Source organism: Panicum hallii, chromosome 6 (genome assembly GCF_002211085.1).
Source record: "Panicum hallii strain FIL2 chromosome 6, PHallii_v3.1, whole genome shotgun sequence".
Classification (NCBI taxonomy): Eukaryota; Viridiplantae; Streptophyta; class Magnoliopsida; order Poales; family Poaceae; genus Panicum; species Panicum hallii.
The window spans coordinates 8437747-8509408 of NC_038047.1; the positions used below are offsets into that span (position 1 = coordinate 8437747).

Below are 71662 nucleotides of genomic sequence, written 5' to 3' on the forward strand. Positions count from 1 at the left end.
CGCGCTCCGCTGGTGGCCGCGGAGCGCCGCGGGCGGGGCCGCCGCCGGCGCCGCCTACGTGCTGCTGCTGGGCGCCGTGGAGGTGTTCTCCACCGCCGCCGTCACGGCCTACTACTTCGAGTGCAGAGAGAGCACGGAGGAAGAGGAGGAGATCAGGGCTGGCATCCGGTACACCAAGCTGCCCAATGGAGACGAAGCAAACATCTGACCAAAAATCCATTATTTTCCCCTTCTTTTCACAAATTCTTTGGACGGCGTGTATTGTTGATGCTAATGCTATTGATTGTTTGGGTAATTGTGGTTGCGAGGTAGTAGAACACATCATAGCGTGTAAATTGAGAAATTATAAGCTACATTTGCCTCTGACATGCATAATCTAAATTCATACAATCTTGGAAATAAACTAGAATAACCCCTGAAGATTGGAAACCAATGCGAGCAAAATTGTCCATTTCTTTGCGGATAGAAGCTAAAATCAGCACTTCAGCAGAAGAAGCGAAAACTCAAAAAAAAAAGCATGGGCTAGCTAGTACAATTGCTAATGCCATTCATTGATAGAGCTGTGGTTCTAGGTTGCACAAGCACAACAAAGCAAGGGTAGCACAAGCACAACAAAGCAAGCTGTTGACACTTCCTTGTCACACTAAATCCACCTTTCAATGATAATAGATATGAACTGAACATCACTTTTAAGTTTCCAAAGGCATGGCAAAATCGGCGAAAAATATCCGTGACGAGTGTCTACCCAACAAGACGATCACGTTTTGATTCTTCACACGGGAACACGCTGCGAATATGCCTGATTACTGACTACTGGCAGGAGGAAAGAATTCATGCAATCCGGTCGACCGCTGAAAAGCATCGTCTCAGTGTCGTTTTCAGAGACTGTTAAAATAAGGCGGCCGGCTTTAATAATTCTCCGTGGAACGTTTCTCCGTGTGAGCAAAGGATGATTCCACTACCTATGCGTCGCTATCAGCTGAGAACAGGTTCAGTTCCAACCTCTATTTCGCCAATCGGATCGCTTTGATGACTTGTTTCTCCACCCTTTTACGTGTGTTGAACATCTTTTTACGTGTGTTCAACAACTTGTTTCGCTCGTCTACTCAGGATTAAAAGTACATGAGAAAAATAGCCCGACTGAATTTCCACTAGGTTATTTCCAACTTGTTTCGCTCGTCTTTTTATTTCCACTAGGTTCCCTCAAGGTTCGAATTTTATATTTCCCCTCGAATTAGACTGGAGCATTAAAAAAACACGCCAATTTAGGTTTTCGAGCTGCAATGGTTGCCTCAGCCACAAGAACATAAACCAGGAACACCAGACTTGTGAAAACAGCTGATAAGATAGAGCTGGATATTAGCCGCAAAAAAAAAAAAGATAGAGCTGGATATAGATTAGTCTGGACTGCTAACCGGAATTTGAGGTAATTACAACAATTACAGACAAGACATGCATTGGAAGTTGCAGGCAAAATTTAACCGCACTGTACTGCACTCATGGGTTTTCTTTATCAGGAACAAAATGAAATCTGGGTTCCGGCAAAATTTGCGGGCACGAACTAGATAGTCCGGGCTTCGCTGACCTGGAAATAAATGAAGGTTCTTGCTCGCCAATAGATCAGTAGCACTCACGTGCACCTTCATCAATTTCATGGGACAATGCAATCATACAGGGCAGTAGAATGTCCACATGGAAGTCAGATGGTTCTTCCCACATGAGAACCATTGACCTCCTGCAATCATGCAGGGCAGTAGAATGTCCGTATGGAAGTCAGATGGTTCTTCCCACATGAAAAACCATTGACCTCTCTGCAATCATTCCTTGCAAGCTCGCACCCACATGTTTCTTGCACATGTAGGAAATCACACAAAAAAAAAAGATATCACATACATGATTCATTGCGTGTAATGCCGAATTGCCAACTGGCAACAATCACATGCCCATACTGGTAAGCCACTTAGTGAATTCTTTATTTTTTTCAGTAGCAAATCTTTATTTTGCCAACTGACAATTTGTTATATCATATATGGACATCTTGCATCAAGCTATGTACTGCAGCATATACTGCAATGAATAATTGTCGCACTAAAAATCACGGCTAAAGAAGATACAAAAAAGGATTTGCATTCAATGCAGCCTATGGATAACCACATCATTTAAATATACTCCCTTCGTTCCAAATTATACATCGTTTTGATTTTTCTATATACATAATATTTTCTATGCACCTAGACATAGCGTATATCTAGGTGCATATCAAATGTTGCGTATCTATAGAAGCTAACATAACCTATAATTGAGGGAGTAGATGACAATACCAAGTAAAATTGCATCTACCAATTGAGCAGTAATCAGACACTTTAGCTGCTATGCGGTGAACTCTCCGAGTTGCAAGCTAAAACCGAGCTTCACATTACAAGATCACAGTCAAATAGTAATAATCTTGCCAGAAAACATGGTTATCATGTGGCATAATTTAGCCCTCATCCCATGGTCCAGATTTATTCTTGCTAACCTTACCATCAAAATTCATTGCTCTTATCAGACAAATTGCTAGCATATAGTTCATGATGTCAATTGCATCAAATATACATGTGATAAAAAGAATGAACAAGATACACACAAGACACATGGTACATGCTAAGAGGAACCAAACCTCGTACTATACTCATTTGAATGACAAAATAATCACCATGGAAATATAACTCACAGTGCCTATCTGACCTTCTTCAAGAACTGTACCTTCTCAAACTCAGGACTGGCATAGCTCTTCTCTACCTCCCACGCATGATGAGACATCATGTTGAATGATGATTTCACACCCTTCTCGTCAGAGACGTCTCTTGAAAAAGGGATCCGAACAGCAAAGACACCTTCCCCAGAATTAACATGCAAGTCAAAACCTAACCTATCAACCCAAATCATCTTCACATCTGCCACCTGTCACCACAGGACAATATGAATTCCTGAGCGCCAATTTTGAACTATAGACCCCTACCCTGTTTGAAAAACCCTGGCTGATCTACACATTTTTCGAATTCTGTTCAAATTTGAACCAAATGCTAAGGATTTGGATTCACACCCTCTCTATCCAAACACGCTCTAGAAATAAAACTATGATAAGTGATAAGAGTGGTCCACTGATTATTTTGAGCTGACAGAACCAGTACATTTCACATTGCCTAAAAGTTGGATCCTACAAAACATGAAACAAGCTCTCCCATTCTTTTACATCTAATTCGAACGAAGCGGGAAATCCATTACAACATTTTTACTCAAAATGAGGTGTAAAAAGTTCATTTTACTCCCCTCACCAATTCACTTTGTATGCTCAACCCCCTGAGCAAAATTTAGGCTCGATTTACTCCCCCGAACAATTCCAATTGGTCCAATCTACCCTCTAATGATATTTCTCTTTTTTGTTTCTCCACATACAAATTGAATTTTAAGTTCAAATTTGTGAGTGGATAGAGAACATGATGCCTTATGTTGAAAAAATACATTAAGAATTTTTCATGGTTATTTCATAGGTTAGAAAGATTTCATATGAAATTGATCATAGAGATACAATTCTGCATGAAAAGTATTCATGAAAAATTCATAATGCATTTTTTCTAGGATAGGGCATCATATTATAAGTCACGCTGCAAAATTTGAAGCTAAAATTCCACTTGTACGTGGAGAAATAAAAAAGAGAAATCTCAGTAAGGGGTAGATTGGACCGATTGAAATAGTTTGGGGAAGTAAATTGAGCCTAGATTTTGTTCAGGGGGTTAAGTGGACAGAGTGGATTGGTGAGGGGAGTAAAATGGACTTTTTCCGGTGTAATTTGATTCATACAATTTGTAAGCACTACAAAACGTACAAAAAGATCAGAGCAAGAAGGAGAGAGTTTTCATTGGTTTCGCAATAGATAACTTGCAAGAAACAAAGCTGTAGGAATGTCATTAATGAGATCAGTACCTGCAAATCTGATTCGACGTATATGCTGTATATCCTATGGACATCTTCGGCATGTTTGCTGTTAAATTCCTCCACAAGGTTTTCAGCAGAATTACGTAGAGGATCAGGTTCTGCACTGGTGTACTCTGATGGAACTACCCACATACCGTCCTGAATGGGCAGAACCAATAAGCAAGCAGCATAATTGCATAGCATACAAATATGTAGTGCAAATAATGCTAAGTGCTGACAGGATAGAAGGCAAAGCCTGGAAGCATTTTATTGAAGCATATTCAAGGGAAAAATAATCAGTGCCAACCTCTTTGACTTGCATAATCGCCAACGGTCAAGCGAAAATTTGAGTAATCCATACAACTAATATGCTTATAATCCCACATTTAACATTATAGTGCCAAAGTTATATGCAGTTACGCTGGTAATTGACACACAATCACAAGATAGAAAATATTTTTCAGAAATTCTACTAAATAATAAATGGTGTCAAAATTCGGCAAAAAAAAAGGCAATTTCAATGCTAGGTGCCTACAGCCATTGGGTGGCCAGCCAATCAGAAATCAGCAATGATTAAGACCCAGTCCACAGATAAGTCGCTGCCATTTCTACCTTCTCAGTGTGCCCACAAGTGTTTGGAAAAGAGAGTACATATGACTGTTGAGAAATGAAGAAAAACTAGTTCTGTTTCCTTCAGAAAATATCGGAAAGTATGTGATTTCATAGACGAACGATCAAGCCCAGAAATGAAGAACAAACAAACAGTCTAGCCTGCTCCAGTACTAGATTAAGAGCTCTGAGCTTCACTTATTTATAGATACAAAAAAAAACAATTTAACAAGACAAAAGAGAATGAATAAATCTTATATGGTCTACCTCATTGAAATCTTCCATGTGCAAGACCCGATCAACAGATATTAAATACAGAAGATCTTGATCAATCTGTTCCCCAAATTTCTTTTGCCACCTAGTGGAAAGCTTCTGCACAATTTAACAAGGCATAATACAAAGTTGGTCCAACTATGTTCAAGCATGGGAAGCAGAGGCGGCTCAGAGCCTCAGAATGAACCAAAGAAAAAAATTATTACAAAATAGATGGAAAAGAATGGTTCATTTGCTTAAGAACAATTATATTTTCATTCACAATCACAGCATTGTATATTAGGACATACATTTAGGGTGGACACTCAGCCATTGTAACCACTGGCTTATTTACAAAGAAAATGCAACACGCTAATAATTTTACCTTCAACACAGACTCATCACTAGGCTTAGTTAAGGCACCAAGCATAGTGCACTGTGGTGTCCTAGCCCCACTCTGCCGAAACTGCAGCCACCAAAAGTAGAAACGGAACGGTAAGCATATAAACAAAATAATCACACAGATATCAGTGAAGGCATCATTGTTTTCAGTTTGGGTATCACTTATTCTATACAAAAACAGTAGCATGTGAATTCAAATATTTGGCAAGTAGCTTCATCACAACATTAATCACCCTTCTTCATCATGTCTTGCAAAGTCAAACCACAAATAAGTTGCAAAGGGAAGCTTTCCATTCTTTGCATGATTTTCTAAACACCTTTAATAACACAGCAATGCAATTTGTCCCGCACTAAAACCAAATAATGTAATAGTCTGGGAAGCTTCTGTCTGGATTGCACATTGAAATGCAGACCATTTCGTACAACCCTTATGCTTTCCATTCTAACACCCTGGTGCAATGCGAAGGACACCCACAACACGATGCAACCAATATCGCCTTCAATTTTTCATGTACCGAATAATACGTTGGAACCCTATAATCTGTTAGCATTTCGCATCGTCAATTCAATGCGGAACGCCGGATCAGAAGAAGAAAAAATGAGTCTTTCTCGGGCTTGACACTACTCGGCAGAGCCATTGTATCTTAGAACCCCTGAATTCTCAATCTTTAAGGCGAGCTGGACCATACAAGAACCCTACGGCTGCATCCCCTCACCTCAACATGGAAGCTGGACGGCGCATCGGGCACGGCGACCTCCGCGGCGGCCAGGCAGAGCGCGGGCGCACCGGCGGCATCCGCGACGAAGCGCGCGCCGACGCCAAGCGGCCAGCCGTCGGGTCCCACCACGGAGAGCGTCCCGGACGGGGCCAGCTCCACGACCGTCCGCGCTACCTCCGCCGCCGACGGCCGCGCCTGCGACGCCGCGGATACTGGTGCCGCGGCGGCCGCCGCGGCTGCCACCACCCGAACCCAGCGCCTCGCGGTCCCGGAGGGGACGGCGCGCAGGGACGCCGGCTTCTTGGAGAGGACGGTGGCCGGGGATGGGAGCGGCGAGGAGAGGAGGGAAGGCGAAGACGAGGACGACATGGCGGAAGATTGGAGGTTGAGATTTGGTGGGGGATTTTAGACGGCTGAAATTAGTAGATAGGTATCGGATGGTTGAACGTCAAATGTGCTTCCTTTCCAAATAGCCCACCCTGCCGCCCTGCTAGCTAATGCATTTCAAATCAAATTGTAACCTGTCATCCGGTTGATTTTAAATTCATTTTGTAGAAAGCATATACTTTACCTCAAAAAATACAGTCATACTTTTTTTGAGCATCAAATACAGTTTTATATGAACAAACAATTAAAATAAATAATTGGGCCGGGTCGAGCCCACCCAATTTTTTATTCACCGGCAAAATCAGCGCAGGCCTCATTTGCTCACGCTACGGTAAAATCATGAACACTGCTACTATCCCTATTAAAAGTTTCTCCGGGTAAAATGTGACTTCAATTCTCTACACCATCAAAGTTTAAAAATGTAACTTTAATTTTGTTCTAACCAAACCTATTCGATGTAGTCAGTTTTGTGTTGATGAACAGTAAACGCCTTCTGAAAGTAGTTGATTGTGTAAGGAATGAGCACTTAAAAGTTAAAACATGATTGCACGTCTATCCTGTGTTAAAACATTTTTCTCTAGATGAAAATATAACTTCCATTCCTTGCACCAACAAATTTTAAAAATATGTTGGACTTTTCCCACAGGAAATATAACTTCCAACCTCAGCTCCAACTACAGATATACGTAGTACCAAACTAAGAGAAATATGTTTTACGACGTAGATATTTTGATGTAGCCGATCTGTGTGTGATGTAGTGAAGTTCTCGCTTTGTAGACTCGTGAACACCTTGTAGAAGTAGTTGTTCGAGTTCGAGTCAACAGACATTCTCATCAAACCTATTTAATGTTGTCGATTTATGTTGATGTGCAAACTCTTGAACGTCTTTTGGAAGTAGTCATTCAGGTAAGGAATGAGCCGTCATATAATTGCTCCCTAAGCTAACTTGATCGCCCGCCTATTCTGAGTTAAAACTTTTTTCTCTGGATGAAACAGCTCCAACTAGAAATGCACATAGCACCAAACTAAAAAAAAATACTTTTTATATAATTTTTTTTACCGATAATCGATCTGTGTTGATGCAGCGAAGAAGTCATATAGCTGTGCAGACTCACAAACACCTTATAGAAGTAGGCATCCGTATTTGAGTCAAAAGATATTCTGACCAAACCTATTCTTGTAGTCGCGATTTGTGTTGATGTGCAGACTTAGTCGCTCGTTCATGCATGAGCAAAATCTTCTTCATATGCATCAGACCATCAATTATGAATTAACTCTCATTCAGAATTTTCAAAACCTTACTTGCGCTACACCACATGCATTGAAAGTGTATCTAGACTCCAAATGGATTTTGGTGAATTGTATGAAGGTGATTAAAGAACTAATATGTTTGTTAAAGAGTTGTTGAGCAGGAATTTATTTATAAATTAATTTGTATTGATGGCTCATGTTATATGCAATCAAATAAAGGATAATATTGATGAATGCCAAGCAACATGCAAAATAAATATAAACAAGTATTCATGCATAGCAAAGATGGTTTCTATCTATAGCTTGTCATCATGGAAAGTGAGCTATTAAAATTGTGTAATCACAAGCAAGACAAGCATTTAAAGATACAGATTTAAAAATGGATATTCATTGTTGATGGTAAAACAAAGCTAAGCTCAATAAACGCAAGGTAGGGTGAAGGAATCAAGCGACTATGCAACGAGGGATTAAGCGAAGTATTGTCAAGTGACCACTTGGTTCATGGTATTTTTGTTAGGGTGAAGTAGCTAGTACTCGAGGATTTTGAAGCATCAAGTCAAGCCTTGGAGAGAAAAGCAATGTGAAGCATCAAATCATTTTTGAATCATATGGTTAAGTGGCTTAGAGATCAAGATAAGCAATAATGATCATGGAAGTTTCTAAGTCACTAGCTCAAGTTATATGTGCTTAAGATGATAAGCAATGTTGGAAGTCCCAAGGTTGAGGAAGACAAAGTATGGCAAGAAATAAAGACATACAAAGCTCAAGTGAATGATCGGTTAACTCTATTAATCTATATGCCTTATTTTTAAGGGGGCTACAACATTGGTTGATTGACAACATCCAAAAGTGCTCATAGGTCTACCTAAGTGAAAAGCCTTTGAGAGAAAACCTCTGTTTACTAACTGCGAGCGACTTTGGTTGACCAAATTGTTGATTTGGTCCACCAGGTTAAGCTATTTGTCTTGGAGGAGTTTCTGCTCAGGGGTATACCGGTTTGACCGGTAGGAGACCGGTCCGCTCGGTCCGCATAGGGTTAACGGCTAGTTTTTTTTCGAAAACCGGCCTGACCAGTCGGTCACACCATCTGACCGGTCGGCTTTTGATAGTAGTAACGATTAGTTTTGGGAAGTGGGGTATTTATACCCCTTGTCTTTCCTTCGAGGGTTGCTGGTTCTTTCTATTTCTTGAGCTTCCCAAAGCCTTTTTTTATTTGACCAATAAGCTTTCTCCAACCACTATTTGTGAGTTCTGCTAACTTTAGTTGCAAATATTTGAGTTGGGTTGAGAGAGTGATTGTGTGTGAGTACTAGAGAGCACATTCCATAGCTTGAGCACTTGTGATTGACGTCAAGGCAACTCGTGACACATTTGTTACTGAGGTGAAGCCTTCTAGATGGCTAGGCATCGCCGGCTAGCTCCCAAGCTTGTGGTGAGCAGCGGCAAGTTTGTGAGGATTGGAATCTTACCCCCGCAAGGGAAAAGATAATATCCAGTGGAAACAAGGAGCGGTTAAAATAGACTGAGCTCAAGGTACCAAGTTAAAAAAGACTCAAGCCCGACGGATTTCTCAACGGAGACATAGAATTCACAATAGTGAATACGAACTTCGTGAAATAAATTCTTGTGCCTACATTTGGTTTGTCTCAACTCTTTACTCTCTAGCACTTACTTGTTAATTCCGCATCGATCTACTTGGTTATGCTTGTTCTGTGTGCAGTGACTTGTTAGAAACACTTGATACTATCTACAGAAGCACTTCTTCAAGTTTGGTCTGTGTTAGAGCTTGAGGAGGGAAGTTACTCTGATTTTAGTGTGCTTTCTGTTTTGGACCGGTCTAACTGGTCTACACTAAGTGTTGTAATTTGCAGAAAAGCCTATTCAACCCCTAGGTGACATCAAAATCCTTTCGCACATCTGCACATACAAACCTGAGATCAGATCAACATGCGTGCATATGCTACGCCTTTCATCTTTTTTGAACTTTGTCAACATGTGCACGCGTACCCATTTAAGTTGGTTAAGATCCTCCTTAACTACTTGTACGGGAGTACTCCTTAACTACTTGTACGGGAGTACTCCTTAACTACTCGTATGTGAGTAAACATTTTGTAACCCTCTTACGCTTAATATGGGACTTGAAATTTACTGATTTAATTGGAAACATATTATGGGCCTAGTCAATAAAATCCAACAACTTGCACAAACATTTTCTCCATCTCCAAATATCTATTTCCTAAATCTTCCCTTGTTATTTTTCTTTTTTGCAAAGGTTTTTGCAGTAATTATCTGGCATGCTTCATTCTTCTCTCGTTTCTCTTTATGAGATTGATGGGATCTTCACTCCAAACAAACATCAATTCAACATATAGAGCTCAATCGAACGAAAACATATATCAGAAGTGGCACACACTCCTAGCAGAACTATTTGTCTAGCTAACGATCATGATTATATTTGTGGTCTCTATCTGAGTGCATACAGTGGTCTCTATTTGTCCAGTTAGCAAGGATAGAAAATTTTGTAGAAGAGTTCTTTTGTTAGTAAAGAATACAACTATACATTTTTATGGTATAGATTAGTGTTATTCTAAACGTTAAACGTTAAACAATCGGTCACCTATCGTTTAACTCTTTATTCTAACTAAATAGCTATTTAAATAGGTTAAAATTTATTAAACGGATTAACTCGTCTACCTCAACTTAATGATGAAATTACTTGAATCGTCGTAGAATGGCAACTATTCTGTGATATTTTTAACTTCCGTCTTAACGATTTTCATCACTGACGCTCATATTTCTTGTAGTGGATTCAACGGACACGGCTAGTTATTGTGTTATATTTACACAGCGTGTAAGTAGACTAAACGGCTATGTAGGTGAACATTGGTATGGTATAGATACAGAACATCCTCTCATGCTGGCATAGTCGGTTGCATTGTTTTCGGTGTAGATAAAGTATTAATCGAAGTACTGCCGCCTTTGTACTTCACGAACTCCAAGTTAACTTAGGATTCCAAAGTACTAATGTTTTCATCATGGCCTCACGAGTATTAAGTTTTATTATCTATGCTGATCAGAGTGCCAACAACTGACTAAGCAGTTTGTGTCGTCTGCTTTTACTTACTCCATTACACAAGTACGTACACTCCGAAAATTTAATTCGAACTAGACAAGGAAGAACGCCTAGGTTCGGTACAACTTTTCAGCATAGTGGCGTATGCTCATAGCTCGTGATCCTGCGACTATAACTAATAAGCGGTGTCCTGTCTTTGTTAACATAAGGCGGAGGCAGATAGATAAATGCCCTATAACTCTAATAGACATAAATAATAAGTGATGTTTTGAACATAGGCATATACGGCCTCCAAAACACAACTCCAACTACAAATTAAAAATGTTTATAAATATAGTAAGCATGTACTTTTATGAAATTGAGGAAAACTTTTCCTCATATCATTTGTCGAATATACGCACTTAACACATAAAACGTGTCGGAGGAATTCTCCAGCTGGGTGGCGGAAAGCACCCGCCTAATCCTAGTTAAGGATGGGTTTGGAGGAGACTTAGGAGCGCTCGATCGGTGGACAGATGAACGCAGGAAGGACACGAAGATTTAGAGTGGTTCGGGCCGCCGGAGCGTAATACCCTACGTCCACTTTAGTGTTGTATTGACTATGCAAGCCTGAACGGAGAGCAGCGTGAACGCGCGCGCGCGTGTGTGTGTGAGAGCCCTCTTTCTAACGAGTACACTCTCCCTTTTATAGTCCAAGGGGAGTGCTTACACTGTGCGGGGCCCCGACAGGTGGGCCTGGCCAACAGGAGCCTGCTCTATGAGAGATATGGAGATCTTCATCTCCAGCTCCTCTCCGTAGTCTTCTCTATCGGGAAGTTGATGTGCATATCCATAGCCAGGATATGGCCGTGTATAGCCTTATCTTGCACAGTGTCCGGTATCAGTGTTGCCCAACAGCGAAGCCGTGCTGTCACTGTTGGGATGTAGCCTTCTGCCAGGCGGTGAAACAGCGCTGACCCGTTGCGTGCGCACTGTTGCAGCGCACGCCTTGGCTCGCCTATTACAGGCCATCATCACGCACGCAGCGCCGTGACGGGACTGTACACAGTCCGCGCACTGTGCACGGTGATACGACGCGCCGCCTTGGAAACAGGCGAGCTTACCCTGGTGTCAGCCTACCTGCCCCGTGTGTCAGTGGCAGGCCGCTCTTTTTGACTTGGGCGCGCCCGGCCCAGCTACCGCATTAAATGCTGGTAGGTGGGCTGGAGACCCGTGAAGGGCCTCTAGCCGCAGGCACGTGGCAGGGCCAGCCCCGCTCCCTTTGCAGGACGGCACGTGGCGGCACCGGACCCCTTCCCGGGGGAGGGGGGTCCGGGCCCCCGAGGCCGGTCGGAGCGGGCTAGCATGTGATGGTCCGGTCATCACACGTGGCGGCCCCGGACCTCCCTGGGGAGACCGGGTCCGCGGGGGTTCCCCGAGAGCTCTCCAGCCTTCCTGGGGACGTGAAGGCCCCGGACCTGGAATAGCACGGGGAGGGTCCGGAGACCACGGTCCTAACTATTAGGCCCGGGCCGTATACCACGTCCCCCAGAAGGCGAGGGGGAGATTACGGATTGTGAGACGCCAAGGGCCTGGACACCCTAGCAGGAGTTACCCCTGTCTGTATGTACCGACAGAGGCCCCCGGGCCCACCTCGGGGGAGGGATGAACCCGCAGGTAGGGCCAGATCATAGCACCGCGCCGGGTGGACAGCTTGTTCCCGCCGGGAAAGGGCATGGAAGTCTTTTCCCGCCAGAGGGGGAACCCCGAGGGGCCCGTCCCCCGCCCGCGCCGTGCGCGTCAGGCGGTTCAGATTCTTGTCTTGTTCGAGCCCGTCCCACGGCCTGGGCGGTTCGGATTCTACTTTTCCCTCCTTTCCTACAGCGGCTGCACCCATGGCAGGTGGGCCTGGGCCCGCCGGTCATGGGGTGTGAGAGGAGGTACCTGGTGCAGGCAACCGTTCGACTTCTCCTCGATCGCCGCGGGCGCGAGAATGCAACAGCCTTTTGCATAAAAGGTATGCGCCGAAGGGAACGGCTACCTTTTCGCTCTTGCCAACAACAGACGCCGCAGCGCCCCTTCGTCTCCGCATCCCTTCTCGCGATCAGCTTCCTTGCGCTCGGCTTCCTTCTCTTCCCAGCCCCTTGCAATCCATCCCCAGCGAACTCACCGCCATCGCCATGTCTTCGCTTCCTTTCCCGCGCCGCTTCCAGAGCCAGGTCCAGTTGGACTCGGTGCGGCGCCTTCTGGGATGGACCGCGCCGGCGCAAGCCGGTAAGGTCAGGGCCGACAAAATCCCCCTCCGCGACCTTGCCGCGGGGGAGTTCGTCCTTTTTAACTCGTACATTATGTGCGGGTTGGTTCCTCCGATCTCCTCCTTCTTCCTTCTGCTCCTGGAGGAGTTCGGCCTCCAACTTCATCATCTCACCCCCCACTCCGTCCTCCTCGTGGCGGTCTTCGCCCATTTTATGGAGATGTTCGTGGGGGTGCGCCCCTGCACCACCATCTTCAAACACTTCTACACCCTGGTTGGGACCGGGAAGACTAAGCGCAGCGAGATCGGCGCTTATTACTTCCAGCTCCGGCGAAGGCTGGGTCGTCGCGGCAGTCGACCCCCACGACCATCTGGAGCTGCCAACGGAAGGTCCCCAGAGCGACCGGAGCACCTGGAAGGCCAGGCCAACAATACCAGCGGAGCTCGACCCGGTGCTTCCTGAAGCGGCGAATCGCCCCCCTGCAGCAGCGGTCCCGGATGAACTACGTGTACACGGGGCTAAATGACTGCTGCAGGATCGCGCGCGGGCCAGGCGGCGACTTCACCAGGACGGAGCTAGAGGCGGCGGTCCGGGCGATGACCGGCGAGGTGTTCATCCCAGAGTCCTTGGTCCTCCCGAGCGGGGTCAAGGCCCTGTGCGAGGACCAGGCATTGCGGTCATCAGTCCTGGCGTCGTTGCCGACCCTGGACAAAGGCGGCCTGGCGGTCCGGCAACTGGGAGGAGACCCCAACCGCGGGCTCCAGATCCCTGGCACCACACCGGACCGCCAGCAACGTACCAGCGAAGGTGCCGGGGAGCCGGGACCGGGAGGTCCGGCCCCCGGCGGGAAAGGGAAGGAGAAGGTGCCGGTGCCGGAGCACCGGCACAAGGACAGTGCGGGTGCTGCTCCGGCCCAAAGGAGCGACGAAGCTCAAGGGGCAGCACCTGCACGGAGCAGCCAAGCCGAAGGGAGCAAATCCCGAAGGCTCCAGCGCAGCGACGGTTCCCTGGTCGGGGAGCCGGCGCCCAAACTCCAGAAGACGGCGGGGGTAGAGGAGCAGAGCGGAGCTCCACCACCCCCGCCACAACAGCAGCAGCCGGCCTCCACCGAGGCAGCAGACTCCTCCACCACCACCGCCAACACGGCGGCCGGCGACGCCACCGCCGTCGCCGACAGAGCAGAGGTCGCAAGCCCCACCCCTGCCACCGGAAGCATCGGCAGCCGGAGACCAACACCAGAGGTCCGAGGGGTCCTCGACAGGGAAGAAGGTCCCCCCAGCTGCCCGGGGCAGATGGGAATGGTGCAACTTCCCGTAAGTAGTCTTGTCAGGGTTTTTCATTATCCCTCTTGATTTCTGGTTCTTAACCATATTGGTGGTATGGCAGGCCCCAATCTTCAGATGCTCCAACTGGGGGACCGGGCCCCCAGCCAGCGCCAGGACCCTTTGCACCGACCCCAGCAGGACCCCCGCCCGAAACAGCTCCAGAAGCCTCCGGACCCATGGGTCCGGAGCCGGAGGCCTCCACTCCGCCACGACCCGAAGCTGTCCCCCAGAAGGAGGCCGCCAAAGCTGCTGCAGCGATGGAGGCAGCGGCAGCAGCTCCGGACGACGAGGCCGGGCCCTCACTAGCTGAGCCAGTAGCTGAGGGGGCTGCTGCCACAGCGGAGGCTGCAGCGCCAGAGGCAGCAGGGGCGGCGGAGATCACGGCTCCGGAGGCCGCGGAGGCGGCGGCACCGGAGGTAGCGGCACCAGAGGCAGCGGAGGCGGCGGCACCGGGGGTCACTGAAGTTGCCAGCAGCGCCGCCCCACCGGCGGAGGAGGAGGAGGAAACTGAGGTGAGCATCTCAGCGGCGGGATTGCCTCCTCCCAAGCACGGCGGAGGTCCCTCTCCCCCGGCTCATAGCCAAATGCCACCAAGCTCAGCAGGAGCTGGAGGCTGGCATGCGCCGGGAGTGGGAGAAGCTGGAGGCAGAGCGCCACCGACTCTCTGACTGGGAGGTCCGCCTGGGCGACCGCATCAACTCCGTCTCCTCCCGCTACGCCGAGGAGCGTGCCAAGCTCGTGCTGGGGCGCGAGCTCCTGCGGGAGGAGATGGAGCAGGCCCGCGACCGGGAGGCGGCTGCGCTCCAATGGGAAAAGGCGGCCACGCGGCGGGAAGCGGAAGCCCTTAAGCGGCATATCGCCGCGGAGGAGAGGATGCTGGCGGCGGCAGACAGGGAGCGGACCGCCCTAGAGCTGGCGGCCCAGGCCAGGAAGGCGTCGGCAGTGGTCGAGGCGGAAAAGTCCGCCCTCGCAGATTTGGCAGCGGCGGCAGCAAAGAGAGAAGAAGGGCTGGCCGCCCGCGAAGCAGAGGAGGTGTCCCGGCTCCAGGAGCTCCAGAAGCGGGAAGAGGCCGTGGAGGAGGAGCTGGCAGCCGGGACCTAGAGGCTCCAGGAGCGCGAGGCGGCCCTCCGGGAGAGGGAGGCCAAGGTGGAGGGACTCCTGGCGGAGCGGAGCGCCGGCATCGACCGGTTAACAAGATGGGTTGGTGCGGTGAACCCTCTGCTAGAAGCACTCAGAGCCAACCCCATCTGGGTGCCGGAGGCTCCTTCGCCATTTGGCGCCGCACTCCAGCTGCTGGACTCCACCACCAGGCGGCTACAGGACGTGGAGGCCGGCATACAGGACCTCCTGGAGACAGAGGGGCGAGCAGTTGCTCGGGGGATGGCTGAGTACATCCTCACCAGCTTCCGGAGCCATGACCCCACCGTCCAGCTGACTCCCGTCTTGGTCGAACCCCTCCGGACGACAGCAGCCGCTGCGCGAGAAGGGGTCCAGGAGGCGGTGGACATGGTCGCAGCCCGCCTCCGGCGTCGTCCCGAACCTGCAGAGAGTGGGGACACCTCCAGCCAGCCAGGACAATAGGGCCATTTGCCTTGTTATCAATTTTTGTAATATAACTTTTGTTATTGTAAAAATAACTTCGTAATGTTGTGTATATTATCAGTGATGCTTTTAAGTATTTCGTGTGTCTACTTTTTTGCGAAGAAAGACTTAGCTGTTTTCTTAGTTGTCGATCTGTAAAGTGTTCTTGAGCACACCGAGGTCCCGTGGCCCCCTGGGAGGTAGTCGCAATAGGTCGGGGCTAGCTGCCATAGAACCGAGGTCCTGCACATGACTTAGGGTCGACGCTTAGTAGACATCCCCACGGGTTCCCGATCTGGCCAGCGAAAGCCTCCTAAGTTGCATAGCGAGTCGGAGCACAAGGACCTATGTTCGGGGATTAAAAGGGGTCCCGGCCCCCGGATCCATGGTTCGAGGTACAACAGTACTCACCCTAGGAGGGCAGGGCATGTAGGCTTAGGGTACGGAACCAGGCTAAGCGACTACACAACCCTGGACCCCAGCAAAGGGCGAGTACGTCTCCCTGAAGCCAGTTCCCAAGGGTCCGGTTCCTTTGCTCCTGTGGAACAGAGGTCCTGGGCAGAGACGTAGCGTAGCAACTTAAGAAGGGCCTTGGGCACGACACAGACGCGAAAAACACGTGGGGGTTAGCGTAACAAGGAGCAAAGAAAGATAGAATCGCATGGACTTGAAGGACATACTGAGAAGTAAATTTTTCCTTAATGAATTGGTACAGAAGGATTGTGCGATGTCCGCCAGGGGCCGGGTTTACGAGGACGGACCTCCACCGCCCTGGTCCGCACGGTGATGCTACCAATTACAAAGGAAAATTTTCCTCCCAACCAGGTCCTAGGGATAGAACTTACGGAGGTGCTCAATGTTCCATGGATTGGGTAGTTGCATTCCATCCTCCGCAGCCAGACGAACAGACCCGGGTCGGCACACTTTTGTTACTTTGAAGGGCCCCTCCCAACTGGGGGAGAGCTTGTGCATGCCCTCTCGGTTTAGGATTCGTCTTAGGACTAGGTCCCTGACCCGGAGCTCCCTACTACACACGAACCGTTTTGGTAGCGCCGGAGCGCTTGGTTGTACCGTGCGTTTCGGACTGCTGCACGCCATCTGCGCTCGTCGACGAGGTCCACGTCTTGGCGACACTGCTGTTCCTACAAATCCTCATCAAAAGACTGGACTCGTAGAGAGCCCATGGTGATCTCCGGGGGAAGGCACGCTTCGGCCCTGTAGACCAGGAAGAAAGGGGTTTCCCCTGTTGCCCGGCTGGGTGTGGTCCGGTTCCACCATAACACGCTCGGAAGCTCATCGATCCACCTTGCGCCATGCTTCTCAAGATCACAGTAGGTTCGGATCTTGAGCCCTCTGAGGATCTCAGCGTTGGCCCGCTCAACTTGGTCGTTACTCCTGGGATGCGCCACTGAGGCGAAACAGAGCTGGATGCCAATGTCTTCACAGTACTCCTGGAAGTATTGGCTCATGAACTGAGTCCCATTGTCTGTGATGATGCGGTTCGGGACCCTGAATCGGCACACGATTGACCTGAGGAAAGCGGTTGCTGACGCCTTGGTAATGTTGACGACTGGGGTTGCCTCCGTCCACTTGGTGAACTTGTCAATGGCGACATAGAGGTACCGGTACCCGTCGACGGCCCTAGGGAAAGGTCCCAAGATATCCAACCCCCATACGGCAAAGGGCCAAGAGGAAGGAATCATCTGCAGTACCTGAGCTGGAGTGTGTATCTGCTTTGCATGGAACTGGCACACTTTGCAGGACCTTACCAACTCAGCTGCATCCTGGAGCGCTGTCGGCCAGTAAAAGCCATGCCGGAAAGCTTTACCGACCAGCGTGCGGGATGAGGAATGACTTCCGCACTCGCCTCCATGGATCTCCACAAGCAAGTTGCGGCCCTCTTCCTGGGTGATGCACCGCATGAGGACCCCGTTGGCGCCACGGCGGTAGAGATCCCCTTCTACCACTGTGTACCGCCTAGCCATCCGGACAATACGCTCCGCAGATGCTTGGTCTTCAGGAAGGTAATTATCTTTTAGATAGTCCCGGACCTTAGAGATCCATGCATCGGGACCTTCCTGAGAAACTGGGCGTGGCTCTCTGAGGTCTTCGGGACCCTCAAGGGAGCACACAACCCTTGGCGGGCTCCACGGATGGAACACCGCCGGGACTGCTAGCTTCGAGGTGCTAGTCCGACCCCCTTCGCCCAGGTCGGCAGGCTGGGCGGAAGGCTTCAGCAGACGTCTCTGGAAGATGCCCTCAGGCACGGGTGCCTGAGTCGATGCGCTCGCGGAGAGGGCATCAGCTGCTGAATTGCCCTCGCGTGGAACATGTTGCAGTTCCAGCACATCGAAGTCCTTCTCCAGCCTCTTCACATGAATGAGGTAGGCTGCGAGCTGGGGGTTGTTGCAGCAACACTCCCCCCGGACTTGCCTGATGACGAGTTGGGAGTCCCCTTTGACCTGGAGCTCCCGGACCCCCAGGGACAGAGCCGCTGTGAGCCCAAAGATTAAGGCCTCATACTCCGCCATGTTGTTGGTGGCCTCAAAATCGAGGTGCACCATATACTTCAATTGCTCGCCATGTGGGTCGATGAGAACCACGCCAGCCCCTGCCCCCTTGCTGCGGGCGGACCCGTCAAAGAAGAGTGTCCAGTGGGGGCCGGTGAACGCCGGAGCCCAGACTTCCAGTCGTGGGGGGTTCGACCCATGGTCTGAACCCCCTGCGACGCTTGGTGCTGGTGTCCACTCTGCCACGAAGTCAGCAAGGACCTGACTCTTGACGGCGTGGCGCGGCTGGAAGTCGAGTTGGAATCCAGCGAGCTCAGCTGCCCACTTGGCGATATTGCCTGTGGCGTTGGAGTTGTGAAGGATGGCCCTCAAAGGATAGGAGGTCACCACCACAATCTTGTGGGCCTGGAAATAATGACGGAGTTTCCTGGACGCAACGAGTATAGCATAAAGGAGCTTATGCGTTTTAGGATACCTGGCCTTTGCTTCGTGAAGGACCTCACTGACATAGTAGACTGGCTTGTGGACAGTCCTAACTTTGCCAGGTGGACTGGATCCTTCAGCTTGAGCTGGGGTCCCGTTGGACCCCAGGTCGCTTGGCTCTTGTTCGGGTCGGGACCCAGACGGGCTCTCCGAAGTGGGACCGGTTGTTGGAGAGGTGGAGGCCGAACCTCCTTCTCCTACAGGAAGGTCCGCGGGGGCCCCCTGCGGGAGATGCTCGGACCTCTCGGTGACCAGCACCATGCTGATCACTTCGGCTGTCGCTGCAAGATAGTGAAACAGTGTCTCTCCTGGGTCCGGTGCAACCAAGACCCGCAGGGAGGTGAGGTACTGCTTCATCTCCTGGAAGGCACGTTCTGCCTCTTCAGTCCATGCGAATGGTCCGGACCCTCTCATCAACTTGAAAGCGGGGAGTGCTCTCTCCGCCAGCCTTGAAATGAAACGGCTGAGGGCTGCAAGGGACCCCGTTAACCTCTGTACATCCTTGAGGCGCGTAGGGGGTCTCATCGCCTCGATCGCCCGGACCTTATCCGGGTTGGCCTCGATCCCTCGGTGGGTGACCAGGAAACCAAGGAGCTTCCCCGCCGATACGCCGAAGACGCATTTTTCGGGGTTAAGCTTGGTAGAGGTCGCTCGTAACTTGTCGAAGACTTGAGCTAAATTTTCTAATAGGGAATGTGACTCCCTGGTCTTGACAACAATGTCATCTACATACACCTCAACTATATCTCTAACCAAATCACCTAAAGTGATGTTCATTGCACGAGCAAAGGTGGGTAGAGCATTAAGCAATCCATAAGGCATCACTATATAACAATAAAGACCATCCACTGTTACAAAAGCAGTGTGCTTCCTATCATCACTAGCCATTTTGATTTGGTGAAAATCAGAATAGGCATCTATGAAGGACAGCAAATCACACCCGGAGGTGGAGTCTACAATCTGATCTATACGCGGAAGTGGATAGGGGTCTTTTGGACATGCCTTATTAAAATTGGTGTAGTCGATGCACATCCGAAGCTTCCCGTTTGCCTTCGGGACCACGACAGGGTTGGCCAACCACACTGGGTGGTAGACCTCCTCGATGAAGCTAGCCTGTAGCAGTTTGCGGACCTCTTCACGGATGAAGTTTTGCCGCTCGATGGACTGCTTGCGCGGCTTCTGCCGGACCGGCCTGGCGTCGGGGTGGATCTTCAGATGGTGCTCAATCACCTCCCTGGGGATCCCGGGCATCTGTGATAGTTCCCAGGAGAACACGTCAACATTTGCTCGGAGGAAGGCGATGAGCGCGCTTTCCTATTTCTCTCCCAGATTCCCACCGATGCGGGTAGTCTGGGAGGTCTCCGCTCCGACCTGGACGGTCTTCACGGGAACATCGTCCGTGTCGGACGGTCGGACCTTCGGTGCCTTGGGCAGAGCCTTGGCACGCGAGGTCGAGGGGTCAGACCCCTGGGCGCCAGCTGCAGGGGCAAGTCCTGTTGCCAGCGTGTGGAGCTTTTTGACTGCTACGACGGCAGCGGCCCGGTCGCTCTGGATGGTGAGGACGCCCGCCGAAGAAGGCATCTTCAGGACCAGGTACCCGTAATGGGTAATGGCCATGAACCGGTACAGGGCCGGTCTGCCAATGATAGCGTTGAAGGGGAGGTTAACCTCCGCTACCTCGAACTGCACGTTCCCGGTACGGAAGTTGTGCTCCGTCCCAAATGTAACCGGTAGGGTGATGGTCCCTACCGGGTACACGGGATCCGGGCCCACTCCGGAGAATGGGCGCGATGGAGCCAGCTTGGACTCCGGGATCTGCAGGTGTTTGAACACTGCATAGCTGATGACGCTGAGGCCGGCACCTCCGTCAATCAGCACATGGTGAAGGCGGACGTTGGAGATGGTGGGTGCCGTGACAAGCGGCAGCACACCAGCTCCCGCCATATTCTCCGGGCAGTCCGACGGCCCGAAGGAGATGGTGGTGTTCTTCCACCGCTGGTGCGGTGCCGCCTTCGGCGTCGCCGGCTTCACCGAGAGGACCTCTCGGCGGAGGGTCTTGACGTCCCGCCGGGAGACGAGCTCCGAGCTGCCGCCGTACATCACGTACAGCTTCTTGCGACGCTCGTCACCTCCGGACTCGGAGTCGGACTGGTGAAAGAGACCCTTAAGGTCTTTGTTGGGGGTTTGATACCCCAGTTCCCTCTCCATCGCGGCTGCGTCGGCATCGGAGACCTTCTCCTTGCCAGACCGCCACGGAGGGGAGGAGCCTTTCCTGGAGGCTTGGTCACGCCTCTTGCTGAGGCGCTCCGCAAGCTTCTGGATCTCGCGGCACTCACTGGCGCTGTGGCGCGCCCCAGGATGGACAGGGCATGACCCGGGGTCGGTGCGCTGTTGCCGCGGGCGCTTGCCACGGGGGTTCTGGCCCCCGGTCGTTGCCGCAGCAACGGCCGGTCCCCCGATCCGTGACTTGTCAAAGCCACGGGTCTTTTTGTTCTTTTTCTTGCCGCTACCAGGGGCAGCGACACTGGGCCCGCTCGTCTGAGCGGGTCTTGCTTGGGTTGCAGAGTGCCATGCACGGCCCTCCGCAGCCCTGGCACATTTGTCCGCCAGAGCGAACAAGGTGGTGACGGTCTCCACCTGGTGGGTCGCCAGCTTCTCCAGCATCTTCTCATCACGGACCCCCTGTCGGAAAGCCGTGATAATAGACGCGTCAGAGATACACGGAATCGTTCCACGTACCTTGGTGAAACGGGAGATGAAGGCCCGGAGGGTTTCTCCGGGTTGCTGCCTCACAGCATGGAGGTGGGCCTCCACACCGTGCTGCTGATACGCACTGGCAAAGTTTGCCGTGAATTGTGCGCACAGCTCACCCTAGGATCGGATAGATCCCGGGGTAAGGTTCATGAGCCAGGTCCGGGCTGGCCCGGTCAAGGCTACATGGAAGTAACTTGCCATGACGGCGTCGTTACCTCCAGCCGCCGTGATGGCAGTGATGTAGACCTGCAAGAATTCTGACGGGTTGGAGGAACCGTCGTACTTCTCCGGCAGGTGAGGCCGAAACTTGGACGGCCAAGCCACCGCACGAAGGTGGTCTGCGAGCGCGGCGCAGCCCACCCCGGACACCGGTGCCTGGGCAGGTCCCTGCGGGGCCGGAGCCACCGCAGCGAAATCGGCATCGAGGTCGCGACCCTCGATACTCAGCAGGCGACCACGCGCCCGCTCAATGGAGACACGGGCGTCCTCTCCCGCACGTCTGCGGTTGAGCTCTGCCCGAAGGTCCTCGGTCCGCGCACTCCTCACTGATGGTGAGTGCACAGAGCCGGATGCGCCGCCCTGATGACGGCGTTGCCAGGGGGCAGACCCCCCCGCGGAACACGGGGAAGCCTGTGCCAAGTTGAGGAGGCGGTCGACGTTGTCACGCCATTGCCTCAGTGCGTCGGGCGAGGCTGCTTCTCCAGGGGGGTTACGGAGCAACTGCTTGGCTGCCATGAGCGGCCCATTCGGTGCGGGCACCGATTGGGCCACTGAGGCCCGCGCCGCAGCGCGTTGCGGAGCTGCTCTCGCCGCCCTGGATGTTGGTCGACGGGAAACATGTGGCGTCGTGGACACCACTTCCTCGCCCAACAGGAGGACATTGTGACCATCTTCCTGTGCCATGGAGGTCGTGAAGGTCGACCGAGCGCAAACCAAACCTTAACCCCCTATCTGGCGCGCCAAATGTCGGAGGAATTCTCCAGCCGGGTGGCGGAAAGCACCCGCCTAATCCTAGTTAAGGATGGGTTTGGAGGAGACTTAGGAGCGCTCGTGTGGCAGAACCAACCTGAATTATACCGGCTCAAGTACGCGAGTTCACTCCAGAGGGCTCCAACGTGCTTCAAACGGTATAATCCCTTGGCCTGTCGGGTAACGTCCCGATAAACCACCGATACACAGGATCAAATAAGGTTACCTCACACGAAGGTGAGTCCAGAGATACATTCACCATCACATTTTACAGCACAGGGAATTACATTACAAGGGTTTCCAAAAGAGGTACGAAAATTAAAATTCAGAGAAAAGATTACAAATTGTTAAAAACTATGGTTGTTAGCAGCGGAAAACATACGCGATGATTACCATACGTCGTTAAGACGAATGTCATGCTAAGCCCGAGCACGACATCGCTCGATATCACCAGTGCTGGCCGGGGACGGATCCCATTCCACGGACCAACCTTCTGAAAGAGCACAGGGCCAAGGCAAGGGAAGAGTAGGGTCTTCACAGATATCACCTGAAAAACATACAACTAGCAAGGCTGAGTATACTAATACTCAGCAAGGCTTACCCGGAATTGGGTATACTTAGCCCATAACTAGACTATGAAAGCTTATAATGGTTCTGGGTTTAGTTTCAGCTGAAAAGCAACAAAGAGTAGATCCTTAATTTCAACTTTTACCTTTCAGGTTCTAGTTGATTATCCTTTCTAGGTGAGCACCTATAACTACTCAAGCATGGTAGGATCTTTATCTCAACCATCAGTATTACTCATCATATAGTTGCTCTTGTTACTCTGTGTGATAAAGGGATTAAGCAGTCTCAATCTTCGTGAGAGGCGGACGATTCTGAATCGAATTTTCAACCTTGCAAGGTATACCTAACACACATGCTTGGAACACCACAGGGCCGTTCCGAAGCAACCGTTTACCTTTCATTCCGACTCGTGGATCAGAGCCACCACAAGCGACTGCAGGAACATACGCACATCACCCGTGCAGGACATACGTCTGTAGCGCGACTACAAAACCCGTATTCCTGGTTGCCCTTGCAACACGTATTTCCTCAGTCGAACATGAGTAACCAGAAGAAGCAAATCGAGTGGTGGGAGGTATGTCCACTCCTCGGGCCGATTGGCTACTAGGCTTACCGCTTACCATATTTCGCGGCATGTGGTTAGTACTTTCAAATGCTTAACCACCGCTAACACACCCCGCGGCCTTATCCAATTCAACAACACAGACGGGTATCACCTCAACAATGATACCGCACAAAACTCCCGTCCGGCATCCTTATAGTGAGAACAGGAATGTAAACATTACAACCCCTATATCGCGCGAGTGACAGGAAATCACCCGACTTCTACCGGTCCTATTTAGCGGAGCATCTATCCGATAAGGACTCGGGAGCATTACATTGGATTCCTAGGATTCATGCATCTAAGGTTTTATTCCAACTCCTAGACTTAATGCAAGATACAATATAGATAGATATAGATTGCAGTGTAAATAAAATAGTGGGATATGTCCGGGGCTTGCCTTTACTGGTGGGGCTGGGGTTAGTCAAGTTAATAACGTCCGAAACTTTGGTTCGGGCCTTCAGAGAACTCCCTGACGAAGTTCTCGGGATCTTCAGAACAACCTTCTTCTGGTTCCGGGATTAGCTGATAATTTCCGTCGGCGGAAGAAATCGAGTCTACATGATATGCAACATGAAGTTTAATGGATGCACACACTTTTATGTCAATTCACGGTAAGGTTGGAATCCAAAGTTAACATTCAAGAACTCATGGTATATAAAGGAATCTAAGCCTTGAATTATAAGTATTAATTCATGACTAAAGCATTTATTTAATTGAAAACAGAAATTAAATACTCAAATTTGGATTAAATTCAAATTGAAAATGAGATCTAAGTAATTAGGGTTATAAAGTTTTGAAAACTTAAACACAGATCAATTGCATATTTAAAGATTTTGATCAAAAGATTTAATTAAATAAGCTTTACTGAAAAGGCTTTAGCTAATTTTTATATAAAACAAATGGAATTGATTAATCTTATAAGAATTGAATTATAAACAAGATTAGGTTTAAAAAGTCCACATTATTACATACTTAATCTATGGAGATTGTATATTACAAATCATAATCACCAGATTAACCTATAGGGTAAAAGTTGGAATTACGAATTGGACATTACATTTTTATATCTTAGATTCAACATTGATTCAAAACTATTTGGTTTCAAATCAAACTCACTTAGTAGAAGTTATAGAGTTCAAAACCTAGTTTCAAACAAAATTGGTTTTGTAATTTTTGGAATTTCCTACAATTCTCTATTGAATTTACAAGCCAAAAATACCACTCACATGAAATAACAAGCGCCCATTCACTTTTATTCTAAATACGGCACAAACTATTTATTTTCACAGCATGGTCATAAAACAAAGGTGATAGAATTTGAAATGAAGATTCACACGCAACTGGTTTCATATTTTTTTGAATTTTCTACGATTTTCTAGGGATTTTACAAGTCAGCAGCATCACTTCACACGAAATATCAAGCACCCTTACATACAGGTCCTCGAACTGTACTGTTCCTATGGGTCTACACTTCGCAGAAAACACCCTGGGTTTGCCTTAATTGCTGCACGAGGTCCCTTATCTGCAACAAAATAGAGGAGACGCAGGGATTGATTCCATGGGGAAAAGAAGATCCTGTACAGGGGAATAACGCAGGGAGGGGCACCTCACCAGATGGTCGCCGGGGGAGGTCGAGCAGCACATTAGGAGCCCATTTTGGGGGTCACAAGGTGAGCAGAAGGGCCAACAGAAGGGTCTCGGCGGTGGGAAAATGGAGCATCAATGGAGCAGACTGCTCCGGCCGGGAAGGGCGAGGCGACGGTGCAAAACCGGTCTGGGGGAGAGCAGGGACAGCGCAGCTTCGGCTTGGGGGAGCAGGGTGGTGCAGCTTCGGCTTGGGGTGGAGGCAACTGGAGGTCGCTGTACGTGGGGGAAACAGGAGGACCAGGAGGAAATGGCGTGACGCCTGAGTCCACTGGAGCTGGGGAAGGAGGGATGGGGGAGCTTCCAGTGGAGGTGGTCCTCCGCGGCGAAGCAGCTCGGGGAATTAAAGGCCGCGGCAGCGCTGGACAGGGGGACGTACTGGAGGGAGGTGGCGTGGGGCAAATGGCGGCGGAGGCACTGCAACGGCAGAAATCCTGGTGCCGTGCGCAGTGGTGAGGATAAGGTTGCAGTGCAGGTTTGGACGAGGGGGAACGCATCTTAGCTGCCTGCGACGAGAAATTATGGCGCACAGAAACTCGCAGCACAGCATGAGACGGCAAGGTGGTCAGCGATAAAATGCAGAGCAGAGAGCAGAGCGCAGAGCGGCGCTGGAGGAGGAAGAAAAGGGAGATTTTCCCAGGGACCTGTTTGTAAAACTGAAGAAACACAGGGGCTCTACGGTAAACTAATTTTTCCCGACGATACAAAGATCTAATGAGAGGATGCCCAAAACGAAAGTTGTAGAACTTTTCAAGCCCTACAACATTGTTTTAGGGCTCAAGTTTAAAAACCCAAAACTTGTAGCATTTCATGTTAAATTTGAACAAAGGTAAAATTTAAATTACCTTGTCCTTACCCAAATGGATTTGGTCAAAATTTTGGACCTATTTAAAAATTTTCATAACTGTCATGATGACTGGTATTTTTGCAGTTTAGTCCTAAGTAAACTTTAAAAGTCACTTTTATACTTTGCTTAATTTACATAAAAGGACCCATATTTTTATAAAATTACACATAGGGTCTTGTTGCTACAATTACAACCAACCTTATACAAATCAACACATGCATTACATTTCATACATATTATGGTACAATTTGACACCTAGGGTGTCACAGCCCTCCCCCCTAAAAAGAATCTCGTCCCGAGATTCGAAGGCGGAAAGAATCAAACGATTAAGTTTGGGGATTGGCTTGAAGGAAGTTTGGGAAATTTTGTTGAAGATAGGATTCTGTTTCCCAGGTTGCTTCTTCTTCGGTGTGGTGATCCCTTAAAATCTTGTACATCTTAACTGTCTTTCTTCTGGTAGCTCTTTCTTTGGTATCCAAGATTTGAATAGGTTGCTCAGCGTAAGATAGATCGGGTTCAATCTCAATGGCGGTGGTTTCAATGATCTCCGTAGGTACTTTAATGCACTTCTTGAGTTGAGAGACATGGAAAACATCATGAATGGCAGCCAATTGAGATGGAAGGCGGATTTTATAAGCCACTGGGCCACAGACTTTAAGGATCTCAAAGGGTCCAACATACCGTGGTGCTAGTTTTCCTTTTATGCCGAAACGCTGGACACCTTTGGTAGGAGATACTCGAAGATAGACAAAATCGCCTACTTGGAACTGTAAAGGTTTCCTTCTTTTATCTGCATAGCTTTTCTGTCTAGACTGAGCAGTTTTGAGATTGGCTTGAATAACCTTGACCTTATCTTCGGCTTCTACAACCAAATCAGGTCCGTAGATGTGGCGTTCACCGGTCTGAGACCAATTTAAAGGAGTTCGGCACCTGCGACCGTATAACGCCTCAAATGGAGCCATCTGAAGACTAGATTGATAGCTATTGTTATAAGAAAACTCGGCCAAGGCAAGACATTTGTCCCAGCTTGTACCATAATGTATAACACAAGCTCGGAGCATGTCTTCAAGAATTTGGTTGACTCGCTCAGTCTGTCCATCGGTTTGGGGATGATATGCAGAGCTTCGAATTAGTTTAGTTCCAAGCGCTGACTGCAGCTGTTCCCAGAAGCGTGCAATGAATTGGGGCCCTCGATCAGAAATAATGGTCTTAGGGATACCATGTAACCTGACAATTTGATCTAGATAGACTTCGGCATACTTCTTGGTGGTGTAGATAGTACGCACGGGAATAAAATGAGCAGTTTTAGTAAGTCTATCTATAATTACCCATATGGAGTCATGCTTCTGAGGGGTATTGGGAAGACCCACAACGAAATCCATACTGATGTCTTCCCATTTCCATGACGGAATGGGTAATGGCTGAAGTGTACCAGATGCTTTGAGATGACTGGCTTTAACTCTCTGGCACGTATCGCATTCGGATACATATTTAGCAATTTCTCTTTTCATTCTGGTCCACCAAAAATTTTGTCGAAGATCTTGATACATTTTGGTACTACCAGGATGAATAGAGAATTTGGATAGATGTGCCTCATCAAGGATTTGCTTACGAAGCTGACGATCTTTAGGTACAACAATTCGATTGTTGAACCATAAAGTTCCTTGATGATCAGTGTGAAAGCACTTATATTTAACTTCTCCCTGAGATAACTTTGATTTGATAATTTTGATACCCTCATTATGTAGTTGAGATTTGATAATTTTATCTCGAAGGGTATTCTCAATGGATAAGTGATTCAGACTACCTTGAGGAATGATTTCTAAATTGAGCTTCCTCATCTGATTGCAGAGAGTGTCACTGATAGCCTCAACGGATAAGCAATGACATCGTGCCTTGCGGCTAAGTGCATCTGCAACCACATTGGCCTTGCCAGGATGATAGTGTACCTCAAGATCATAATCTTTAATCAATTCTAACCAACGCCTTTGCCTCATATTCAGATCAGCTTGAGTAAAAATATACTTGAGGCTCTTATGGTCAGTGTAGATGTTACACTTAGCACCCATAAGATGATGTCTCCAGATCTTGAGAGCATGAATAACCGCTGCCAATTCAAGATCATGAGTTGGATAATTTTGCTCATGATTTCGAAGTGCTCTGGATGCATAAGCGATGACTCGGTTGTTTTGCATAAGAACTCAACCAAGGCCAATTCCAGAGGCATCGCAATAGACATCAAAAGGCTGAGTATTATCCGGCTGAGCTAGTACTGGGGCGGTTGTCAAAAGTCTTCTCAAAGTGTGGAATGCTTCATCACACTTAGTATCCCAGCAGAACTTAACTTCTTTCTTCAGTAGCTCAGTCATTGGTTTAGCTATCTTGGAGAAGTCTGGAATGAATCGGCGATAATATCCTGCCAATCCAAGGAAACTCCGAATTTGATGGACTGAAGTTGGAGGTTTCCAGTCCATAACTTCCTGGACTTTAGTGGGATCAACCGATATGCCGTCACTAGAGATAGTGTGTCCCAAAAATTTCACACTATCTAGCCAGAATTCACATTTTGAGAATTTGGCATAAAGGCGATGATCTCGTAGTCGTTGAAGCACGACACGTAGATGATTAACATGGTCTTCTTTAGTCTTGGAATATATCAGGATATCGTCGATGAAGACCACGACGAATTTATCAAGTTCCGGCATAAAGACTGAATTCATAAGATACATGAAATATGCCGGTGCATTGGTAAGCCCAAATGACATAACCAGATATTCATAAAGTCCATATCTGGTTGAGAAGGCCGTTTTTGGAATGTCGCAAGGCCTAATCTTGATCTGATGATAACCAGAGCGTAAGTCAATTTTTGAGAAGACCTTAGCTCCAGCTAACTGATCAAATAATATGTCAATGCGGGGAAGAGGGTACTTATTTTTGATGGTGACCGCATTGAGTGGACGATAATCGACACATAGCCTTAGGCTATTGTCTTTCTTCTTTACAAAGAGAGCAGGACAACCCCAAGGTGACGCACTTGGGCGTATAAAACCTTTATCAAGAAGATCTTGGAGTTGGATTTTCAATTCAACCAACTCATTTGGAGGCATACGATACGGCCTCTTCGAGATAGGAGCTGTGCCTGGTTGGAGTTCAATAATAAACTCAATATCTCTGTCAGGTGGCATTCCAGGCAAGTCGTCCGGAAAGACATCGGGATATTCACAGACTACTGGGATATCTTTTACTTTGACGTCTGTGATGGCATAAGTGCAAGAGTGCAAATACTCTTGCTGAGGCAGATAGAGGATAATAGCTTCTTGATGTGGGGAGTTAATCTCAATAACTCGGGATGAGATGTCTAACAGTACTCCATGTTCTGTCATCCAATTTGTCCCGAGTATAACATCAATACCCTCTAGATCTAGCAGTACTAAATCAGTCTTGATTAGTTTACTGCCGAACTGAATTGGTACGCTTCTAATCATTTGATTAGAAGTAATCTTCCCTCCAGGAGTAGAAATCATATACGATCCTTGGGTAAGACAAGGATCAAGTCTTATTCGGGTACTGCAGTTGTTACTAATGAAACTATGAGTTGCTCCTGAATCGAATAATGTAACAACTGGTTTGTGGTGTATTGAAAATGTACCCGACATGATAGGAGCTCCATCTGGAAGTTCTGCAAGGGTAGTAAAATTGATTTGTCCTTGCCGGACTTGCATCATCGGCCTTTTACCCTTATTTTGGATGTTCTGACTGGAACTCTGCCCTCGATTAGATCTCTTGAGTTGCGGACAATTTCTAAGGAGATGATCCGCACTCCCGCACTTTAAACAGCAATTAGTGTTGTTTTTCTGTCGAGCTTGATGAACATTCGGCCGTGGGCCAAATTGTTGTGGTTGTTGTAGAAGTACAGAAGGTTGATACTCTTCTTGCTGTTGAGGCGGCCTAAGAACCAGTCTGCCAATCGGAACATCTCGCTGTGGTGCTTCAAGCAATATATTCTGATCAATTTGATACCACGAGGGTTGAATACTCGTGGATCCGGTGGAAATCCTTCGCTTCTTTTCGGCACGGTGTGCCGTAATGCAATCCTCCTGAGTTAGTGCCATGTTGACCAACTCGCTGAAAGTATTTGCCTTGATAAGATTCAGATGTTCCTTGAGCTTAGTATTCAAACCTCGACGAAAACAATCTTGCTTCTTGGCATCATTATCGGCATGATAGCCCGCATACTGACACAGGTAATTAAAAGTCTGTGCATACTGCAGTACAGTGCGGTTGCCTTGAGTAAGTGCCAAGAACTCATTCAGTTTCCGTTCCACCAGCCCTTCAGGTATATGATGTGCCCTGAAGGCATTACGGAATTCTTCCCAGGAGATAACATGGCCATCAGTTTGCATAGCACAATAATTATCCCACCAAATACGGGCAGCTCCGTGCAATTGTTGGGCAACAAAATGAGCCTTGTTGGAGTCCGCACATGGAATCGTGAGAAGAGCAAATTTAGATTCAATGGTGCGGAGCCAAGCATCAGCATCCAAGGGCTCCTCCGCTTTGCTGAACAGCGGGGGCTGAGTACTGAGGAAATCTTGATAAGTTGCCACCTGAAGTTCATCACAACCTTGTGACTGCTGGTGTTGTTGATTCTGTTGTGCTTGTACCAATAGGTTGAGAAGTTCGGTTTGCCGAGCCATAACCTCGGCTAGATGTGAAAGTGATGGAGATGGTGGTTGGGAATTGCTGGATTGATCTGCCCGGAAACCTTCCGGGGTTCCACGTGTGGCACCAACCATCTGAAACAAAGATTCGGATGATAGAATTTATTTACCCTGCTGAAGACTTACAAGGTAAATAGGACAAGATAACTGATTTTGATATAGCAAGGACTGGAAAGCAGAAAGATACTTAAGAGACTTAACTAACACTACCACAAGAATCCCGCTAACCACACCAAGGATCAACATTCTATCACACATCCTTAAAAGAATCAAAACACGCATTGTATGATGATGAATTATGCATGCACGTTCTACTCGTCCTCACAAACCAAAAACAACTGCCGAATATCTTCGGACTTACGTGGTTAGTTTCGGTGGCATAATACATACGTCTCTCATAATTAACTAGTCGATAAACCCTATCCGTCCTAGTTTCAAATTCGTGGTTAGTATACCTGCAGAAAACCACAATATATATAACCAATGAACCTTTCATGCCAGCATGTCATGAAAGCGTCCCCAATCATTACTGTTCACTATAGAAACAGCATCTGTACAATTACGCCGTACAGACAACGTTAGCATACGTTATCAAGATAACGTATTCACGGGGGTACCGCAAAATGCGGGGATATGAACAGCGATCGCCATATCCTGCGCCGAACCATATACTCCCAATGTAGTCAACCGAGGTTGGTACATTGGCAGCATCTCAAGTAGGCCACTGCTTGAGAAACAGCGTTCGGTTCGCATCACCGACAGGAAGGCCAAGCTCCCTCAGTTGGCTGAGGATCCTTACCTTCTTACCTCACGATCAAAGATGTCGTTACAGAAAGTAAGGTTAGGTTGTACATGAATTTAAGTTTTGACAGAAAAGTAATGCTGGTAGTTAGAATTATACATATATACATATATAGCCACCTCTAAATCCCTCATAAGCATTACCCTAGGGCTTTACGTACTAAGCACGATCCTTAACGAATCCAACGTGACTTTTTCAAACATTTTGTTGGTCAAACTTTATACTGAAAGCATTTTTAAGGTAAAGTGTATCCCCAGGGTAACCTTATAGCTCTGATACCAGCTGTGGCAGAACCAACCTGAATTATACCGGCTCAAGTACGCGAGTTCACTCCAGAGGGCTCCAACGTGCTTCAAACGGTATAATCCCTTGGCCTGTCGGGTAACGTCCCGATAAACCACCGATACACAGGATCAAATAAGGTTACCTCACACGAAGGTGAGTCCAGAGATACATTCACCATCACATTTTACAGCACAGGGAATTACATTACAAGGGTTTCCAAAAGAGGTACGAAAATTAAAATTCAGAGAAAAGATTACAAATTGTTAAAAACTATGGTTGTTAGCAGCGGAAAACATACGCGATGATTACCATACGTCGTTAAGACGAATGTCATGCTAAGCCCGAGCACGACATCGCTCGATATCACCAGTGCTGGCCGGGGACGGATCCCATTCCACGGACCAACCTTCTGAAAGAGCACAGGGCCAAGGCAAGGGAAGAGTAGGGTCTTCACAGATATCACCTGAAAAACATACAACTAGCAAGGCTGAGTATACTAATACTCAGCAAGGCTTACCCGGAATTGGGTATACTTAGCCCATAACTAGACTATGAAAGCTTATAATGGTTCTGGGTTTAGTTTCAGCTGAAAAGCAACAAAGAGTAGATCCTTAATTCAACTTTTACCTTTCAGGTTCTAGTTGATTATCCTTTCTAGGTGAGCACCTATAACTACTCAAGCATGGTAGGATCTTTATCTCAACCATCAGTATTACTCATCATATAGTTGCTCTTGTTACTCTGTGTGATAAAGGGATTAAGCAGTCTCAATCTTCGTGAGAGGCGGACGATTCTGAATCGAATTTTCAACCTGCAAGGTATACCTAACACACATGCTTGGAACACCACAGGGCCGTTCCGAAGCAACCGTTTACCTTTCATTCCGACTCGTGGATCAGAGCCACCACAAGCGACTGCAGGAACATACGCACATCACCCGTGCAGGACATACGTCTGTAGCGCGACTACAAACCCGTATTCCTGGTTGCCCTTGCAACACGTATTTCCTCAGTCGAACATGAGTAACCAGAAGAAGCAAATCGAGTGGTGGGAGGTATGTCCACTCCTCGGGCCGATTGGCTACTAGGCTTACCGCTTACCATATTTCGCGGCATGTGGTTAGTACTTTCAAATGCTTAACCACCGCTAACACACCCCGCGGCCTTATCCAATTCAACAACACAGACGGGTATCACCTCAACAATGATACCGCACAAAACTCCCGTCCGGCATCCTTATAGTGAGAACAGGAATGTAAACATTACAACCCCTATATGCGCGAGTGACAGGAATCACCCGACTTCTACCGGTCCTATTTAGCGGAGCATCTATCCGATAAGGACTCGGGAGCATTACATTGGATTCCTAGGATTCATGCATCTAAGGTTTTATTCCAACTCCTAGACTAATGCAAGATACAATATAGATAGATATAGGTTGCAGTGTAAATAAAATAGTGGGATATGTCCGGGGCTGCCTTTACTGGTGGGGCTGGGGTTAGTCAAGTTAATAACGTCCGAAACTTTGGTTCGGGCCTTCAGAGAACTCCCTGACGAAGTTCTCGGGATCTTCAGAACAACCTTCTTCTGGTTCCGGGATTAGCTGATAATTTCCGTCGGCGGAAGAAATCGAGTCTACATGATATGCAACATGAAGTTAATGGATGCACACACTTTTATGTCAATTCACGGTAAGGTGGAATCCAAAGTTAACATTCAAGAACTCATGGTATATAAAGGAATCTAAGCCTTGAATTATAAGTATTAATTCATGACTAAAGCATTTATTTAATTGAAAACAGAAATTAAATACTCAAATTTGGATTAAAATTCAAATTGAAAATGAGATCTAAGTAATTAGGGTTATAAAGTTTGAAAACTTAAACACAGATCAATTGCATATTTAAAGATTTTGATCAAAAGATTTAATTAAATAAGCTTTACTGAAAAGGCTTTAGCTAATTTTATATAAAACAAATGGAATTGATTAATCTTATAAGAATTGAATTATAAACAAGATTAGGTTTAAAAAGTCCACATTATTACATACTTAATCTATGGAGATTGTATATTACAAATCATAATCACCAGATTAACCTATAGGGTAAAAGTTGGAATTACGAATTGGACATTACATTTTTATATCTTAGATTCAACATTGATTCAAAACTATTTGGTTTCAAATCAAACTCACTTAATAGAAGTTATAGAGTTCAAAACCTAGTTTCAAACAAAATTGGTTTTGTAATTTTTGGAATTTCCTACAATTCTCTATTGAATTTACAAGCCAAAAATACCACTCACATGAAATAACAAGCGCCCATTCACTTTTATTCTAAATACGGCACAAACTATTTATTTTCACAGCATGGTCATAAAACAAAGGTGATAGAATTTGAAATGAAGATTCACACGCAACTGGTTTCATATTTTTTTGAATTTTCTACGATTTTCTAGGGATTTTACAAGTCAGCAGCATCACTTCACACGAAATATCAAGCACCCTTACATACAGGTCCTCGAACTGTACTGTTCCTATGGGTCTACACTTCGCAGAAAACACCCTGGGTTTGCCTTAATTGCTGCACGAGGTCCCTTATCTGCAACAAAACAGAGGAGACGCAGGGATTGATTCCATGGGGAAAAGAAGATCCTGTACAGGGGAATAACGCAGGGAGGGGCACCTCACCAGATGGTCGCCGGGGAGGTCGAGCAGCACATTAGGAGCCCATTTTGGGGGTCACAAGGTGAGCAGAAGGGCCAACAGAAGGGTCTCGGCGGTGGGAAAATGGAGCATCAATGGAGCAGACTGCTCCGGCCGGGAAGGGCGAGGCGACGGTGCAAAACCGGTCTGGGGGAGAGCAGGGACAGCGCAGCTTCGGCTTGGGGGAGCAGGGTGGTGCAGCTTCGGCTTGGGGTGGAGGCAACTGGAGGTCGCTGTACGTGGGGGAAACAGGAGGACCAGGAGGAAATGGCGTGACGCCTGAGTCCACTGGAGCTGGGGAAGGAGGGATGGGGAGCTTCCAGTGGAGGTGGTCCTCCGCGGCGAAGCAGCTCGGGGAATTAAAGGCCGCGGCAGCGCTGGACAGGGGGACGTACTGGAGGGAGGTGGCGTGGGGCAAATGGCGGCGGAGGCACTGCAACGGCAGAAATCCTGGTGCCGTGCGCAGTGGTGAGGATAAGGTTGCAGTGCAGGTTTGGACGAGGGGGAACGCATCTTAGCTGCCTGCGACGAGAAATTATGGCGCACAGAAACTCGCAGCACAGCATGAGACGGCAAGGTGGTCAGCGATAAAATGCAGAGCAGAGAGCAGAGCGCAGAGCGGCGCCGGAGGAGGAAGAAAAGGGAGATTTTCCCAGGGACCTGTTTGTAAAACTGAAGAAACACAGGGGCTCTACGGTAAACTAATTTTTCCCGACGATACAAAGATCTAATGAGAGGATGCCCAAAACGAAAGTTGTAGAACTTTTCAAGCCCTACAACATTGTTTTAGGGCTCAAGTTTAAAAAACCCAAAACTTGTAGCATTTCATGTTAAATTTGAACAAAGGTAAAATTTAAATTACCTTGTCCTTACCCAAATGGATTTGGTCAAAATTTTGGACCTATTTAAAAATTTTCATAACTGTCATGATGACTGGTATTTTTGCAGTTTAGTCCTAAGTAAACTTTAAAAGTCACTTTTTATACTTTGCTTAATTTACATAAAAGGACCCATATTTTTATAAAATTACACATAGGGTCTTGTTGCTACAATTACAACCAACCTTATACAAATCAACACATGCATTACATTTCATACATATTATGGTACAATTTGACACCTAGGGTGTCACAGCTCGATCGGTGGGCAGATGAACGCAGGAAGGACACGAAGATTTAGAGTGGTTCGGGCCGCCGGAGCGTAATACCCTACGTCCACTTTAGTGTTGTATTGACTATGCAAGCCTGAACGGAGAGCAGCGTGAACGCGCGCGCGCGTGTGTGTGTGAGCCCTCTTTCTAACAAGTACACTATCTCTTTTATAGTCCAAGGGGAGTGCTTACACTGTGCGGGGCCCCGACAGGTGGGCCCGGCCAACAGGAGCCTGCTCTATGAGAGATATGGAGATCTTCATCTCCAGCTCCTCTCCGTAGTCTTCTCTATCGGGAAGTTGATGTGCGTATCCATAGCCAGGATATGGCCGTGTATAGCCTTATCTTGCACAGTGTCCGGTGTCAGTGTTGCCCAACAGCGAAGCCGTGCTGTCACTGTTGGGATGTAGCCTTCTGCCAGGCGGTGAAACAGCGCTGATCCGTTGCGTGCGCACTGTTGCAGCGCACGCCTTGGCTCGCCTATTACAGGCCATCATCACGCACGCAGCGCCGTGACGGGACTGTACACAGTCCGCGCACTGTGCACGGTGATACGACGCGCCGCCTTGGAAACAGGCGAGCTTACCCTGGTGTCATCCTACTTGCCCTGTGTGTCAGTGGCAGGCCGCTCTTTTTGACTTGGGCGCGCCCGGCCCAGCTACCGCATTAAATGCTGGTAGGTGGGCTGGAGACCCGCGAAGGACCTCTAGCCGCAGGCACGCGGCAGGGCCAGCCCCGCTCCCTTTGCAGGACGGCACGTGGCGGCACCGGACCCCTTCCCAGGGGAGGGGGGTCCGGGCCCCCGAGGCCGGTCGGAGCGGGCTAGCCTGTGATGGTCCGGTCATCACATGTGGCGGCCCCGGACCTCCCTGGGGAGACCGGGTCCGCGGGGTTCCCCGAGAGATCTCCAGCCTTCCTGGGGACGTGAAGGCCCCGGACCTGAAATAGCACCGGGAGGGTCCGGAGACCACGGTCCCAGCTATTAGGCCCGGGCCGTATACCACGTCCCCCAGAAGGCGAGGGGGAGATTACAGATTGTGAGACGCCAAGGGTCTAGACACCTAGCAGGAGGTACCCCTGTCTGTATGTATCGACAAAACGTAATCGGATAGATTTTTAAAAAAGAAAGTAATTTGAAATCAAAGTTCACAGTTGACTTAAAACAACTCTAAAAATTTACTTTATTTGTGACTAGAGAGGGAGCGAGTACAGAAACCTTCATTGGTCCCGGTTGGGAAGCCATTTTAGTCTCGGTTTCCTAACCGGGACAATGAATCCGGGATTAAAGTCCCTAGTCTTTTAAAAAATTAATTGACGAGCATAACCAACTCTATATCACCATGTATCTTCCATTAAAAATCAAAATATTCAATGTCACAATATACGTGCAACTACCTGCACAATTTGATATTTTCCTTTGAAATACGCACTAGGTTTTCTGGTAGAAGGCTAAGTAGCTTGATTATTTAACAATGACTAGCTAGATGCAGGTAATATTAAATACCTGTGTGCCATTTCAAAAAAATTATAAAACTCAAATCAAAGTCTTCTGTGAAAAATAAACAAACTTACTGGTGTGTACTTTTGTTAGATGTTAAAGCATACATTGACTCATCGCTGGCTTTTCCCAGGAGCCAAAAGCTATGCCTTCGGTGCAACCTCACCCAGTATCGGATCAGCTGGTTCCGTACATAAGCGCTCCTACTCCTCAATTCTGCTTTACGCTCTCCCATGACTTTCTTTTCCAACAAATCCGTTGACGCAATTTGCGTTGGAATAAAAAGCAGTTTGTACAATCTATTAAATATTAGCAGAATATGTACTCTTTGCATTTTTTATGCAACGTTGAACATGCTGCGTTTCATGTACATATCTGTAGGTTATGGCTAGAGGCCAAGAGAAAATCAAGCACCTCTCTCTCTCTCTCTAAGAGTGGAGGGAGAAGGTTCCAGAACTTCTGGTTCATATGGCCGCGTCGTCACTCCTGCATTCCCTTCGTTGAGGGATGTTTGAAGAGGCTATGGCTGTGCTACTTACTTAGTAGCATTTGAGTACTGGTTGGTTAGGAAATCTGGCCGTGTGAGAGAGGTCAAATCTTTTCAGCTGACGCCCGGTGAAGAAGAGCACCTGTCAAAAGGGATTGGCAAGGAAACGATGAGGTGAGTTTGTGCGATAGTTTCGAATGCAAATATTCATGGATTGGATGGATTATATAATTGGTGATTCCATTGAAACTTTCAAGAGATTTCACAACAAATATTTTTGTGAAAAAAAAGATATGATTATTTCTTGGACTCGGCTAACCTACGGCCGGCCTTAAAACCAATCCTGGTACGGCCTTACTATTTTTGGAAATAAAAAATACTGACTTCCTAATCTGGCAATTCCAGACCCGCCGGGTGCTTTTGGCGCCAACCAGTGATGCTCCGGGCCACCCGTCGCTAAAATAAAAAGCAAAAAAGAGCATCCAGCAGGGTCCGCTTCCCTTGCACCCCCCGTTTCCTCCCCAATAAAATACCCAGGCAACAAAGACAAGACGACAAGATCTTGTTCCCTCCAGACGCCGCCTCCATGACAGGTTCCTCCCTGCCCGTCGCCGCCTGACAACACGAAGGCGACAAGCAAGATTGCTCAACCAGATGCCAACACCACCGAAAGAGATTGATTAGAAAAAGTAATATAAAAAGCACAAGCATAAAAAAAGGTATGTATGCACATAACTACTTTAGTTGCTGTATCATGGATTTAGAGTTCCTCCCCATGGATCTGCATAGATCTGCATAAATCTATGTACACAAATTTACTTGAGCATTTCAATAAGACCAAAAGTCTGCTTGATGCCAAATCTGATTAATCATGTGCCCACCTTTGCCTGGCCATGGCCGTTCCTTTCCACCCCCAACATGTTAGCTTCTGCTACAGTAGATTGCAAAAGAAATGCCAAAATGAGAAGAACTTCATCATGCTAGCTTTATTGCCAGAAGAACTTCATCATATTACTAAGTAGAATAACTTCCGTAGATTAGCTTACTGATTTGTAAAAAATACTTAGCAATGTACTCTATTTTGCTCTTTTTAAAATATTTTATTGCCAGCATGATGTAATGTGTTTAAAAACTGCTTGTACAAAGTATTTTATTTTGTCAGTTAGTATACACACAGATTGCCTGGTCGTGGAAAATAGAAAAAGAAATACTAATCTGCTTAATAACAAAATGTATCGTGCAGGCACCATGGATTTGAACGAGCCTCCCCCGGGATTTGATTATGATTTTTTAGATGGAGTTGATGCAAATCCTTCCTATTGCACCCAACAAAACCCTGCTGTTCCAAGTTTACAAGACCAAAACCAGCAAACACAGCCAGATGTTGGGACCACCCTAATTGCTAGTGGTGGGAGTCAAAATGTTCATGCTTATGTTGTTAACACCGAAGAAGCTACCACTGTTGGTGGTGGTATTGTTGAGGATATTGTAGAAGAAGTACTCGAAGATGTAGTTCAAGAAGTTGTGGAAGAGGTTTGGCTAACACCTCCAGTGCCATACATAGGTCAGACATTTAGAACTAAGCAAGAGACAAGAGAGTTCTACAACTCATATGCAAAGAGGGTTGGATTTTCTATCCGTACAAGCACTACACGTCTTTCGTATTTGACAAGGGAACAGAACAAAGTTCAGTTTATGTGTAACAAAGAAGGGCGGGGGAGGAAAGTGAAAGAAGAGCAAGGGACTGCTGCCTCTGACGAAAGCAATTATGATGAAGATGATTCGGAACCTGAGTATAACAATGATGGTTCTGTGAAGAAAAAGAAGCTTGATGGTGGCAAGAAGATGAAGAGGGAGAAGATGCAGCATACAGACTGCAAAGCCAGAATAGTTGTGAAGCTAATTGCTGATAAGTGGCATGTAATATAATTTGCACCAGATCACAACCATGAACTTGTCGTGAAGCCGTCGCTGAAAAAGTTTCTATGGTCTCACAAAGGGATCCCTAATGGGGAGAAGGATTTTATTGCATTGCTGCACGGATGCAACTTGAGCACTAGGCGAATAATGCAGCTGATGAATGAGTTTTATGGTTCTACGCAGCTAGTTCCCTATGAGGGGAAAGATGTTGGCAACTTCCGCTCCACTATTCGAAGAATAGAAAAGTACAAGGATGTGCAACAAACCTTGGACTACTTTAGAGAGCTGGAACAAGAAGATCCTGAATTCTTCCACAAGATTAAGCTTGATGTTGAGCACGGGGTAGAGTGCTTGTTTTGGGTTGATGGTCCTGCAAGACATGCCTACATTGAGTCTTACAACGATTAGGTGTCTTTTGATGCTACCTACATGACAAACATGTATGATATGCCCTTTACACCATTTATTGGCATCAACAGGCATGGCCAGTCTTTCATGTTGGGTTGTGGCTTCATAAGGGATGAGAAAACACCTAGCTACATCTGGTTGTTTGAGAAATTCCTAGAGGCAATAATAAAGCACCTGTGAGCATTATTACTGATCAGAACGCTGCTATGAGGGCTCCGATTGTGCAAGTTTTTCCAAACACAAATCACAGAAATTGCCAATGGCACATAATGGATAAGTTTTCTGGAACGATAGGGCCTGTTCTAGACGATGATGAAGAACTAGAAGATGATTTCAAAGAATGCATGAACTACACTGTGACTCCGGATGAGTTTGAAGCAAAATGGTCAGCAATGATAACCAAATATAATTTGCAAGGGAATGTACATTTTCAGCGCCTCTATGGTATGCGGAGCAGTTTTGTGCCTGCGTACTACATGCATTGTTTTTACCCCTTTTTGCAATCAACTCAGCGGAGCGAGGGGTTCAATGCTGTCCTGAAAAAGTATATGAACCCCAACATGTCTGTTCTACACTTTGTTAGGCAATATCAAAAGATTCAGGATAAGTGTCTTGTTGCTCAGGATGGGCAGGACTTTAGGATAGATGACAGGGAGAGAAGGAGGTGGTCGAGATATCCTATCAAGAGGCATGCAAGTACTATGTACACTAAGAATCTTTTCTATAGGTTCTCAAAAGAGTTTGAAAAGACTGCAGAATATGATGTGAATCCTGAAGATCAATTCCAATATTGGCTGCTGCCGAACAACATTTTTGTCTACGGTTATGGCAAAAGAAACTACCTTGTCACAACACTTGAGGATAAGGAAAACTACTACTGTGAGTGCAAAAAATTTGATAGAGATAGGATGCTTTGTTGCCATATAATGAAAGTGATGACAAGATTGGGTGTGAAGGCTATTCCTCAGCTGTACATATTGAAAAGGTGGACACAAGAAGCAGTTCCTGACAATGAGGGTGCTGCCACTAATGCCCATTGCAAGCTGATTTCATAGCACGTGGTATGCCGTTGAACAACAAAAAAAACTATGTGGTTTACCAATCTCTCTACTGCATTTGCAAATTTGGCAGTGGAGGGCTGCACATCAAAAGAGGTGTATACTATTATGTACAATCACATAAGTCTGACGCGCTCTGAAGTTGATGAAATGAAGAAAAAGAAAAAAAGCATCGCCCAGAGGGGGCGCATATTTCCAGCATCTATCCCTGATGATGGGCCTAATGTGCCTATTGCTGCAGTAGGGGATACGTGTGGTCTATCTGAACCTTTAGGATTTAATGATCTACCTGCTAATCCAAATGTGCCTAAAAATGCAGGTGTTTTGGCTCCTATCCCAACTATCCCAAGTGGTAAGAAAGAAAATTGCAATACCCCGTCCAAACCCCCCCTCACACACACACACATAAGAGTCTACTGTATTGTGTTGTCCCTTGATACTTACATGATGAATCTTTGCATGCAGGTAACAACAGTGGTGGCCCTGGACGCAAACCTGCTGAATTGGTTGGTTCAGGTGCGATGACGCAACAAGGTGTGGGCAATCCACCAAGGTCGAAAGTCAAAGGGCGTAAGAAGGAAAAAAGACTTTAGAGAGGGATGAATGCAGAGGCAAAGAGGAAGAACAAGTGCGGGATCTGCAAATTGACTGGTCATAATGCTACAAGGTGCCCCGATAAAATCGGTATAGAGGATGGTCAGTCAGGGTCTATGGCTGTCAACTGAAGAAAACTGCGGAGAGAGAATAGGCTATGGGAGCGCAAAGGTGGATTTTTAGAGCCTAGGGTCTAGGGGGTGTAGGGGTGCCACAAATAGCTATGATATTGCAAGTTGAATTGCCTATTGCAGAGATCAGAAATGCTTGTGGGATGCTTATATCATACCTATTGAGAAATATTGAAAATGCTAACTATAATATGAAAAAAGTATGTGGCATACCTATATCTTCATATTTAGAATGGTTTCCCATGCTGTGTCGTTTTCTTCATATTTTATCCACTTGTATGTCAATATATTGCGTATGTTTGACATATCATTCTCATTGAAGTGGCTCAATGAGCGTCCATCCCAATACTGAGCATGCATGATCATGTGAAACCTGCAATCTTTGCTGCGTGAGCGAGGATGAGGGAAAAAAGAAAAAAACGCATGTAAGATTGTGGCAACATCTGTTGTAAATATGGGGGGAAAGGTGGAGACACCAATAAAAAGTGACATTGTCTTACTTGTTAGTCTGCTTCGGGACTGCAATATCAACGAGTTCATAATTATCTATTGGATGCTTTGAATCGGAGTAGTGGTCATTCCACAAGCTTTTTATTGCAGCCAGAAAACCATTGCAACGAGCAGCTAGCTTTTCATCTTCAAGTGACCTCATAGAGTCCAGCAGCTCAAAACTTTTATTGCGCAAGTTTAGCACAATCAAAAAGTAGTGCCATGAGTGTTCATCAGCTTCCACTAGCTTCTGTAGGACTGGGAAGAATATCTGTGTTTTTTGTTAAACATCATGTTAGGATTTAGCAGGGGGTGCCGTGCAAAAAAATTCTGGTGCATACCATCTATCGGTGGTCTAAGTGGTTTACATCTTTTTTGAAGGCTCGTTGGACCGCTGCCTTTCCCATTTGATGATTTAGCATAAGTGTCTACAGGTATATGGGGGTAAAAACATGTCACGATAGATGTGAAAACATACACACGTAAAAAAGATAGAAAAACTATCAGAAAAAATTTCTGCATATTATCAAAAATAAAACTTACTGAAACATGCATGCAGTGGCATTACGCATCTGGTGGCCCCCCTTGTCTTCTTTCCATTGATCACATAAATGGCAATCTCTGCAATGGTACTCTTCAACTTCCATCCTAGTTTTACCGAGTCCACGGATCTCCCAATGTGGCATGATTGAATAGGTAATTGATTATGATTACGCTGTAGGAAAAAAAAGATGGGTTTCATATGTGAGATTAAAAAAACCAATATGAGTGAAAATGAGAAGGCAATGAGGTGAGATACACATACTCCCTATTGTTAGACCTGGTGCATCTTTCTGGACACGAGCAAACAACATCATACACCTTAGACACAGCCTTGCTGCATTTAAAAGATATCTTTCGAGCGATTTTAACATATGGGGACTGCAGAGCTACGGGCGTTTTGAGCATCCGTCTTGGCGCCGGTGTGTAGTCAAGTGTGACAGAGGAGTCTCCCACTGTTTGCATTGCTGGTACCTTTGTCAATATTTGATAAGTAGCTGATGCTGATTGTCCAATCACATTTTGCTTGCTACTAGATACTGCGTTCAGGTTGTCTGCTGGGGTTGCTGAGCACTTTGGTGTAGCTGAGCCTGGAACAACCTAGTTGCGCTTTGTCTGGGCTTGTTTAAGCATTTCAATAGCTTTATCTTCAAACATTTGAAGCTCCTCATCTAGTAGACTGTCCAATGTCCATGGAGACGCATCATCTGGTGGGGAGAAAAAAACTGTACAGTTAACCGACTAATGAAAGCAATTTTGGTGGTGAAAATACCAACTGGAATTAATTATTTTGCCTAATAAGATAAATATAACTGCCTGACATAAAAAAGAGTAATTATTTTGCCTAATAAGATAAATATAACTGCCTGACATAAAAAAGAGTAAAAAAATAGTTTAAAAAAGAGAGGATGGGGGGGGGGGGGGGAGGTTGTTAGGGGGATGTACCAGGCTTGATGCTATATTTCTTGGGTATGGCAGTGAGGGTGGCACGAACTTGAATTTGGTGTGATCCGCTTGTTCCTTCAATTGCCTTCATAATATCAAAATATGGTGGGAGAAAGTCCCAAGAACTCCTATTGCCATCACTTGCTCGAATAACTACTCTTTCCCCCCAGAATTGACTGTCGTGGTTGATTTTTGTGGCAGCATGATGCCCGTATGATGTCCGCGCTCCCTAATTTCTTCACTCCTTGATCCCCTTGTGCTGCTAGTACAGTTAATGCTGAGGGTGCAGAGATGATGTTCGGTACTGTTGGTGCGGGTGCATCGCCTCTTGCCTTAGTATTTTTTTGATCCTGAACTGTATCATCACCTCGAGTGCTTCCACTGCTGCCTGTTCCATGACCGCTGACTAGTTGCTTTAAAGCTGATTGCATTCTCTTTAATCGTGTGCTTAATGGCACAAGATCTTCATTTTCTTCCATTGCTGGTATATCCTTAGGGGCGGCTGCGTGGTCGGCTTCATCTTCAGAATCCAATCCCAAACTACCTTCATCGTTGCTGCAAAAATCTTCTTCTTCCTCAGCTTCATAATTTGAATCTTTCTCTATCTCTTCATCTTCTTCTTCATCGTAGTGTTTCACTGTCCTCCGCTCTTTGATCTTCTTAGACTTGATTCAGCTAGATCCCCATCTTCTGCAAATGCTAATTCTTGAATAAATGTACCTAACACCTCTGTGACGCCCTTATAACTTCACATATTTTCCTCTTCTTCTGAAAAAATAAACCAAAAAGTATAACTTGACCATGAGAACAAATAAAATGCCATCTGAAATATACTATTTTGCTGGTTCACATTTAAAAAAATGCTTTGCTGGAACACTAAAATGCTGGGTTGTGAATGCGAAACAAACTGCATGTTCCCTTGCCGCTCCAGTTGAGACATGTGTACATACCTATGGTGCCAAATCCTCGAAGCTTTTGACGATACAAAGCTATATATGTCGTCCATTTGGAAAGCAGAGTCCTGCACCACTGAATGTGCCGATGGTTTGAGCTGAAAAAAGTGGCTAATGGTTTTGAGTAATGCTTAAAAGGGTCACAACATAGATGTTCTACCTTTCCAAGAAAATACCCTGAGTTTGCCAAATGAATCGTCAGGATTCATGTCTAGCTTGATGACCTCGTCCAACAGCTTCCTTGTCCATGCAGCAATCCTTGGTATGGTGGCAGGGATTTGTACATTTTCAACAGCTAGAGAATCTGCATAGATAATCTGAAAAATGCACAATATTAAATCTTTTGAACAGAAAAAAAGAAGTGGATGAATATGGAAAAAATATATTGTATTGAGTGAGACTTATGACAAGCAGTAGGATACAACCTTTGACAGAATTTTTTGTGTTGATCTTTTTAGCAGCAACCTTGAGCTGGTCGACCACAAACTGACACCAATTCAACTTCTTCACTCTTGAGACATCCACTAGTGAGGGGTAGCATCTAGGGCTTGTCCCCAAGCTGGTAGGAGGGCACAGAAAAGTCGACACTACGATCATCAGCCAGGACCTTAGGAAATCTTCATTCGCGTCCTTGTTATTCTTGATCCTTTTAATTGTTTCTTCAATCTTTGGTGCTGAACCTTGCAGAATGCCATAGTTGTTGTGTATAAAATTGATGGCATCCACGTCAAGCTCATATTTGACTTCGGCACCCTTGGTTGGCAAATGCAGTATATCAGCAACGGACTGTACTGTGACTGAAATCCTTCCCCTTCCAGGGAGAACAAGCTCTGATGTGTCTGGATTGAAGCACTCAAACCATTAGCCAGTTTGCAAATTCTGCTGGGATGGTGGAGCACTCAATCTTGAGCAGCCCGTCGAAATGCACATCTCGAATCATCTTCTTCTGATCTTCAGACATGACCCTATATCGCTTGGCAAGCCTAGCACGGGGAGGCCCTATTCCTTAGAACCTGCACATTATAGAAACGAACAGAAAAAGATAAGAACCTTAGAGTTTTGCATTGTCTAGCCCGATGCGCTGAAATGCGTATGCTAAGTGTATTAATGCCCACTTATTAAATAAAAGTTGCCTAATCTGATGCATGAATTTGCCTAGCCGAGAGAGGTATTATTGCCTAAAAATGAAAATGCATGACTATATTAGTAAAATGACAGATGGCAATGCCTACTTATTAAATAAAAGTTGCCTAGACTAATGTATGAATTTGCCAAGCCGAGAGAGGTATTATTGCCTAAAAATGAAAATGCATGACCATATTACCAAAAAACTGACAGATGGTAGTAGATATTGTGACATATAGCATTGGATGATATCGTCCGTCCTTGTTTCTCCTTCTGTACTCTTGGCATTGTAATTTATGTGTTTTTAATGAAAAACTACATATTACGAAAGATAAAAAGGTTAGTGATGATGGGGGCTAAGGGGCTAAAAATCGCAGTCATCCAGGGAGCCACCACACCGGGGATTACATGGTTATCCGCACTCTTGCAAAAAACCACAACTACTCTGGTGGATTTTTATGGTTCAAAATAGAGACTTCTGTGACCATCAGCCCCTCAACTATGCAGGTAAAAAGAAGTCAGTGCAAAACCTGAACTATGGTTTATTCAGACAAACAACACCTAAAAAGTCAGTGCATAAAACTGTGAAAAAAACCATGATATCCCATACATGCCCACCGTTCTCCAACAAAAACCGCTAAACTATATTCAGGGGGTCAAAACAAATTATTGCATACTAAAACCTAAACTATAATTTATTCAGACAAAAAAACTCCTAATCATCAATCCAGAATTTGTAAATCCCCCTCCTGATATCCCCTACCTCCCTACCAAACCCCAACAAAAACACTACCACAATGTAGCCCCAACACATAGATTTAATGCAAAAAAACATCTAAACACCTAAGCATCCACTCCAAAAAACAACTACTAAAAAAATGTTACAATGCTGGATTGGGGGGGGGGGGGGGGGGATTTTCAGTTTAAATCACCTGTGCACACTTTTTCCACTAGCAGAAATCCTTCCAATGTAAATACAACCTTCGTGCACTGAAAAATCTGGGAGGAAATCCACATAAGCGTATATGAGAGGGATTCTGAGCAACGCGGCGCAAAAAAGGGGAGGATCGCTCACCTTTCCACCACCAGATTGCAAAAACACCTATCTGAGATGAGTCGTGAAGAGATTTAGGGGGATGAGCGGGGAGGGGGGATGAGCTCACCTATCTGATCTTCGCTTCCCACACTCCTTCCTAGCTCCGGATTCCAGCTGCTTTGGGGGCGATGACCTCCATCAAAAAGCAAGAGCAAAAACAGCGAAAAACCTAGATTAAACTCCATGGGAATCAAAATGATAGGAGCGCGCTAGAGGAAAAGCTCACCTGAGTACGATCTCCGCTTCAACCCCGCGCTGATTCCCCGCTGGGTGTCCAGATGCGCAAGCCGATGGGGGTGATGCGGCCGAAAATCGTCGGTGGGTGCGAGAGCGGATAGAGGAAAGAGAGAAACCCTAGAGAGAGAAGATGACCAGAGGAAATGAACAGGCGCGCGACCTAATGTTTTGAATAAATTTTCCCTCTGGTTTCTAGAACATGGGACCGGCATGTCAGTGGGGCCGCGAGCGAGGTGCGTAGGCGGTGCGTGGGACTAGTCTGTCAGGGGGAGGCTGAGCGCGTGCGCCCGAGGCTCGTTGGACGACGGGCGGTGGATCCAATCGCCGGTTCCGTCGGACAAAAATACAGCTAGCTAGAGTCATTACCTTATTTATTTGGAGATTATTTGTCTGTTGTAACGTTGAAAGTCTAGTTTGACAAAATAATGAATTTTTTTTGATATATTTGCTAAGGCATTTTTCACTAGAACTACCTCAAGTATGTTTGAAAGTCTAATTGATAGGCACATCTTTTCATCCATTCATGTATATAAGGATGATCTTTTTATCGACTCATGGCCCTTGCATAGACAAGTTCTGAACTGTCAATTTAAAGTATAAGAGGAGCATAGTAATTGGTACTCCAGTATGATACTATAATTGCTACAAAATACATGTATTGGTGCTTTACAATGACTGGGAAAAAAAAAAGATCAAATTCAGTCTCATAAACAAGTGCAACTTAGATTCTAGGCATTAGTTTAGCAGACTTAATACAGTTAGTTGGGAATCACATGTACAGGTTCCTATGTAGTACTCTATATACCTTCAAAAGTACTACATGATTCTGCTATGAATTTCCATCTCCACAGGTTTAACCCAAGCAAGAAGGATGGAAGAGGCCAACAACAGAATACAGCCACAGGCTCCGCTAATACAACAGGAAACGAGACAATGTATAAGTTACACTGGACATACTGGCAAAGCTGGATTCTAGACCCCGGAGGCAACACTGTACTGTATGGAACCACGCCTTCCTCATCTCCTGTGTAGCTTCTCAATGCGTTGATCCTCTATTTTTCTTCTTGCTAACCATTGAGAGTGCCTACCCCCCATGCATGAAAATAAACCGCCATTTTGCCATCGTGCTCACATATCTCCTTATCGACATGTTCTTCGTAGTTCATTTCCACAAGATTTTTCACTGCATATATTGATCCAGGTTCCATAGTGCTTGGCAAGGGTGAGCTTGTCACAGATCCTAAAAAAATTGCATACAGATACATCAGAACGAACTTCTTCATCGACCTCGCAGCAGCACTGCCTGTTCCACAGGTGCGTGTCCTTTTTCAGAGAACTCCACAACTGCAATCAGAAGAGAGTGGTGTATGCGTAATTGTTGAATACTAATGCACCTTCCTCGCATGTGCAGATCCTTGTGTGGGCAATCCTGCCATCTTTGAGCTTCAGATATATCGACATCTCTTTGTTTCTGATAATCTTGGTCCAATCTGCAGTTAGGTTATACATTGTAATTCAGCTCAGCGTAACATTATCAAAACAGTGGGCTTTTTGACTAAAAATGGGTGGACTGGAAGTAGCTATAACCTATTTCTGTATTTGGTCGCCAGTCATGTGAGTCTTTTCATTTTCTTGAATTATAAATTTATAATGACATATCCATGAATGCAGTAAAAGTATTGAGAATGCTTGACAAGGATTAAGCATGCCATGAACGAACAATGTGCTTTAGCCCTCAGGGACCTGATTAAAACACAATACATCGGTGTTTCCCATGCATTTAAAGCACATCTAAGAAGCCACAGAATCAGGTCTAACATAATAACATTCTACCAGGTTGTTGGATCAATATACTATCTACTTGCAGTTGGCCAGCAGAAAACATGCTGGGAAACACAATGCTCCATCAAGGACCCAGATGACAGATAATGCACCGTGTGATTTCAAGTTTCTTGATTGCATTTATGGCACATCAAACCAAAGTCAAATTTGGGCTAAAACCACGAAAGTCTTCACAGAATGCAATGTTGACAGTGACAGCATCAACTTGGGATATTCATTCAAGCAATGCAAAATGGAGTGTTTGAAATATCATTTCCCGAAAAATATTTCTACTCCCTGTGGTGGGGAATGCAACAGATTAACGTACATCTCATAATCTTATCATTATCGCTGTGCATTTGAATTTTGATAGTTCCAGTTTGGTACCATATTAGTATCATGCAACAAATCACCCATACAATGAGTTCAGGCTATTTACAATGTTTGCGAAAGAGCTGTTACAATGCCAGAAGAGTGAAATGCCTTTTTTTTTTATGATTTGGTGTCAGTACGTATGGAGATCCACAGGAGACAAGTTCCTACATTGGTGAAAACCTATTTGCAATAGGGTTAACTCTTCTCAGCATTGGGTTGTTTGCTCAGCTAATTGGCAGCATGACGGTAAGTTATCATCACAAACGTAGTACATGGTCATCTTTCAAACAACATATACTTGCACAATAGATCTTAATGAGGAAAAGTAAATGTCCACAGGCATATATGAGATCTCTTTCAAAAAATGCAGAAAGATTGGAGGATACAGAGAACAGAAATGGAGGATTGGATGACAGATCATCAAATACCTGATGATTTGCAGAAGGCATAAGTTGGTTCTTGGAGTACAAGTGGATTGCAACACGGAATGAAGAGGACTCAATCCTGAAAAAACTACCATTTGTCTTCGTCGAGACATAAAACAGTGGCTATGCCTCGATCTTGTTCAACGTGTAAGTGGTATTCTGGTTGTTGCTAAAATATTCAGCAATAATACTAACCATCTATTCTACTTGATATGTGAACGAGGAACCAAGCCATAATATTTCAATCAACATTTTAGGTGCCACTCTTCTCAGCAATGGACCACCAACTACTTGATGCTATTTGTGAGCGCATGAATTATCTCCTTTGTAGTGAGGGCACCTACATCATCCGCAAAGGAGAACCTGTGAAGGTGATGACATTCGTATTTCGTGGAAAGCTAGAGAGCTGCACAACTGATGGTGGCAGGACAGATTTCTTCAACTCTATCATCTTAAAACCAGGTGATTTCTGCGGTGAGGAATTGCTCACATGGGCATTGCTTCCCAGCTCTGGTGATTGCTACCCATTATCAACAAGAACAGTCAGAACAATCATTGAGTTTGAGGCATTCTCACTGCAAGCAGATGACACTGAAGTTTGTGGCCAGCACATTCAGGATGATGCATTCCAAGCACCTGCAGCACATTTTCCGGTTCCACTCACACCAATGGAGAACATGGGCAGCCAGGTTCATTCAGTCTGCATGGAGGAGGCACATTAGCCGACAGAAGACAGCAGAAAGAAGCTTGAGCAGTAGGTGGAAGTCATTTTTCTCATTGATTGATGATAATGCCACTGAAGAGAGGCGACAGAATATGGAGGGCTCATCCAGCTCTAGGTCAAGAGCAGCAGAATTTCCTTTCTCAAAGATCGCCACAATCTTCTTAAAAGCACAGAACAATCGGCCAGAGGAGCCTGATTTCTCTATCGGTGATCACCCAAACTAGCATAGCATGGCATTGTCATGTGCAGCCCATTAGGTAGGGCCCATGAATGGAGCTGCCCCAGGCCATGCAAGGGCCGTCACCCTGTTCATGCGCGATTATTGTTTACACAAACAGTAAGATTAGATAGTTATTGTGTTCTTGCACGGTGAAAACCTTCAGCCATATATTCTGTCATCCTTTCTGTTGTCTGTATTCCTAACTATGCTACCTTATCCTTCCAGGGTTGTGAAAAAGGGTAACATAACTCCAGGAAATAAGCAACTCTCCTGCATGTTCGAGAAAAAAAATCAATAAAATAAAATAAAACCACATATTTTCAAGTTCCTTAACTGTCAACATGCTACCTCAAGTAATGATAAAAAAGGCAAATAGCACAAATGTTTTTCCATAATGTGGATAGCAGCAATGTCAGAATAAGTTATTGAATATTCACTCGTGCAATGCAAAATGAAGTGGCCACAACTATAATATCACTGTCCAAGAAATACATCTGCCCATGGTGGGGACCATAAATCCCTAACAGGAGACTCTGTATTTCTAGACCACCCCATGAATTATGATAATTCTAGTCATGCATCACACCAGAGTCTAAAACCAACAGCACTTTGTCCCTAAAATTTCTTCTGTAACATTTTATTTACTTGGAGATACCTCCTGATGCCACTTTTCAGCCAAATGAATACATCCAACTGTCCTGAAGACATCAACTTAAGAAATAAAAATGGATCGTAGAAAGAGGTGCATAAGAAAAAAAAAAGGTTTTTAGAAAAGAGTAGTCTCAAAATCGCAGAATGGCATCTATTTAGAACCAAATACTGAAGCCGACATGACATGTATTCAGGAAGGGACATAATGTGGATGTGCAGGAATCTGGTGAAAAGCTCTTTCATTGATAAGAACCTATTTACTATAAGATTAGCATTGCGGACTGTTAATAACCACCTCTTTCAATGGTAGCATGCATGTAAATTCATTTTTTTTTCCTCGAACACGCACGAGAGTTGTGTATCATTGTATTAATAGAAGAAGAGTGTCATATAGAGACACGGTAAATTCATATTGCTTATGATAATCCCTGAGTTTTACTTATTGAGATCCAAAAGGCAAAGAAAAAATTATATTCAATTTCCATAACATGATATCTTTCGATAAATTCCTAGTAAAGCAAACAGAAATGGAGAATGAATGATGATAGATTACCTGACAGATATGCAGCACTGCAGTTCTCATTTCTGTGATCCAATTAGCAGCAGTCCTTGATCCAGTAAAACAATAGCACTTCCATCTTGATCTTGAACAACATGTGAGTAACTTCCTAGTCAGTAATTATATATTTGCAGGAATAACCAGATCTGTTTCTTATTCTCATGTTTGAATAATGACACAACAAAACATTGCTCATAAACAAGTATATCATGTGTAAAAAATTAATTAATTTAAGGAGGAATGACTTGTCAAATGTCGACCAAGTGCTATATTTCTCAGAATTGGATCAGCAACTACAAGATGCCATCTAGGATTCTAGGTGCATATGACCTCTTTCTTATCTCCTGCACTTACAGTATCTGTAAGGGTGGGGCAATCAACGAATTGCTTGCAATCATTCAAGGACAGCAACAAAGGTCCAAGATAGATGGTGGCTGAAGCCATAGGACAGATTTCTTTAATTCCTTCATCCCACAATCAGGAGATTCCCGCAGCAAGGGGCTGCTAACATCAAATGCTCATTGGCACCAGCCAGCTGATAGCTAGCCAAAACAAGAAAGTCAGAATATAGTCACGAAGTTGAAATCGGTCTTGCTCTTGCACCAAGTCAATGGCTTGAAGTTTGTAGCAAGCAACCCAGGATACTGCATTGTAAGCACCTGCAGTACACATTTTGGTTCTAAGCAGTAGGTGTGAATCATTCTTCCCATTGGTCCATCGGCACATCGGTGATGCAAAGTGTGTCTCAGATGGTTCTTAATAGCAAAAGGAGGGTAAGTTTGTTAGGCCTATTCGAACACAAGTTCCACCCAAGCATAACTAAATGCTGAAAAGTAATAATTTTACCATTTTAAATATCTATTTCCAATATTAGTATTAAGTTGCATGTGATTTATGCATAGAGCCATAGATATGTGAACATAACATTACATACTTTTCTTGATGCATTCTGAAAAACCCAGAACATAGTTTGGGTCAGGCTGGAGATTGAAAAAAACTGAGCTGGACTGAGCATGAACAGGTTCATGGTAAGTGCCTCAAATTGTATTAAATTCATCAGAAAAAACAAAGATTGAGCAGCCAGAGAAACCTGATTTCTCTGCAGACACGACTCAGAATAGTAAATCGACTGCATCTATAAAGTCCAATGATGTGAGTGGGAGAGTAGTTAGTCCTAAATTTTCATAATCCTCCCAACTATAAATATTCTTTCATGGTTCTATTGTTTCTGATGTTAACGTAATGCTTGAACAGTGGTCAAGTGTCATGAATATTGCAAACACGAATGTGATACCAACTCTAGGTGCAAGATGAATGAACACATATTGATCTATTTGCATGAGTCAAACATAGATCTTGAACAAAAGAAGCAGCACTTAGTCACATAGTAATAAAACAGCAAGATTAAAAAAGAGAGAAATTTAGAAGAGGTATCCAGAGAAGATGAGAAAATTTGTTGCACGCGCACAAAGCATTCTTGCTACAGTTGAGTTCCCAATAAAAAAGGTATGTGTACAAAACTGAAATAGTTGTGTTTGTGTTCAATCCTTCCATCCTTTTTTAACCTGTCTATATCACCTTTTCTAGTGAACTCTTGACCAATAAGCAAATTATTCAGTTGATGCAATAAAGGCACACAACAAATATGGAAGGGAATCGTAATTTAAGTTCCCTCTTCTGAAGGACAAAATTCATGTAACATCAACAGCAACATGAATTTTGAATAACAAACGATGATCCATAGTTTTACGGCTTGAGTTTATTGACATGTTACTATGTTAGTATACAGATGAATGCTTCTGTATTTCAAGTATAGATTTCAGTGCTATACACAGTAGAATTTAAATAAGATCCAAGTGAACAATGATAAAATGCTTAGCTAAGAATCCAAAACTCAATTACACAATTGAAAAGTTAAGTACAGGTTGAAAAGAACGACCAGTGAGATCAACTATTGGTCAAAACGGTTAACATCATAGAACTCAATATTCTTATATTTCTGGGAAATTATTTCTGCTTGAACTTTCCGAGCCGTATCAGTTGCACATCCAACAAGTATAAGCACTGATGTACCAGCAAATCCCCGGAATGCCGTCAAGTGACTTATTTGTTCAACCACAGAAGGTCCAGCAGCTAGCACAGCAAGAAACGCAGATCCCAGGACAGATATACGACTGAGAACCTGCAATGACAAAATTCTTTCAGTAACATATAACATAAGATCAGAGCTAGATGGAAACTCACAGAATAACATCGAACTGAGTTGTTATGGGCAGGATGTAGGGCAATTTCTGCCAGCTTTTCTTAAAGAAATTTTAATGCCTTTTAAAATGTGGCCAAGTTACACGATAGTTAACATATTGCAAGTTGCAACCAAAACATATAAGCAAAAGGCCAAAAATATCATCTGCAACCAGTTCCCAGCTGTCGTACGCTATTGTTGCCACATAGTCTAATCAAGTACAAAAGCATATGCTGAGTAAAATATGGAAAGCTATCTCACAGAATAGCTACTGTTTTTTTAAACATCATTTTCACACAGCACTTTCACAAAATCAACCAACCTTACGAAAACCTCCAAACACCATACAAGAGATAGAGGACATGCCAGTTTGAAACACCATCTTCATATATGTTAGTCGTTAACACCCTGTCCAGGTCTCTTGGCAATTTATACAAGTGCTTGATCAATTTTCTACTGGTAAAGGCACATGTAAGTTCAGTGAACTGAGACGCCGAACGGATAAAACCTAATACACTGATTGCCCAGCCCTACCCACTAGGTTGGATTTTGTTAGCCCAAGAGTTTATTTGTTAAGGGAACACATCCAATTTGAAGTTGTACAAGAATTAGGTAAGAAGTTGGAATATGTGCATCAGAATCGAAGAAAAGCATGTAGTCTAATGGAAGTGAAAGAACTCACTGTTTTAATATAAGCAGCTGTGCTTTTCCCTGGTCTCACAAGAGGAATTGAAGCACCTTGCCGCTTCAATTGCTCACTAAGATCATCAGGATCCAATTGGAGAAATGTATAATAGTAATTAAAAAAGGCTATAAGTAATACATTGGTTGGAAGATACAGAGAACCTACAGCAGAAAATTAACATTAGGATTAAATTGTGAACCAGCAATTCACGAGCTCAGCATTCTCCTGAAAATGCGGCAGCCTTCAGCGAACTAGAAATCTGACAATTTACCTCCTGGATTAAGGGCTACGGCAGCCTTCTTAAGAAACTCCAAGCCTGTGAACCGTGCCAAAGTACCAGGCAAAGCCAGCGAAGATGTTGAAAATATGATAGGCATGACACCAGAACTGTTGACCTGCTCATAATTGTACTGAAGTCATTACTTCATCCTTTGGTAGTTTGCACTTTGCAAGGTTGCACAGAAAAAAATAGGTAAAAATCAGGGAAATTGTAAGGAGTTTCAAAGGTTAGGAACCCAAAAAATGGTGGGGGTTGCAACAGGGCCAACTTTGTTAGTGTGCAGAGGATCTGGCCAAGCTCGCTATACCCACGAGGCAGCGCCCCACCAAGCCCCACAACTAAGGCCTGGGTCCTAACTGAACCCAAAAGACTAGCCTGATAGGTGCTGCTCCCCTACCATCAATTTTCGATGTGGGACTAAACCTAACAAACTTCATTCATGTACTTAAGATAAACAGGTTAGCTATGAGCAACCTAGCAGGCTCCAACTCTTTGTTAGGTCAAATCACAAGAACATTTGGGTGAATTAATCTAGTCCTATTTCATACACGATATCTAAAGATAATTTAGATTGTCTGTTTGTCCTCAGAGATCACATCTAAGTTAATGGGTAGTTCAGAAGACTAATATTTTTCACATCACAAGAAGTACCATAATGTCAAATCAAATCACACTTTGTCCATATGCAAAATTCACGGTCCAATAAAATTATATGAAGTCTCAAACCTTAAATGGTAGATATGCAGATCGTTGAAGTCCCCCAGTTCGACTGCTGTACCTAGAAGCATAGTTCAGGGGTATTTTGCGCTCAGCTTCCTGAAAATCATCCAGATGATATGAATTAGGCAGTTAGAAAATTGAAATAAAATGTGTAAATATATCTTGAAGAATGAAAATTTACTTACTTGGACATAGACAATTCCAAGGACTAACAAAAAGAACGACAACATGATTGTGATAAGTCCAACATAGTTCCCATCTTGAAATGCCTGTGCAACTGTCCTCCCAAATGATGCAGGCAAATATGATATAATACTTGTAAATATAAGAAGAGATGTTCCATTTCCAAGTTTCAGATCAGATATTCTTTCACCAATAAAAGTAGTAAAGACTGATCCAAGTGTCAATAATGTCACCGAGGTTAGAACCCATTCTGTGCTGAAGTCATTCACATAAGGACGGAGATAAAGGACTTGTCCAATAGCCTAGAAATAAATATGCATATTTATTCTTGACAGCATCGCAGTATAAAATTAACATGACAAAATTGCATTCAAGGTAAAATGATAACATAACAAATGATCACATTATAACACACCAAGCATGTTAGTGTAATCCTCAGTGCAAGGTCAGTTATTTCAGTCTGTTTTGTGTCATCAGTTAAGAGTTGATCAATCAATCTTTGAGCTATTATTCAGGGGATTCAGTCAAAGTAGTTAGACAGTTAGAAAAGCATGCATGTAGTTGATCATGCCTGAGTTTTAGGCGCCACCACGGCCATGTTTACCCAGCCTCTTAGGCCTTATCTAGCTGTAATCATCGGCTATAAATAAAGGAGAAGAACACCAGAAAAGCCGCTTCGTCACAGCACAAACACTCGAGTCAAGAACCTCTCGCCCTGGCGCTTCTGTGCAACAAAGCAGTAGCTGGCAAGACACAGCAGTACAAGATACAAAGACACTATCATACTTGTTTACTACAAAACAATTTAAGCACAAAAGTTAGAAAAAACATACTGAGATGGCAAGCTTAAAGTTAACTGTGTGCACTATATTTTTTTTCTTTTTTTTAATGCACTTCAGTAGTACAGGTAATTTGGAAATGGAAAAAATGAACTTCCAGTATTATTTATTTAGATTGGTGCATGGAAACTTGGAAATTTTTGCAGTGGTAAAATTCTTTACAGACAGCTTCTTCTGCATATTCATGCTAGAAGCCTAGAAGACCTCACAATTAGCATTTAGCAACGGTAGATTATATCCTTTAGACTGACCTATTTTCTCTTTGTTTTTCCACTTTTTTGGTACATACCAAACCCCTGTTTTTTATATATATCTGCACTGCAGGGAACTCCCCAGGTAGTTTGCCAAAAACATGTTAGCATCATGTTGGGTTCAACTCTAGGCTGCCATAATTCGATCGGGCCTAAAAGGCTTTGTTGTTGTTGACATTAATGTTAGCATCTGTAAACAAGTTCGAGCATCTTTCTTTTATGTGATTATGCTCATTAGTTCTTTGCCCTGCAGGAGCCATGTCACAGTTGGATACAGTTGTAACTTTTTAAAAATTAAGAACAGTCTAGGCATCCAGCATTCTATTGATATAGCAATATTTTTTTATTAAGTTGCATGACATGTTTAAAACAAGTCAAGTGTCATTTCAGTTTCACATGTAAAAAATGCAAGATTATGGAGGTTTAGACAGAAGACTTCTAGTAAGTGGTGCCAAGCTAACTACAAGGCAATTGAAGTGTCATACAGTGCTCTTGAAATTTCAATTTATTAATCACATGTTTGAGTCATCCCACATAATTAGGAAAAAAAGAAGAGCTCATGGAATTTCCGTTCCTAAACCAATACCATAGCATATGAGATCACAAGATTTTCACTGTTAAAGCCAAATATTTTTGGAGGAATCTAACCTGGACAATTGCAAAACCAACAGAGGCATATCTTGTATATTGAAGAACCTTCTTTCTTCCTGCTTCCCCTTCTTTCCGCTGAAGGTCTTGCAATTTTGGGTACAGTTGTGCAAGGAGTTGAAACACAATCTGTGCGTTAATGAATGGTACAATGCCAAGGGAGCATATTCCAAGACGACCGATACCACCACCAGAGAAAGAATCTAAAGTGCCCAGCAGGCTGTTCTGGTCAAGGTTCCCAGCAAAAGCTTCTCGGTTCACCCCACCCAAGGGTATATACACACCAAGTCGAGACAAGGCCAAGAAACCAAGGAGCTTCAGGAACTTGCCAGGTAGAGGGCCCTTGAAGAAGTCACCAATGTCAATGGAGCTATCCTCGATTGCAGCTGCTTAAAAGGTAGCTACTTGGATTAAGACACATTTTAAACAGCAAAGTCAAACTGGCTAAAGAAGTGGGTTCCAGAAAATCCATGACCAGAACGGATCCTAGCTATTAAACCTTTAAAAATCAGAAGTAAAAGAGGCGGTGTGCTAGATGCTAGGGCAAATAAATTTTGAAAACAATTGGAAAACCTAGGCATGATATGGGGCACACATGATTAATTGGGCCAAAGAATGTTGATAATTTCTACAGACTTCTCATAAGCCGGATCCAATTTTTGTTACAATGATGGAATTCCGGTTCTAACTCATGGGTGTTGATGTTATGTGGGCTTGTTAAGTCCAAACGGATCACATTTATGTTAAACTGCAAACTAACATGGCAGTACTTTTGCCCCTCATCTCTCTACAAAACTAATTACGTTACATAATTTTTCGACACTTTGACGCAAGTAGCATGGTACCACTGTTTTGTCCCATGAAGATTCACTTCAAATTTTACTGGTATAAGCTAACAAATCATCGCGTTAACCTAACCAGCTTTGTGCAGAAGCATAGCATCATTGCATAGTCCACATGAAAATACAACTCGTTCCTAGTCCTGATAGAAGTGACGGTGAACTGGCAACCTGCTGCTCCTCGGCCATAGGACGCCTTCTCCCTCCTGGCGCCACCCCCGCTGGAGCTCCCAAACACCGGCGCCAGGATACCGAAGAAGGTCGACAGGGGCGACCGCGAAGAGAAATCCGACCCCGACGGGCCCTCCTTGTAGAGCCCCAGAGGGTCGAAGCCAGCGGGGCCGGCCGTCTCCAGCGTGCACCTGATGCACGAGCACATCGGAAAGAAGGAACCTAATCAAAATCCAGCTCGATGACCGCAACAACCGTGGCTGCACGCCGCTCGCAACCAGGAGAGGTGTTGGTTCGCGCGGATTCGGTACCTCGGGGAGCAGGCCAGGGCGGCTCGGCTTCCTCTTCCGCTGCTGGCGGTGCGGGACCTCGGGAGACGGAAGGGAGCGGCGAGGGGGTGAACGCGGAGGTGGGAGGAGAGAGGCGGGCGGGCGCGCGCGGAAGCAGGGAGCCCTTGCCAGCATTGCGGCGGGGTCGCCGTGGCGGTGGCCATGGTGGCGCGGCGCCGGGGTGGGGAGGGGGAAGCAGCCAAGCAGCGGATGATGAGTGGTTTTTGGGAGGTGATAAGCGAAGCGAGAGGGAGAAATGGGAAGGGGACGACGACGACGGGTTCGGGTGGGCCTCTGGCGGGCCCGATGGAAGTCCAATTTCGACTTGGGAGCTATCAACTTGTGCGGAGGCATGAGTTTCGGCCAACGTATGCTTTCAGCCTACTGCGCTGTGCAGTTGTGACACCCATTTGAGATTTCGGCCTGCTGCTGCGCGGTGTGGGTCGTGGGAGGATTTTGATCTGTTGGGTTGGGCCGGACTTTCGTTTATACGGATTTCGGCCCAAGAAAATTTGACGGACTACATGCTCCAACTAACGTTTCCCTTTATTTTTGGGATTTGTTTTTTGAAACATAATGCTATACGACCATTTTCATCTGTAACTGACTGGTTAGCCATGCCACTCAAAAAAAAAAAAGAAACCGGTTAGTCATGTGTATAATTTTATTCTCCTAACAGAATAAGATATAGAGTTATTCATTCACTCTTTTATGAGAGTAATTTGTTCGCGATTTAGACACGTTGTTCTTTTTTGAGAATACAATTTGTTTATGTGTGGAGCCATTTTATTCACTTTGTAGACTGATTTATTTGCGATGTTTAATTATTTGTTTACATTGTAGACTAAATGTGTGTATGCAAGAATAATTTATCCGCACGCGTGGGCATATTTCTTCTCCATCTAGAATAATTTGTTTACATATGGATACAATTTATTCACTCATTATACTATTTTTATTCACTACGACTAGTTAATTTGTACACTATGGTAGTGATTGGTTGCCTGGGCAGCCTCCTAGCCAGGCTAAGCCCAACCCACCAACCCAGGCTAGCACAACACAGGCTTCAGCAATGCAATGCCTAGTGTTTGGTTTGGCTGTACAAGGTAAGCCTAGTTTTGCATCTCATTGTTTGGTTGGCTGGCTTGCTAGAGTGTGAGCACCGCATCTTTGATATGGTGAGGGTGCCTCTCCTAAATTTATGAAGAACCGGGGTAACTCGCGAGCGGTGGCAGCACCTGCACGAGAGGTCGGGGTGCGAGCGGGGAGACCGGTGTGTGTTCGAGCGCTGGTGAGCAGATTTCTTCATCTGGGCAACCGATAGCTAGTGCAAGCCTGCATAGCCGAAGACGACAATGGATCGCGTTCCCAGGTACGCAGGCCGTACAGTGCCATTTGCGTTGCATAAGCCTGGCTATAGACCCTATACAGGGATCCAATCAGACCAACCCTGCATTACGGAAGCCTGGAAAGACCCTAATGCAGGCTACCAATCACTCCCTATAAGCTAACAACTATACAATCGGGTCAATCTCTGTAATGAAATAGTGGCAATCGAGTACATCTGCGGCAAACCATTGGTGCGGACCAATCATAAGCGTGCTACACCACTGTGGACCAACGATGATCCTCCTCCAAACTCATGATGTCCTGCTGTTCAATCTTGTGATGATCCTCCTTCCGTTGTGGCTGCCTCACGCCCATGCTTAACGCGGCACGCGCTTCAGGCGAGAGTGGATGAAATGGAAATTTCCAACCGAATTGTCAGGTGCCAGCGGAAACAATCAAGTCTACAAAAGTGTACAAATTATTTTGCGAGCTAATGCACACCATTCAACCACACTACGCTAGAACATGAGATCGGGCATGATAAAATACATGCATTGATTAGCGAGCTCTGAGAGTGAGGAGGACATCATTCCTTAAATTTAGAGGTGAGCTCGTTCCTAAGCACTTCCTTCCTTTTATGATTTTGAAAATAAATTACTACCTAATAATTATATTATGATTAGGAATGAAGGGGGGACCGGGGGGTGTGTGGAGAGGAGTTTGGAGTCGGACAATGCTAGCAAGGGACGTCCAAAACACTTGGAGGCCCAATACAATTCAACTTCGAGTCCACCTCGAAGGCCAGAGCAGTCTGCCTTAGATTGGACGCCCAGGCCACATACGAAGTCCGATTTCGACGTTCCATATATGGTTGGAAAGATATTTTCATAGAGCTTCCAATGGCACCGGAACCATGACCAAATGATGCCTGAGTTAACAGGAATCATCGAATCAAGTGGACGTCCAGAATCTGTCTCGGTGCTGCGCCGCCGTCTTTTGGGTTGTTGGCCCGTGTATCGTATTGGAGCCCATTAGGGTTGCGTCCAGGGATCTTTGCACGCCGCTAAACACTTTATATTCGATAGAGTCACCTAAGTTAGGGTTTGGGTTTTGCTTAGATTATTCTATCAAGAACAGTTTCGCCGTTTGTCGGTTTGTGAGACCCCAACTTCGTGAGTTAATTATACATCTGCAATTTTGGTTGCATTCTTCCTTGTTTTTACTTGTGTTCTTCGATTCGCAGGTAAGAATTAGCCTTCTTGGCGAGGTTCGTGCAACACCGGTCGATAACCTAAGGAGACGTGGTGCGTCGATTGCGGGGTTCGGAGCGTGTTGTTCAGAAGCCGGATTGGATTGTGTCGCGACTCCACCAAATCGAGAGTTAACAGAATCTTTCAGAAGATCGGGAACGCTAGTTCGCATCAGAGAGCCTCCACAAATTATTACGAGTGTGGTAGTCAAACATTTCATATGTGGCACCAAATTATCAGGGAAAGGGCAGGAGCTTTGCAAACTGGCGTGATATATAGTACTGCTGCTTAAAAGAATATGTGCTTGAAAAGGTGGATGGTAAACAATGACCAATTACTTGCTGGTCGTGGAGAGCCGTCCTGCCACTGCCTATCTTCGTGTGTGTGTGTGTGTGTGAAGAAGTAAACTCCAAGACGCTGCCTCTTTATTATTAATGTTGGTATATATGCTAATGCTACTGTATTTAGCTAGCTCTCCATTTCCAAAGGTCTGCATGATAAAGTTTCATATGTTCTTGAGCTTTTCCATGCAGTAGCCATTCGTAGCGACCAGCAAGTGTTGATTCGTAAGCTCTTTATGGTTATGCACATTCGCGTCATTCCTATAAAGCAAATATAAATGTATATACGTGAAACGTGATGCATGAGAGCTCTGTACACAGCCAATGTCTTCTCTCATTTGATCAAAATAGGTGACTATGCGGCTAGAAAAATCCGATTTTGCTAGGATTTTATCTTGATGCTCTATCTAAAATGACAAATAAGTCATTTGATCTCCAAGCAACTTGTCAAGAATTTTGCAACTTACGCTACTAGAAACCTATTAATCTATGATGGATTTTCGGTGATGTTATCATGGAATGTCATAGATATGCTAACATATGTGACCATTTGTGAATTTTCATCACGGATATGCAAATGGCCTATCTAGGCTCAAATTTGGGTCCGATTTCTGTGATGAACCTCGGTGACTGTCATAGATTGAAAATAAAAATCATCACCGATTTGATACCGTACTCAACCACAATTTTGACAAAACAAATATGCCACTTTCTTTAAAAAACCTAAAATGTGTTACTTCATTATGTAGTTTAAAAAATTAAAATGCATTACATCATTATATAGTTTGTATGTACGTAGATTTTAAATTTCATAAAAAATTAAATATAAAAAATGTGCCAATAAAAGGGATTGAACCTATACCTCACACAACAACATCAAGTGTCCTACCACTACAATACACCTCTGAATAATATAATTTTTGGTATTAGAGTTTTTATACACAGTTCCTCGTATCTGCAAATATTTTTGGCCAAATTCAACATTTTTGTGGGTTGAATCCGCTCCCTTCTGCGGCCTACAGTTTTGTTTGGCCCAATCCAACGTTTTTTGTGCTAAGCCCATTTCCTCCCGCGGCCTACAATCGAATAAGGTGTAATAGCTAATTTCTCTGAAACTGAGCCAACCTCTTAACAGCAAAGCAATAGTATTGATATGCCTCTGTTTTGTAGGTACATTATGACAAGCTTGACATTTATTCAAGTCTGATAGCCAAACATTTATATGCAACCAAGTGAACAGCTGCAATTCCTGTTTCCTCTGTATTGTTATGTACATTGTCTCTAAGCAAATTAATTTTTTATTGTCATTGTCATGTATTTGTAAAAAATCTACAATTCTTTTACATGCTTGATACCTGTACACAATTACACGTGTTTCACTTAGCTCATCCCTGTACATGTATATAAAATCAGCCTGTACGCAGATCAGTATAGATCAGTAGCTGTTATTGCTATGGCTAGTTGCTCCTTGTATACATTAGTTAACTAATTACAATATTGCTAATTTGCTATGCCAATTCATGTACAATTGTTGTGTCTCAATCTGTAACTTGGGGAGCTCCTTGTTATGTACTATATATTTGAAGAATAGATAGATGTTTTCTTCTGTTATGCACTTGTTAGACTTCCAAGGACATCCTTTTATTCAGAGTAGCCACATCCTTTTATTCAGATTCTCTCTGTTGTCAGGCAGCCAGTGGAGCTCGGCTGTTTCAGTAGCTTGTGTTCTTTACATTCCAGCTGTTTCGATCTGTATCGCAGCAGTGCGGCCACAATTTAGCGCTGAGCACTTCTTCTCCGCAGGTCAGCTCGACAGCTCGTGCACAGGCAGCAACATTATAGATCAAGTTTGATTTCTCTCAGGTGAGCAGTTTCCTCACCTCATTTGTTTCAGTAGAGCAGATTAGCACTTTTACATGTAAGGACCTATATAGCTTGCATTCAATTTCTATGCATCTAGTATATTTGTACTAGATCAAGCTCGTTTTATGCCTTTGTTCCTGTACTCCAGTAGCTTGTATCTAGTAGCTTGGCTTGCAATTTTGATCATGGCACTATGATGTACCATGTACTGTGACAATAGTTGAGTATATATTCTCTAAAAATAAGCTGAAATAGCCTTAGCAGCTATGTTACTTTGTTTGGATTTTAAATCTGATTTTACCCTGATAAGATGGCTGTTTCTAATACTAATCTTGTTAGGTTGCATCACTATCATGGAGCTCTGGTATTGACATGACTAGCTGAGATGGATGCAAAAATTTGAGCTTGCGCTAAGTCACAGTCGAGCAAGTTAATCTATTTATGTGATTCCATGCTGAATCAAGAGATTATGATGTTGTATGTGATGAGATGTTGATTCAAACTCTATTTTATATGATGAGATGTTAATCTATTGTTGATATATCTTGGGTTGGGCTGAAATAATCATGCTGTTTATATGGGCTCAAAAAGGGATGGCTGTGCAAATTTTGTTGGGCTATTTTTTTTGTCTTCCTAAAAATGGCCAAATTTAGTGGGCTAGTGGCTGGAAATTATTTGGCCCAAATTTGTGGCCCGCTTTTGATATTGATCTATTAATAAAATAGGCTGCGATGGTGATGTCATCGTCCATATGAGCAGCCATGTCTTCATCTATGTCAACGGCCATATCATCATCCACGTCAGCATTTGTAGCCATATCATCAGCCACGTCACATGGTTATGCAATTTATAACGATTTCTATCGTTTGTTTTTGTCACTAAAATTGGGCTTAGGTTGGGCTGGACGGGTTTCAGACTATTCTATGACGATTAAAAAAACAATTCGTGACAATTTCATTGAAAACGCCACGAGATGTAATCTGTGACGCTCAATACATGACGTTATCGAAAAACATCATACATATCATTTTATGATAGTTTTCAATGATCTATGACAAAATTTGACCGTCATAGATTACAATATTTCTTGTAGTGTTATTGAATTCTAGCACACATTAAGTCGAACAAAACTGTGGGACTGGATCTCAAGGCAATAGTTCCATATAAGCCTCCTTTGTTCCAAGACCTCATTTCTCTTATCTTAGGATATCAATGGAGGAATTGGTTCTATTACATATCCATCAACAACCACAATTTAGAGGATTGATTGTAATAAAGTAATCATGTCCTAATGGATCAAAACATGATAGGCAACAAGCCGGTACAGATGAAATGTAATAGAACTTAAAAACCACGTGTGCATGTCCTTCCATGGTTACAAACCCAGTCTCTGCCATGAAAACCAAAGACCATGTAGCAGTCACAGCACTGTGTGTGGTGAACTTATGCTATTTGATATTGAGTGTGGTGTCCGCAACACTCTTATCCTCTAGCAGCATGCCAAAGTGTGTCTGACACTTGGATATACATATGCAAGGATATAGATACGACGCAAATAGTGTTAGAAATTTTGACAAATTATGATATATTTTAATTTTCATTAAACAAATGTATATTATGATGTTGTTAAGTATGAGTGATCTTGTGACATCAATTAACATCTTCATGTTTATATTTAATCCAGAATATAACATGAACTGAAACAAAAACAGAGAGAGTTCAGAAAGTACCCAGAGGCGGGGCTAGTGTTGGAGGCACTAGATACACCATTCTCATGACTCGACATTGTGTCGATCAGGGCCATTCGATGTAGCTGATCAACTTGGTGCAATGTAGTCAAACGCTATGATATAGTCGTACGTAGTGCGCTCCCTAAAAATCTAGTTGCCTACCCATGCATGCAGATGTTGCAATAGGACGTGGTTTCGCAGGCATGTTCTTCCAAATTCTGCGCAGAGCCTAGGATGGGGATGCAAAGTACATTAGCAGCAACAACGGAAAAGTTGTCTTCACGTTGCTAATCAAATATAGGATGGGGCACCTCCTCTTATATAGGCACCAAGGTGAGGAGGTTAATTGAACATGAATGCTATTGATGTGCGCCATCAATTACTAGTAATAGATAGAAGTAAATGCCATCAGTTAAGTAATGATCATAATTTAATACCATTTAGTAATGTCCATGACTTTATTATGGAGTTCCAAATTTTTAATTTAATTAACCCAATAAAATCCAACACATAAGACACAAAGTGTGCATGACACTTGGATATGTAGGTGCAACACACATAAGACACAAAAATGGGTCGAGAATGAGCATTTTGTTTACCTAATTGTTATAACTTTCGCAATGGCATAGTAGTAACTCTAATGATTTCTTAATACGATGCCTCCCACAACAATTTAGAACCACTAGGACTTTTGGGCACACACTGTTCGATGTTTTACATGTTGTAGAGGAGGATGGTCAGGTTCTGATAGTGAGGCCACTCCTCCGCCTCCGCCTCCGCCTCCTCCACCACTTCCTCCTCCTCATCATCATTATCAATATTTGTTGTATGTATTTGATTTATATGTGATGCGTTTCTCAATTTCTTCTAAAAATAGGTTTACATATACTTTATATATGTCCAAGTGTCACATGCATTCTGATTCATATGCGATCTTTCTAAGTTTATGCTAGAAAATATATTTTCCATACTTGATACATACTTTTTTCTATTATTAGTATCAAATTTCAATTAAAATTTGAAATCAAACTTCTCATTTTTTATTCAGAATTTAGCTTTTTTATTAATTGTATTTGGCATAGAATCTTTACATGATTATTTTACTTCCTTATTATTTGTAGAGAAACTTCCTAATTTGACACTAGCAAAGTTCTTATTCATTTCTTAACCCTCGAAAGTTTAGTCTCCCTTATTTGACACTAGGTCTGAAATTAGTTTCTAACTTGACACTGCTGTCTATTTTCAGCAGTTATGGTGTTAAGTTGAAGGTGAAAAAGATTATTTTGCCCTTTTGAAGGCTACAGGACCCATTTCCACCCGTTCGTAAGTAGCACACATTGTTGTCTCGCTGCCAAATGCTAGTAGAGAATGGTTTCGTCGGACGTGATGAGGTATTGAACTGCTGATCTAAAGGTTATCCTTGCAGGCCTTGTGTTTGACTATTCGTCGTCTACAGTACATCATTGTAGTCAACTCAGTAATCATCGGAAGTGAAAGGCACCTGTGGGTATTGGCTAGAGCGGGCGAGCGGCTCGACCGGCTGCGTGCGGGGAAGGGCGGCGGTGAGGCGGAGGCACGCGCGGGCAGGCAGCGGCGCCCCCACGCACGATGACCAGCGGTGCGGCCGGGCAGCGGCACCTCGGTGCGGACAGGCAGCGGCGCCCCCGCGCTGCCGCGCAGGACGACCAGCGATGCAGTCGGGCAGCGGCCCCCTGGCGCGGGACAGGCGGTGGCGAGGCACGGGCAGGCAGCGGCGCCCCCGCGTGGGACTGGCGGCTCCGCGGCCACGCGCGACCAAGCAGCGGCGCCCCCGCGCGCAACGGCTTAACTGCGAGGCGTGGATAGACGTTCGGGACGGACTTGCGGCCGGGCAGCGACATGGGCGGTGCCGCCCCAAGCGCTGCTGGGCTTGGACGGGAGCGGGTGCTATGCATCGACAGGGGCAAAATAGTCTTTTTTATCCTCATCTGAACGCTGCGTGACTGCTGAAAATAGACGGTAATGTCAAATTCGGAATCAATTTCAGATTTAATGTCAAATAGGGAAGTTTAAATTTTCAGAGTCAAGAAAGAAATAGAAATAAATAAGTAATTTTGCCAATATCAGATAAAAAAATTTCTCTTATTTGTAAGGAAATATAAATACATAGAGTATGCAAAGTCAGTTCATTAACACTCTCTAATTTGTTTTTCTCTGAAAATAAAAGTAAATAGTAGGGATGCAAACTGCAAATTGGTGACCCTTATGTGCACCTCTAATTATTTTAGCTTAAAATTTTACGCTACTTCTCCGTTAAGAAATATCCAAATCTCCCGGAACTTTACAAACACACCAAATCGCGCTTCAAAATGTTTCAGTGCTGCTGAGAGCTGTTCGGCAACCTGAACGACCCGCCAGCGTACAGCGCCCGGTACACCGGCCGTATCCTCGCCGCCAGCACCAAGCTCACCGCCGTCCCCAGCGCGCAGCACCCGGCCAGCACCACGAACGCGACCCTGAAGCACTCCGGGCCAAGGCACCCGTGCGGGCGCCCGTCGTGCCGCTGCCTCGCGGCCTCCCCGTCGTAAAGCCGCCCCGCGAGCTCCTCGGAGAAGAGCACCGCGGCCAGCGGGTTCGCCACGGACATGAGATTGTAGAAGAGGCCGAAGTTCTTGAGCCCGAACAGCTCCGACGTCGTTGGGATCATCACGGCGAACTGCACGCCGTAGCAGACGCCGATGACGGCGGCGCAGGCGTAGACGACGCCCGGGGCGAGGGCGTACGCGAGGCAGAGGTAGGCGACGGCGAGGATGGTCTGCGTCAGCGACATCCAGATGGGCCGGGGAACCAGCAGCATCGACCGCACGAACTTCTCTGAAATGGCGCCTCCGCCGAGCCGACCGAGGAAGTTGCCGAGCCCGAACAGGGACAGCAAGATGGTCGTGTCGGCGATGCCCGCGGCGGCGCCGATCTGAGCCAGGTTGTTCAGCACGGTGACCCCGGTGCCGACGCCGATGAAGTAGCCGACCCAGAGCAGCCAGAAGTCGGCCTTGACGAGGGCCTCGGTGAACTCGAAGTCTTCTCCCCTCCTCGGCCGCCTCTTCCTTTTCACCACGGCACCCTCCCCTTCCGCCAGCAGCACGTCCAGCTTTTCAGAGTCCTCGTCGGCCGGCGGTGCGTCCGATGGGATCAGTAATGGCTCCTCCTCGGCCGACGCCGGTGGCTCTTCGCTTGCAGCTGCTGGCGGCTCCATTGGGGGTCGTCGCTTCTTTAATTTCCTGAACAGTGTCATCTTCACCGGAATCGCGAGGGGCGCCAGAAGCAGCAGCACGGTGACGCCGAACAGCGCGTAGCTGGTGGCGTCGGAGAGCTCGACGGCGCTGCCCAGGACCGTCGTGCCGAGGAGGTACGCGCCGAGGAGGACGCTCGCGGCCTGCGTGAAGGCGAAGTGGCCGTCCTGCATGGCGTCCTCTTCGTCGCCGCCGGGGCCGAGCGCCGGGGTGCACGGCCTGACGTAGTACATGGTGGAGAGGCACACCACTGGGAGGCCGACGGCGAGGAGGAGGAGGAGGGCCGTGGGCGAGCGGTGGAGCACGCCGGAGAAGATCTGGGTGAAGAGCGCCGCGCTGAGGCCGACGTAGCCCTTGAGGAGGCCGGCGACGACGCCGCGGCGGAGCGGGAAGTTGCGCATGTTGGTCACCAGCACGGCCGTCACGAACCACGCGTTGCTGTTGGTCCCGATCGCCAGCGCGATCCAGAGCTGAAGATCACGAACATGGTATAGCATGAGTTGAACACAAGAACTGAAGATCATCAATCAAGATGACCAAAATGGGAGCAATCCTGAGTTACCAGCCAGTACGGCATGCCGATCACGGTCCCGCCGACGGCGAGCCAGAGCGTGCCGAAGCCGACGAAGCAGAACGCGGCGCCGACGAGCAGCACGAGCCAGGGCGGGAGGCTGTTGCAGAGCACGCCGGCGACGACGCCGAAGTTCTCGCCAACGTCGTTGGCGACGCCGAGCATGGCGAGCTGCCGCTGGTCGTAGCCGAGCACCGACTTGAGCGCGGGCGAGTAGAGCGGGAACGTGTACGCGTTGCCCGCCGCCATCTGCACCCACGCCGCTGCCGCCAGCCCCACCCACGGCGGCCGCGTCCCGGCCTTCACCTTCACGTTGCCGCTCGCCATCTTTGCTGATATGTGGCTCGCCGGCGGTGGCTCTCCCTTTCACTACCATTTCGATCGGCAGGATTTCCGTTTGCTTATATAGGCACGCACGTTCGTTGCTTCTTGACGTAGGTGATCGAGAGCGAGTCCATGACTCCATGGCGCCAGCTACTCCTATTGTCTAGGGCTTAGCTCATATGCTCATCCTCCAAATTTTCAATCATTTGACCGGTGTTTTTATGGGTGATCAGAATTAGGAATATATATTTTCAAATTTGATGGCTGCATGCGATGGATACTTTTAACAAAAATTCATTGACATTTTACACAGTTTATTTAATTATTAATCCAGCTTTTGAGACTCTTGCCAGTGTTGCTTGGTGTTCTAGGCTTCTAGCCTTGCAAAATTCAACCAATAATGTACTATTTATAGTACTTATAATTAGTTACAATCTGGGATTGATGCTTCATCTGATCATCTCTGCAAATTGCTTCGACAAGTTCTGCACCCTCTGGACAGACGTGGTTACAGTAGCTGGCCTGGAAGAGTTCATGGAGCTAAAACGATATAAGTATGTATTAATGAACTAGTGCAGGTCAGAGGAACCGGCGTGGCATATTAACCAAAACAAGAAAAAACATATATATGTATAGTAGATAAACAATATTATCACATTTTTTCCTGGTCTTTTCAAGAATGAGTACCATCTATTGTTTACTATTTGATAAGCAGTTCGAATAAATAGTGATACCTTTTGCAACCACTACTTATATGTCTTGTGATTTGATTAAAAACTATCCAAAAATACAGCTTGCAATACCCACAGCGTTAAAGAAAAGAGCTGCAAGAACAGGAACAAGATTCTGTCCAGATTCATCTAGCTTTGTGCACTACCCACGACATGTCCTTTGGGTGATGGGAAAAGGCCTGGCAATGGGTACAAACCCACCGGGTTTACGCATCCCAAACCCACACCTACGAAGGCAAACCCATACCCACGGGTAAATCCATATCCGTCCATGGGTATAGGTTCTTCCTCATACCCATCCCCATGTGGGTGATGGGTACCCATCGGGTACCCATATCCAAATCAACATTAAACACAACAGACCATTCTCCAGCAAAACAAAAATCATTCAATAACAAAATTAAGCAAACCATTCAGCAACAATAATATTGATATAGTCTCAAAATGCTAGTCTCAAAAGTCAAAATGCTAGTCGCCCAAACTAATTACAATTAGAACTGATATAGTCTCAAAATACTTAAATACTTGATGGATTAAACTTTAAGTTCCTGAAGACCTTCTTGAATATCTTGGAGACAAGACCAAAATGAAGCAGCATTCTTATCTTTGTCATCAACTGCAACAACCAACAGCCAACAAGAAATGATTTATTAGTTGCAATTTCAGTGAAAAAATATGAATTTGATAATGCTATGTACTTACCTCTATACTTGTTACGAAACCAATCCTATGAGCACATCAAAGCCTCTATCATCTGAGGGGTTAAACTGCTGCGATGGTCACTAAAGACTCTTCCACTTGTACTAAAAGCAACTTCTGAAGTAACTGTAGTAATAGGGATTGCATAAATATCTTTAGCTATCCTCCTCAAAGTTGGGTAACGAGATCCAGCTACCTTCCACCAATCTAGAACATTAAAATCCTTGGTATCTAATGGCACTAGTCCATCCTCTAAGTACCTCTCTACCTTAGACTTATACAT

General features: G+C 45.4%; 4 protein-coding genes and 1 pseudogene across 7 annotated transcripts in view; 2 read left to right on the forward strand and 3 right to left on the reverse strand.

Moving 5' to 3' along the window:
* The window catches only part of LOC112897152, a 1628-nt gene extending 1260 nt beyond the window's left edge, over positions 1-368 (forward strand). Inside the window, exon 1 of the mRNA XM_025965369.1 lies at positions 1-368. This exon is cut by the window's left edge and continues 1260 nt beyond it. Within this exon, the coding sequence (XP_025821154.1) occupies positions 1-208 (208 nt within the window). The 3' untranslated portion in view covers positions 209-368.
* Positions 369-2459: 2091 nt separating this feature from the next.
* Positions 2460-6360, reverse strand: LOC112898592 (glutamyl-tRNA reductase-binding protein, chloroplastic). The gene is made up of 5 exons (XM_025966942.1): positions 5937-6360; positions 5204-5284; positions 4834-4938; positions 3967-4116; positions 2460-2943 (listed from the first exon to the last, which is right to left on the reverse strand). Exons 1-5 carry the CDS (start codon positions 6306-6308, stop codon positions 2719-2721), a joined length of 933 nt encoding a protein of 310 aa, XP_025822727.1. The 5' UTR covers positions 6309-6360; the 3' UTR covers positions 2460-2718.
* Positions 6361-39062: 32702 nt separating this feature from the next.
* LOC112898108 lies at positions 39063-50879 on the forward strand (annotated as a pseudogene).
* On the reverse strand, positions 48019-59492 carry LOC112896565 (preprotein translocase subunit SECY, chloroplastic). 4 transcript variants are annotated; one of them, XM_025964581.1, is made up of 11 exons: positions 59255-59492; positions 58944-59134; positions 57934-58319; positions 56198-56497; positions 56019-56108; positions 55284-55407; positions 55010-55173; positions 52440-54267; positions 52080-52164; positions 49935-51145; positions 48019-48800 (listed from the first exon to the last, which is right to left on the reverse strand). In XM_025964581.1, the coding sequence occupies exons 1-8, from the start codon at positions 59434-59436 to the stop codon at positions 54037-54039; spliced, it is 1668 nt and encodes a 555-aa protein (XP_025820366.1). In that variant the 5' UTR covers positions 59437-59492; the 3' UTR covers positions 48019-48800; positions 49935-51145; positions 52080-52164; positions 52440-54036. The 4 variants fall into 4 exon arrangements, with proteins under 4 accessions (XP_025820366.1, XP_025820365.1, XP_025820367.1 ...); XM_025964580.1 differs by having other exon boundaries at positions 52080-52170; XM_025964582.1 differs by having other exon boundaries at positions 48019-48550; positions 48705-48800; positions 52080-54267.
* An 8646-nt stretch (positions 59493-68138) lies between these two features.
* On the reverse strand, positions 68139-69952 carry LOC112898109 (protein NUCLEAR FUSION DEFECTIVE 4-like). The gene is made up of 2 exons (XM_025966505.1): positions 69617-69952; positions 68139-69524 (listed from the first exon to the last, which is right to left on the reverse strand). The coding sequence occupies exons 1-2, from the start codon at positions 69950-69952 to the stop codon at positions 68139-68141; spliced, it is 1722 nt and encodes a 573-aa protein (XP_025822290.1).
* Positions 69953-71662: the final 1710 nt, after the last annotated feature.

Bases quoted from the DNA above. Each gene is read 5' to 3' on its own strand.
- LOC112898592 (XM_025966942.1), bottom strand. From the start codon at position 6,308: ATGTCGTCCTCGTCTTCGCCTTCCCTCCTCTCCTCGCCGCTCCCATCC. The intron at 5,285-5,936 runs GTGAGGGGATGC...TGGTGGCTGCAG, and splicing joins CGTCCAGCTTCCATGTTGAG to TTTCGGCAGAGTGGGGCTAG. The intron at 2,944-3,966 runs GTACTGATCTCA...CTGTGGTGACAG, and splicing joins ACGTCGAATCAGATTTGCAG to GTGGCAGATGTGAAGATGAT.
- LOC112896565 (XM_025964581.1), bottom strand. From the start codon at position 59,436: ATGGCCACCGCCACGGCGACCCCGCCGCAATGCTGGCAAGGGCTCCCT. The intron at 59,135-59,254 runs GTACCGAATCCG...CTCGTGCATCAG, and splicing joins GCCCTGGCCTGCTCCCCGAG to GTGCACGCTGGAGACGGCCG. The intron at 55,174-55,283 runs GTAAATTGTCAG...TTTCTGCTGTAG, and splicing joins CGTAGCCCTTAATCCAGGAG to GTTCTCTGTATCTTCCAACC.
- LOC112898109 (XM_025966505.1), bottom strand. From the start codon at position 69,952: ATGGCGAGCGGCAACGTGAAGGTGAAGGCCGGGACGCGGCCGCCGTGG. The intron at 69,525-69,616 runs GTAACTCAGGAT...CGTGATCTTCAG, and splicing joins TCGGCATGCCGTACTGGCTG to CTCTGGATCGCGCTGGCGAT.